At 34.7% G+C, this 65,000-nt stretch overlaps 1 protein-coding gene across 2 annotated transcripts; it reads right to left on the bottom strand.

Annotated features, from left to right (window-relative positions):
• Positions 1-24,804: 24,804 nt before the first annotated feature.
• On the bottom strand, positions 24,805-44,501 carry LOC142353528 (P2X purinoceptor 5-like). Of its 2 annotated transcripts, none has more exons than XM_075405787.1 (4): positions 44,102-44,501; positions 40,925-41,203; positions 33,183-33,606; positions 24,805-25,285 (listed from the first exon to the last, which is right to left on the bottom strand). In XM_075405787.1, exons 1-4 carry the CDS (start codon positions 44,280-44,282, stop codon positions 24,973-24,975), a joined length of 1,197 nt encoding a protein of 398 aa, XP_075261902.1. In that variant the 5' UTR covers positions 44,283-44,501; the 3' UTR covers positions 24,805-24,972. The 2 variants fall into 2 exon arrangements, with proteins under 2 accessions (XP_075261902.1, XP_075261903.1); XM_075405788.1 differs by having other exon boundaries at positions 40,943-41,203.
• Between the last annotated feature and the right edge of the window lie 20,499 nt (positions 44,502-65,000).

Genomic DNA, 65,000 nt, shown 5'->3' with positions numbered 1-65,000 from the left:
ATCCCCTATCGGGCAAAAATTTCAAAATTTGAAAAAAATTTTTCCGACAACTTTTTTCAGTCACAAAACATGTTTCAAACAGTTTTACGTTGATTAAAGCCGAAAAAACGCAAAAAATTTTTCGACCCCATTTTTCAAAAATATTTACAAGTTCGGATCCCCTATAGGATAAAAATTTCAACTTTTGAAAAAAATTTTCCCGACAACTTTTTTTTATTCACAAAACATGTTTCACACATTAGCGGTAAATTCTCAAATATGAAAAACTAGATCTGAATACTTTTATCATACACAAATTATGTAATCGCAATGCTAGCAATAGCAGTGCTTAATTTATATCACTGTTCTAAACAAACAAACAGACGCCACAGCAAACAATTAGTCGTAACAAAAACTGGGTCATGCTTGTAAACAAATTGCACCAAGTTACAATCGGCCGAAAGGTAAAATAGAAGAATTTTTTCGAAAAAGTAAATTCGGAGCTGAGCAGAACCTCAACGGGGGGACACTATGTATTAAGATAGGGAATGCAGAAATTGTCCCCCTAGGGGGACGCTTAGGGGGACATTTAGTGCGAATTGCATTAAATGTCCCCCTAAGTGTCCCCCTAGGGGGGGGGGGGGACAATTTCTGCATTCCCTATCTTAATACATAGTGCCCCCCCCCGTTGAGGTTCTAGTCAGCTTCTTCTACTACTCACAGTGTTCTCATTTTCACTTCTCATCAGACCCATGTGCGCCCAGAATTGTTTCTCATTCACATGCGCTCAAAATTGTCTCTAATCAGATTGTTCTTTGCACGAAAAACTCTCATTAGACTTTTCTGTGCGCAAAATACTCTCTGAACAGACTATCTGGCACTAAAATAGTCTCTTTTCGTATACATTATCTCAAAGTACCCAGGTACAGACTTATGAAAAGACAATGCTCGGCCCAAATGTACTATGAAAAGACCACACCCGACTCATTCGAGCTATGAAAAGAAAGATTTTAGCTGGACTTTAAGACATTCTGGACTTAAGTTCGACTCAGGTTTTCGCAAAACACTTTAGCTGGAACCAAAATTTTACAAAATAATTTAGCTCGACCCAATATTTGGGCTGGACTTAAGCTCGACAAAATATTTCCAAAAAAAAATTGAGTTAAAGTCTTTCCATGAGTCCATCAATGGTCTTTTCAAAGGGCTGCTTTTTTGCCATTAAAACCGTCCGTGCAATATTGCATATAATATAGTCAGCGTGTATGCTCCTTCATTTTTTACGATTCATCAGAACCACTAATCCCTCGAAAACCTGCATTATTTTTTAAAAAAAGATTGTTCACAATTTTGGATTGGAAAACAAACTGACTGGTTAACGCCAAAATTTTGTCATGGCTAATGGGACTAGGACCAATACACTTAAGCTAGCTGGTTTCATTGAATCCAGTAATGTGGTAATACACTCGAGCTGCCATAACTCTTTATCTTCTGATTTGACGAAGATCTTAGGGTTTTTGGCAGTTTTCCAACTGTTTCTTAAGCTGAACTGCTCTGGTGCAAAGCTATTTACTCTTGGTCTGGCTTCTGCTTCTGTATGTAAAGAAGCAGAAAAAAATGATTAGTTACGGATTCTGAAAAAAAGACATGTGAAAAGACTAATGGTGGACCCATGAAAATACCTTAGCTGGACTTTCTTCGTTATGAAAAGACTTAAGTTCAACCCATGAAAAGATATTAGCTCGACTTTAACTGGGAAGCTCGACCGTGTAATTATAGTCAATACTGCCCCCCCTACTAGACTTTTAAATTCTTTTTTATAAGTCGAGGCCTAGGCCTGGGTAGTCTGATCAAAAGACCGCTAGCCACGGATAAATCTTTCAGTATCCACATAATATCTTCATGATGATTTCATCAGACGGTTCAGCAAAACATTGGTCCATGAGTTCGACGAAATTAGAATTTTTTGCCCTGGAAAATTAAAAAAAATCGAAATGTTTTACTTGTTTGTATGCCATTATTGCGAGCTTCTTTCACATAAGTATATACATCTGCTAACAAAATTCCGGGAGACGTAATTATCCCACCTTTTAAAGAGGATCAAATCTTGGAGCTACTTGAACTCTTTGTTCTAAGAAGAGTCAAGAGACTCAAATTGAGTCTCTGATCAGACCGAGTTTGGAATATCGACCATGGCAATCCCAACAAATCACAGCCAAACAATTAAACATTTGGTACATATTTTTTGGCTTTTTTTAGCTGTAATTTTAAATTTAAGGTATGCTTGGTTGGGGAAATCATGGTTTAAATCATTTCTAAGTTCAGTCAATTCTCATAAAGTTTTCTTTCGATCAGCCTTGTGCCCACAACTCACCATGGTGCCCACGCAATTAGGCATCTGCCTTTTATTTGTTCCCAAAAACCCTCACAATCGGGTCTTCAAAATTTCTTCATAATCAACCCACACAATCTGGTTGAACGGAAGAAATGAGCATTGTCCCCACTCATTGGGTGACAAACAAGTTCGCGCACAGCAATAACTGGGCAACTAAAATTGGGTGAGTCAAGACTGTAAATTAACTATTGTGGAGCTGAGGGTGTTGTCGCAGGAATGAGTTTCATAACAGGGGATCTCTGGCGATCAGCATTGTGGCTGAACCTCTCATTAAAGTCACCAAGACTCCTTGAGATAATCGATTGTAGGCAATTGATAAACCAGCTGGTTGAAATTTTCGGTTATCGGCAAGCAAGGCTATACGTTTCAAAGTTTTTCGGACCAAATCCGAGAAGCCCCCAAAAGATTCAAACGCGAGTGGTACAAACTGGATACCTATTTCGGCACATTTGTGGGCATATTGTTCATATTTCCTATCTTCAGCATTTGTCAGAGCAAAACCACACCTCCTCGCCGCATCTGAAATTAGACTGGGCTGCAGTGGGGAAGTTGTGGTTACGTCCAACGCAGATGGTTGTCCCGCTGACCAGCGGGGCAAGTATATGTCTCCTGGCCTTGAGTTTTTATCTGGAATCAAATTTTTCTGTTCGCAGACGGGTGATAAGTTTGCGGTCGCGCAAGCAGCAAATATTCTATCCCTCACTCTATCTTGCCACAATATCATATCCCCCCGACCATGACAGCTTAAAGCGTGATCACCCAGCTTGTCCAGTCTGCCGTTTTGACAGTAAGAGTATTTTCGTTCCTCAATGTATAACGGAACACCAATCCGATACTTCAATGCGGCTCTGAATTCTTTTGGCTGCAGGTGAAGGCCCAGACTAGGGATTGGAGGCGCGGAAAGCCAGGCACCAGATTGAGGCAACGTTAGTGAAAGCAAACGAGCTTTCTCCCGATTTGACGTCTGATTACCATGAAGGTCAGAAAAAGCAGCATCGTCAAGTGCCTCCTGAATCTTGTGTTGTGAATTATTGGCTAATTTCTAGATTCTTCAGTTCTTCCACCGTTTCTTTGAAAATTTGATTGTCTGTAATTTTCTCACCGGTTATTTGTTCTACTAAAACGTCTGCCTGCGATACGGACCCAACAAACGCCGCTTTCAATTGGTCAGTTGCTTGTCTAATTCCAACCAAGACAGCTTCGAGGAATTCCGAGCGCACAATGTGGGTCGTCTTGGTACGCCAGATTGTCGAGCAGTTTTTCTATTTTGTTGACTTTTTATCTCAAAGATGCAGCAACAAAATTGAGATTGCCGATAGCATCGCCCAAGATCTCAAGTCCGTCTTTTGCTATTTCTTTTTACTCTGTTATCTATATCTTTCAGATCAACGGGTGACCAAAGCTCACATTTTTCTTTTCTGAGCTCTAAACCGCATCCTTCCCCCAAATTTGTCAACAAATTCAATGCTGTGCAAAGTTGTTGGTGGGTACCAGCAAGGATGCCATCATCCAAATACCAATTATGCTGTACTAGATTTGGTCATTTTGTTTCAACTTCTTTAATGATTGGCCACAGAGCTAGTAAAAACAAAAGCGGCCCCAAAAAATCCCCTTGTTGGACTCCCGATTGGCTACTTAAGTACGTGTTGTTAAAATGCGAATGACTGTGTTGTGAGTAGCAAAAAGTCGCAAAAGGGGCTTTATTAGGTAAGAATTTTGCGACTGCTTCCAAAACCTTGCTTCTTTTTACCGAATTGAAGGCATTTTTGAAATCAATCTGCAATATTCCGGAATTTTTTGATTTTTGCAGTTTTTCAAAGGAAACTCTTGTTGCATGTACTATGCCCTCAGCACCACCCTTGACTGCTAACCCCAATTGTTTTGTGTTAAATAGATCAGCAGCTTCTGAATTCGCTTCACGAGCTATCCATTTAGCAATAAGACGTCGAATGACTTCCCCAACAGCGATATCCCCGATTTCAACTTTTTCAATGCAGTTATTGTTGCACTACATAGTATAGGAGCAACGAATTCGGGAAGCTGACCCCTGCTAGCTAAGTTGACAAGATTAGAGTTATTTGTGATTAGAGTTATTGGCTAAGATTAGAGTTATTTGTGATCGAAATTGCTTCCCTATGAGGCTTACCTGTGCCAAGACTGTCTTTCATTAGATTCCAATGCGCTCGAGTCTGCCTTTGATCAGATTATTTTGTCATTGTGAGATCATCCATAACATATGAAGTCGAGCACAGATGTAATAAAGTCCGCCCGAGATAGTCCCATTAATTGTTTTCGATTGAGAAGCAATAACTGTAAACGCGTCTGTCTTTTTTAATGCAAAATTTTTGCTTGAACATTTTTGCGCTTTTCTTCTAGAATAATATTTGACTTCTCAAGTAACTGTTTTACGCACTTCTGCTTAATTTTGAGCAACTTGAATTGCGGTGCCGAAGTGAAGGAATCGCGCTCAGGGTTTGAACCCTACCTTCACCTGATGTTTTTATAAGCATAAAAAAAACGCCCCACCTGTCATTCATATTTGAGAGCAATTTTTCCGACGTTGGTGGGTTTATGCTTATCATAAGTCAATTCAGAGTCAAACTCTAAATAATCCCTCTATTCTGATTGTTATATCTAAAAAATATTAATCCAACTTTTTGAAGCAATTTCAAAGGAAACATAGCTTTGGTGCCTATTTAGGTGCCAGTTATCAAAGCTTTTTTGAAGGCTCGTGGTCTTCGTAATTGTAAAAACTGTTGCTGAGAGGAGCTGAGCTGTTATTAAATTGTTTTGCTTAAGTCTCTCAACGTCTTCTACAAACTCTAACAACCAGAATCAATTTAGTGTTTTTCAAGACAAAACTATATGTAATTTTCGAGGCAAAACTGCTTTAGTGCTTTTATGCGTTTTGATTTTTTTGTTTGTTTTGCATTTAATGAAATTACCCCGCCAGTATTTCCGAAAGCAATTTATCCAATGTTTGTCAGTTTATGATTGTGATTGTTTGCCTTTTTAATGCTAAATTTATGCGTGGCCAATTTATACTTTTTAACTATTTTATGCCCGAGATTTTTCCAGCTCTTTTTTATTCGTATTTTTATGCCGCTTAACTCAAATGATAGTATTTTTAAAATAAAAATCAAATGAAAAGTGCGAAAAATTTTATAGCTTTTAAAAATTATAATAAGCTAGCCAGTGATAATTTTCCAGAAACCCTCACCCTCCAAACTCTAAAACGCCCCTCCTCAACCGGCAGGTTACAACACAATAGCGCTTCAAGTTTAAATTGCTTGCATTTGTCCGGATTGCGTTAAGTGGCTAAGCAGCTGTCTCAAGTCCATACACACTACATGTCTATTAATATGCGACTTACCAAAATCTTTTTAACGAGGCAAACTCATGGTGTGAAGGGCTGCTCCTAATCTTAGCCTATACCCCAACCCCCTCCCACTCAACAATTCCGTCCCCTCTTTGACAATGCAATTTGAATCCCCTCTTATACAGTCCTCCAAACAGTACCCCCAATGCTTAATCCTCTTCCCTTTAATGCCATCATAATTAAACACCAGTTGGCTTCTATCAAAGCTCACCGTCCGCCGGTCGTTTTAGAGCAGTTTGCCCGAAATTGGTTGTTTATCTTTTTTTTTGTTGGTACTGCATATGTACGAAGTTATTGCTGCTATTGTCTGGCAATTTTCTAGCTAATGTTAATTTTTTTTGTTTAAGTCTCTCAACATCTTCTAGAAACTTTGACAACAAGGATCAGTTTAGTTTTTTTAAAGACAAAATTTTATGCAATTTTCGCCGCAAGAGTGTTTCTTACTACTCTAAGGCGTTTTGAATTTTTTTCTTATGAAAGGCAGGATTAGGACGTTCTTGGACAAAATCGGAATTATTGCTGATTATTCCTAGTCGTTTATTTAAGTATCAAGAGTAATTACTTTTGAAACCAGAAAACTTGAAGATAAATAGTAAAATCGAAGACAAAAAAGAAAGTACTCACGTTATCAAGGAAACTTTCTCAATTCAAACTTAAATGCTGAGAAGACAACAAAGAGATTTTTTCATTGTTTACATGACAGTTGCTCCAATTGAGTGATCGCAGGGAAATTGAATCAATCAATAACTGTACTCAAGTAAAAATTGAAGCAACTATTTCAAACGTCTGTCTTTTTTCAAATTTCTGGCTTGACTTTTTTCTGTTTGTTATAGAACTTTCTCTGACGTCTCAAGAGATTTTTCTGCGCTCTTTTTTTCCGTTTTTACGAGTGATCTGAATTGCTCTTAATCCAAAGTAAAATTTGTTTTCAAAATGAAGGCCGTTATGGCGGAGGAGAGCACAAGGACGCAATAGCCGATTGGTGCATCGTTCAGCTGTAAATTGGGGAAGATGAGGGCTCAAATCCCACTATAATTCGTTGTTTGTGCAGCCCTAATCAAAACATTATCTAGATTTTAGCCCTTCGATTAAAATGCCCGCCAGTAGTTTTGAGAGCAGTTTGCCCGATGTTTCCTGGTTTATGCTTGTAATTGTTTGTGTTTTTAATGCTTATACTAGGCGTAGCCAATCTTTATTTTGTGATTGACTTATGCCGTTGACTTTGAAAGCTCTTTATTTAATTGCAGTTTTATGCCGCTTAGCTCAACGGATGTTCTTTTAACAACAAAAGTCAAATAAAAAGGGCGAATAATTTTATACATTTAAACATTAACCATAGCTGGCCATTGAGGTTTTTTCAGAAACCCTTATCCCTCAAACTCTAAAAAATCCTCCCTCTCAACGCAGGTTGCAACACAAAAGCACTTCATAACAAATTTTTGAGTCAAATTCATGGTCTGAAGGACTGTTCTTATTCCCACGCTCAACATCCTCCCCACTTAAAACTTCCGTCCCCTCTTTGACAATGCAGTTTGAACTCCCCCTTCTACAAACCTACTAACAGTACCCACAATGCTTAAGCCCCTTCCGTTTAATGCCATCATACTTAAACACCAGTTGTCTTCTATCAAAGACCACCGTCCGCCGGTTGTTTTGGAGCATTTTGCCCAAATTGGTTGTTTATCTTTATTTGCTGGTATTGCATACGTACGAAGTTATTGCTGCTTTTGTCTGGCAATTTTCTAGCTAATGTTAATTTGATTTGTATAAGTCTCCCTACATCTTCTAGAAACTTTGACAACAGGGATCAGTTTAGTTTTTTTAAAGACAAAATTTTATGCAATTTTCGCTGCAAGAGTGTTTCTTACTACTTTAAGGCGTTTTGATTTTTTTCTTATAAAAGGCAGGATTAGGACATTCGTGAACAAAATCGGAATTATTGCTGATTATTCTAGTCGTTTATTTAAGTATCAAGAGTAATTACTTTTGAAACCAGAAAACTTGAAAATAAATAGTAAAATCGGAGACAAAATGGCAAGTACTCACGTCATCAAGGAAACTTTCTCAATTCAACCTTAAAAGCTGAGAAGACATCAAAGAGATTTTTTCATTGTTTATATGACAGTTGCTCCAATTGAGTGATCGCAGGGAAATTGAATCAATCAATAACTGTACTCAAGTAAAAATTGAAGCAACTATTTCAAACGTCTGTCTTTTTTCAAATTTCTGGCTTGACTTTTTTTTGTTTGTTATAGAACTTTCTCTGACGTCTCAAGAGATTTTTCTGCGCTCTTTTTTTCCGTTTTTACGAGTGATCTGAATTGCTCTTAATCCAAAGTAAAATTTGTTTTCAAAATGAAGGCCGTTACGGCGGAGGAGAGCACAAGGACGCAATAGCCGATTGGTGGATCGTTCAGCTGTAAATTGGGGAAGATGAGGGCTCAAATCCCACTATAATTCGTTGTCTGTGCAGCCCTAATCAAAACATTATCTAGATTTTAGCCCTTCGATTAAAATGCCCGCCAGTATTTTTTAGAGCAGTTTGCCCGATGTTTCCTGGTTTATGCTTGTAATTGTTTATTTTTTTAATGCTTATACTAGGCGTAGCCAATCTTTATTTTGTGATTGACTTATGCCGTTTACTTTGAAAGCTCTTTATTTAATTGCAGTTTTATGCCGCTTAGCTCAACGGATTTTCTTTTAACAACAAAAGTCAAATAAAAAGGGCGAATAATTTTATAAATTTAAACATTAACCATAGCTGGCCATTGAGGTTTTTTCAGAAACCCTTATCCCTCAAAATCTAAGAAATCCTCCCTCTCAACGCAGGTTGCAACACAAAAGCACTTCATAACAAATGTTTGAGTCAAATTCATGGTCTGAAGGACTGTTCCTATTCCCACGCTCAACATCCTCCTCATTTAAACTTCCGTCCCCTCTTTGACAATGCAGTTTGAACTCCCTCTTCTACAAACCTACTAACAGCACCCACAATGCTTAAGCCCCTTCCGTTTAATGCCATCATACTTAAACACCAATTGTCTTCTATCAAAGATCACCGTCCGCCGGTTATTTTGGAGCATTTTGCCCAAATTAGTTGTTTATCTTTATTTGCTGCTATTGCATACGTACGAAGTTATTGCTGCTATTGTCTGGAGCAGTTTGTTTTGGAGCATTTTGCCCCAAGTTGGTTGTTTATCTTTATTTGTTCGTTTTGCATATGTACGAAGTTATTGCTGCTTTTGTCTGGCAATTTTCTAGCTAATGTTAATTTGTCTTGTTTAAGTCTCCCTACATCTTCTAGAAACTTTGACAACAGGGATCAGTTTAGTTTTTTTAAAGACAAAATTTTATGCAATTTTCGCCGCAAGAGTGTTTCTTACTACTTTAAGGCGTTTTGAATTTTTTTCTTATGAGAGGCAGGATTAGGACATTCTTGGACAAAATCGGAATTATTGCTGATTATTCCTGGTCGTTTAATTAAGTATCAGGAGTAATTACTTTTGAAACCACAAAACTTGAAAAAAATAGTAAAATCGGAGACAAAATAGCAAGTACTCACGTCAACAAGGAAACTTTCTCAATTCAAACTTAAATGCTGAGAAGACATCAAAGAGATTTTTTCATTGTTTAAATGACAGTTGCTCCAATTGAGTGATCGCAGGGAAATTGAATCAATCAATGACTGTACTCAAGTAAAAATTGAAGCAACTATTTCAAACGTCTGTCTTCTTTCAAATTTCTGGCTTGACTATTTTTTTGTTTGTTATAGAACTTTCTCTGACGTCTCAAGAGATTTGTCTGCGCTCTTTTTTTCCGTTTTTATGAGTGATCTGAATTGCTCTTAATCCAAAGTAAAATTTGTTTTCAAAATGAAGGCCGTTATGGCGGAGGAGAGCACAAAGACGCAATAGCCGATTGATAGATCGTTCAGCTGTAAATTGGGGAAGATGAGGGCTCAAATCCCACTATAATTCGTTGTTTGTGCAGCCCTAATCAAAACATTATCTAGATTTTAGCCCTTCGATTAAAATGCCCGCCAGTAGTTTTGAGAGTAGTTTGCCCGATGTTTCCTGGTTTATGCTTGTAATTGTTTGTGTTTTTAATGCTTATACTTGGCTTAGCCAATCTTTATTTTGTGATTAGCTTATGCCGTTGATTTTGAAAGCTCTTTATTTAATTGCAGTTTTATGTCGCTTAGCTCAACGGATGTTCTTTTAACATTAAAAGTCAAATAAAAAGGGCGAATAATTTTATAAATATAAACATTAGCCTTAGCTGGCCATTGAGGTTTTTTCAAAAACCCTTATCCCTCAAACTCTAGAAAACCCTCCCTCTCACCGCAGGTTGCAACACAAAAGCACTTCAAAACAAATTTTTGAGTCAAATTCATGGTCTGAGGGACTGTTCCTATTCCCACGCTCAACATCCTCCCCCCCTTAACACTTCCGTCCCCTCTTTGACAATGCAGTTTGAACTCCCTCTTCTACAAACCTCCTAACAGTACCCACAATGATTAAGCCCCTTCCGCTTAATGCCATCATACTTAAACACCAGTTGGCTTCTATCAAAGCTCACCGTCCGCCGGTTGTTTTGGAGCATTTTGCCCGAAGTTTGTTGCTTATCTTTATTTGTTGGTATTGCATATGTAAGAAGTTTTTGCTGCTATTGTCTGGAGCAATTTGTTTTAGAGCAGTTTGACCGAAGTTGGTTGTTTGTATTTATTTGTTCGTATTGCATATGTACAAAGTTATTGCTGCTTTTGTCTGGCAATTTTCTAGCTAAAGTTAATTTGTCTTGTTTAAGTCTCTGGACATCTTCTAGAAACTTTGACAACACGTATCAGTTTACTATTTATTGTACACAAAATTTTATGCAATTTTCGCCGCAAGAGTTTTTCAGTGCTTTAAGGCGTTTTGATTTTTTTTGCTTATGATCGGCAGGATCCTAAATCATAATTATTGCTGATTCGTCCTAGTCGTTCATTTAAGTGTCAGGAGTAATTACTTTCCGTGTTGTTTGTTCGTTTGCAGAACTAAAATTTTTTTATTGAGGTCTTTAGCTAAATTTGCATTGGAAGAGTTATTTTTTAACCAGAAAAGAAGAGGTTTTTTCAGAAACCTCTATCCCTCAACATCTTAAAAACCCTCCCTCTCACCTCAAGTTGCAACACAAAAGCGCTTTCAAAATTAAATTGTTCGAAATACTTCCAGAGTGCATTAAGTGGCTAAGCAGTTCTCTTAGATCCTTACACCTTACTAGTCTATTAGTGTGCAAACAAACAATTTCCTTTTATAGTCAAATTCATTGTCTGAAGGATTGTTCCTATTCTCTTTCGTCAGCACTAGCAAGCCCAATTTCACAGGCTAAAAGATCTTCGGACGTAAACCGTTGTAGCCCCTCTTACTATGGTTTTGGGACTTCGTCGTCATACTCGACAATTGCAGCCCCACTGTTACGTCCACGCAGAACGTTGTACGTAGAAAATTTTCAGCCTCAACCTGCATCAGCTGTTGAAACTGTTCAACATATTGCCGAACAGCAGCCGGAAGAAACAAACATCTCGCCGATAATCGGAGAGGTCTCGTCACCCGCCCCGCAAGTTCTCTCAATCCTCGATCAAGAGACCCCTACGTTGGTGCAATCTATGACGGTATTCGAAGCCGAAAATCGAGAGACAATTGATGAATGACTTTAAAATCAAAACTGCGTAAACTTTTAATCTACATAAACTGCTTGAACTGCGAAATTATAAACTTTTATTTTAATATTACTTTATTTTTTGCTATCATAACCAGTGCATTTATTGGTATTATTTGTTTAACCGGGGACCAAGTATTAATTTGTAAAAATTGTTATTATTTTATATATAATACCGCAATTTTTCTTTGTCGCAACAAGGGATATGTGATACCCAAGGATATCTTATTTATTCCACTTACTCATTTGATGCAGTAAAAGTTCATACGATGCATTTAAATTAGTTCAATTTCATTTGCCCTTGATTAAAATTTTATTTTGATTCATTTCGTGACTTAAGTTTTTCATCTTCATCCTGTCTTGGTTTCCCGCCTCGTGATCAGACATGTCTGATCACATTTCTTCAGTTCTTTACAAGCCCCTGATTTTCATAATTTCATTTTCCATAATTCAAGTTCAGTTGCAAATCGCTCTTTGTATCTCGCACCGCAAGTAAACGAGACTAGTTCAACTTAAGATCCCGCTCCGCGAATTGCACTTTTGAAAGAAAGAAGCTAACGCGCTCTGCAAGTGACCAACGAACCTAAATAGTGTACGAATTTGCGCAGCCAGGAAACAAGCGTACACCGCTCGGGAAAGACGCTTTCTGGGACAAGCCAACACCCGATCCCCCTCTTCGCTTGGAAAATGGAGAGTGCAAAATAAATTGGCACTGCTGGCAAAGAAGAATAAATTCCTAGGCACTCTACTTGGATTAAAACCCGAGATGGAGGATCTTTCGTTGGAGCCTATATGAGGAAACAATCATTGGTTGATCTGCTCAATCAGAAACAGCAAAAAAATGTTCGTAACGGGCAGCCAAAGCTGAATTGGCAAAACAAGTGCCAACATCTAATCGAAATTCGCATAATGTGTAGAGACAAGCCATGGCCTCGTTCGGATCAAAAAAACGTGTCCCTGCTGTACTTGAGCATCGGGGTGGAATGACGTCAGATCCTAATTTGTAAGAACCCGCACATCCTGATCGATACACCATCCACTGCAGAATTCTGGACGATCGTGGAAGACGCATTCTTTCGTCCCAAAAACATCACTTTGATCGACACGTCTTTCTCATAACAAAACAGCTCCAGGGAGAAACAGTAGAACATTTCTATGGTAAGCTAAAAAATAGCAGAAAATTGTGACTTTGAGAATAAGGAGGAAACTCTGATACGTGATATATTCATCACTAAATTGATTGATCCTTTATTTCAAAAAGACAGTAGAGCCACGGCAGGCACCAGAGTTGGCTAGCAATATGGAACTCGGGATGCGAAACCAGCATCAAATTCAACAGCAAAACAAGACACTCATCCCGGCCAGATTGAGCGCAATTCAGTTTCCGAGCAACCCCCGATCAGCAAATAGGTCCTTCTCGAATAACTTCCAGAAACTGAAAAGTAGGACACCTCTTTCTTGCTCAAATTGTGTCGGAAATTGGCCACCTAACCATCGCGATAAATGCATCGGAAAAAAAAATTTGCAATAATTGCGGTTTAATGAAACACTTCACCAAATTTTGTAGAAAACAAAAGAATACAAAACCCCAAAATTGCAAGAAGAGAACAGTGGACACAGTAGATGAGGAACCTCACCCAGAAGATTCAGTAAATTTTCTTCGGACAACCAAATTGTACGAGTCCGACTACAGCAGTGGGGAAGATAATACAGTTGCATTAATTGAAAATGACATAGCGAAGATCAAGCCTCTCAATATGCCTATCAAAATTGATAACGTCTCAACTACTCTTCTCGTGGACTCAGGGAGTGCATGCAGTATTCGTAATCGATCACTCATGACGCTTTTGGCGACTACTTTTCAGTAGTCCCCATGCTGTCTGGATTCATGTTAAGTTCAGTCCACAACTTAGAACATTCTCCAACGAACCGATTCATATCGAAGGCAAATTATAGACTTCCATCGCGAGCAACGGATGGGCATCGAATTCGGCAACTTTCGCCGTTGTTGCGGACGGTCTCAAATCTTTCATCGTTAAAGATCTGTTCGATCATCTGGGTCTAGCGGAAACACAATCATCTTCAGTACAAGGTAACCAGGTCAACAACATTTCTTCATCGTCTGAATTCAAAGAACATATTGCTGAAAATTTTCCCAACCTGATTTTGCGCATCGGAAGCTCAGAAAATCATATGTGGCTAAATCCAATTTTCTAGCTAATGTTAATTTGTCTTGTTTAAGTCTCTCGACATCTTCTAGAAACTTTGACAACAAGTATCAGTTTAGTATTTTTATACACTATTTTTTAAAATTTTATGCAATTTTCGCTGCAAGAGTTTTTCAGTGCTTTAAGGCGTTTTGATTTTTTTTGCTTATGATCGGCAGGATCCTAGATCATAATTATTGCTGATTCATCCTAGTCTTTCATTTAAGTATCAAGAGTAATTACTTTCCGTGTTGTTTGTTCGTTTGCAGAATTAAACGTTTTTTTATTGAGGTCTTTAGCTAAATTTGCATTTGAACAGTTATTTTGAAACCAAAAAAGAAGAGGTTTGTTCAGAGACACCTATCCCTCAACATCTTAAAAACCCTCCCTCTCACCGCAGGTTGCAACACAAAAGCGCTTCAAAATTAAATTGTTCAAAATTCTTCCAGAGTGCATTAAGTGGCTAAGAAGTTCTCTTAGATCCTTACGCCTTACTAGTCTATTATTATGCAAACAATCAATTTCCTTTTTTAGTCAAATTCATTGTCTGAAGGACTGTTCCTATTCTCACGCTCAACGTCCTCCTCCCTTTAACACTTCCGTCCCCTCTTTGACAATGCAGTTTGAACCCCCTCTTCTACAGCCCTCCCAACAGTACCTCCATTGCTTAAGCCCCTTCCCTTCAATGTCATCATACTTAAACAACAGTTGGCTTTTATCAAAGTTCACTGTCAGAGCAGTTTGCTCGAAGTTGGTTGTTTATCTTTATTTGTTGGTTTTTCATATGTACGAATTTATTGCTGCTATTGTGTGGCAATCTTCTAGCTATTGTTAATTTATCTTGTTTAAGTCTCCCAACATCTTCTAGAAACATTGACAACAAGGACCAGTTTAGTATTTTTAAACACAAAATATTATGCCATTTTTGCGGCAAGAGTTTTTCAGTGTTTTAAGTCGTTTTGATTTTTTTGCTTATGATTGGCAGGATCCCAAATCATAATTATTGCTGAATCATCCTAGTCGTTCATTTAAGTATCAAGAGTAGTTACTTCCTGTGGTGCTTTTTCGTTTATATAACTAAAAAATTTTTAATTGAAATTTTAGCTTAATTTGCATTGAAACAGTTATTTTGAAGCCAGAAAACCTGAAAATGAAGAGTAAAATTAGAGACAAGAAGGCAAAACCTCACGTCATCACGAAAACCCCTCTTAAATCACCAGTAAATACTGAGAAGAGATGGTTTTTTTTGTTTAGATGACAGTTGCTTGAAATGAGTGATCTCAAGGAAATCGAATCAATCATTAACTGCTCTCGAGCGAAGTTTGAAGCAACTATTATGAACGTCTGTCTTTTATCAAGTTTTTGGCTTGATTGTTTTGTTTTTGTTCTGGAACCTTCTCTGACGTCTCAAGAGACTTTTCTGCATTCTGTTTTTCTATATATGAGTGATCTCAATTTCCCTTGCTAGAAAGTAATGTTTTTCGCTAAAATGAAGGCGATTAAGGCGTTTGGGGATCAAACTTGAGAAAGATGATTGTTTGAATCCCACCATAATCGGTCGTTTATGCACCCGTAATCAAAATTTAACTAGGTGTTAGTCCTTTGAAAAAAAGTGCCCGCCAGTAGTTTTGAGATAAGTTTGACCACTGTTTGATGGTTTATGCCTGTGGGTGTTTGTGTGGTTTTATTGCTAAAATTATGAGTAACCAAACTATATTATGTGATTGATTTGTGCCGGTGATCTTGCAAGCTCTGTACTTATTTGCAGTTTTATGCCGTTTTTCAACTGATGGTATTTTCTCAGAAAATTAATTAAAATGCGAATAATTTTAAACATTTAGAAAAAAATAAGATGGCCAGTGAGGTTTTTCGAGAAACTCTTATCCTCTAACCTCTACAAAACCCTCCCTCACGCCGCAGGTTGCAACACAAAAGCGCTTGAAGTCTAAACTGTTCCAAATTCGTACAAAGTACATTAAGTGGCTGAGCAGCTCTCTTAGATCCTTACGCCTTACCAATCTATTAGTATGCGGTTGGACAAATTCTTTTTAATGACTCAAATATATCGTGTACAGGGCTCTTCCTATTCTTACGCTTACCCCCCCCCCTCAACACATCCGTCCCTTCTTCGACAATGCAAATTGCACCCGTCTTCTACAGCCCTCCCAACAGTCCCCCATTGATTAACCCCCTTCCCTTTAATGCCATCATACTTAAGCATCAGATGGCTACCATCAATGCCACCCTCTCGCCGGTTGTTTTAGAGCAATTAGCCCGAATTAGTCATTAATCTTTATATTTTGGTACTGCAGATGTTCGAAGTTCTCGTTGTTTTTTTCTGGCAATCTGCTAGCTACGTTTTGTGTTTCTTTTTTCGAGCTGATTCTTAAGTCACATTAAATGGATTATTTTTCCAAGCGTCAAGTTTTCTTAATGCGGCTGATACCGTTGCATCAGGAGTTTGAATCAAAATTGCAAGCACTTTATTGATGGTATAAAAGTGCAAAAATAAAATGAAACCTTATCAGGGTGTAACTTATTTGTTTATAGTTTTGACATAGAGCAATCTCAATTAACGAGAGTATTTATCCAGCTTATGGCAGCCACATAAATCTTATACGTTCTATTTTAAATTTTTTTTCAGAGTAAAAAAAGCAAATTTAAGGGAATTGCAGTATTTGATGACTTGAAGTGGGAATTGTGGCATTTTCCGGAACATTTCTTTTTTTTGTTACTCCAGTATCAATTTTCGAGTTTTTTGAAGCTGTAGAAGAGCTATTAGCAGAAAAAATACTAGCTATTAATTTTTAAATGAACTCCTAAATTGTAATCGCTTATCGATTAGGAGCTCCTAATGGAACAGTAAATTTGGTCCCATCAGTCTAAATTTACACGGAAAAAATTCTTGACTGAATGTCAGGGTGTCTACTATCTTACCTCAAAATAAATGTGAAATTTAAAATTATTTGCAAATTTTTGGCTGGATAAAGCCGAGTTTGCAAATATTTGCAAGCTAGGTTTTCGCAAGTCTAATTTTGCAAAACTTTGCAGAATAATGTTATGTTTGCAAAAATTTGCAAACGGTAGGCGGTGTTCGTTCATGTGAAGCTCTGCTTAAGTTAGCAATGCAAATATTATTTCCCTAAGAATTTCCAGAGACCTGTAAAGTACACCGTAAGAGATACGTGATGAAAATCATCAAACAGGGCCATTTTCTGACGATAAGTGATCAAAAATTTCTTCAATTTTGAACAATCTTTTATCTTGTGTGAATGATTTTTAATCTATTATAAGCACAACAGAGATCGTAATTCAATTCGAAGACGACACCGGCGTTTTCTGTTGTAAAAAACATGGTAGCTCACATGAAAAAGTCGCGGAAACTTTACAGAAAACAAAAGAATATCTAGAGATGAACAAATTAACTTCAAAAACAAACATAACTGATTTAATCTTTTCTTCGCAATAACTCTGATTTTCTGTCTTTTATAAAAACAAAGTTCTCACAACACAAAATGGTCATCAATATACCTAACAAGACATCAAATTCTTTTGAATGCGCGTATTCTGCTTTCAAAATCACTTGTGCTTTTACACTTATCGTTATTGGGAATCACTTTAAAATATTATCTGCAAAAAAACCTGAAACGCCTACTCGACAGAATAGATGGGTAATAAATGTGTGCTTTCTACGCAAAAAATATGACAAAGCGAGAGGTCTACTAGTACAGACAAAGATCCTACCGGCAAAGCTAATAATAGAAAAAATGTCGCTAATTAAATTTCATTGACATAACCGGACAGAACATTCTGAAAAATTATAAGGGGATCTGACTCTTCATCGAAACACTCCAGCAGAACAACTCAAAATTGGACAGAATGTCAAAACCATTTTTGGAATGAATTCGATATTTTGTCAATGCGTACAAAAATGGAACAAGGAGGCTCGGTAATGTGCGTTGGCCAATAATGTTTTTCAAATAAGGAAGAGATAAAAAATAAAAATAAAATTATATCGTTCAACAAACTACTAAATGAATAAAACAATCTACTTTAGAGGTTTGATGAGATCTGTAACTACCATAGTATGAATACTAGAACAAAAGGCAATAAATATCAAATAAATAGAAATATAAATTTTTTATATTTTTTAAAAATGTTGCTTTTATGGTTTTTAATGTCAAACTGATTAGAAACATTATGCATCAATGGAAATTGTTGTGAGATTCGTTTATAAATCAATAGAGCGCATTGGATATGTCAGACTACATAAAAAACAACTACAGTCAAAATGTAAAATGTTGCACCTGGAAATGTGCACGAAAAACTTGCACTAATATGATGTCTCAGTCGATTAAAAATTAGGCTGTTCGCTTAAAAAATTAGAAAATTTTGGTTGTTTTTTTTTCAAATAACCAGAGAACAGCTCATTATTGTGATACTTTGAAAAAAAACCAAAACCTACAAAAATGGGCAACATGCAAAAATCACGAATATCTATTAAAGCTGGTTGTACCAAGAACAAAGACCAGTTGAGGACAAAAAAAACGTTATGAAGAGCAAATTTTTCATCAATAGATAAGGGATGTGACTTGTCTAAAGAGATGCTAAGCTGAAAATTAACAGAAATGAGATTGGCAAATCCCTGAAATCCATTCCCTTTTATAAAAACCGAACGACTTCAAAACTTATAGTCAATTTAAACGTTCTACTAAAAGACAGTTTATCTTTAAAATTCTTCGAAAACTAATTTCGTCTATTATTAGTGAGACTAAGTCATAAGACTAAAAAACGACATCAATTACAAGCAAAACTAGAAATCTTCACAAACAACTTTACAATACCACAGTGTTGAAGCCACTAAAATTAAAAAGTATTGAGCGGAAGAAAATTAATCTTCATTTGCGTCTTTTTTGAACATCTCAAAATGACAGCAAAAAGAACCACACATATTGAAAACTATCTAAAAATCAAAAATTCTTCTGAAAAACATTTTTTGAGCCCTAGAGACAGAGAAAATCTTGTTTGCTCCAACAAAATGCTAAAGAGATCTCTCAATAATGAAGCTAAGTGACAAAACTGATACAAAGTTGTAAAATACGAAAAAAACGCAAACCAGGACAAAGTATTTTTTTGGTAAAAATTCAATTTGAAAGTCAATAGAATCATTAACCAAATACCAATATCAGCTATTAATTTCAAATATGTCTCTACCCTTGGCCACTGAGAACTTAAATTTCCAAATAATTGTCGTTGGACAACAAAAGTTTACAACAAATACAGGGCAAACATATAAATCTCTGCCAAATTCTGAAAGAGAACGGTGTCGCAATGCTTAAATCCATATGTTATGAAAATAATCAGTATGATCGGATACAAAACTTTTAGAATTTTTTCAGTTATATTAATAAGTATTGTGACAATATTCAAATGAAACAAAAACAACAGCAAAAATAGGCAATTATGCAGAAAAATCAAAAATTTTTGTATGAAAAGTCGTAGTATCAAAACCTAAAAGCCGATTTAAAAAAATCTACCAAACAGATTACTGTGTATCTAATATGATATGTTTGAAGTTTGAATTGTGTTTACTGAGAATAAGGTAAAAGTTGACAGAAAAAATCAAAGAAAATTGACAAGTTCAAAAAAATCTTTGAAATTTCTTTAAAAGAAACACATTCAAGGACATAAGAGACCTTAGCTAACAACCGAATGCATTTTACAGGCTCATTTAAACCTCTTGAAGAAACCATTTTGATCATTGAAAGGATAGACTCAGCAATCAGACTGTAACAATAATAAAAATTGACGTCAAAACACAAGAAATCAGTTAGAGTTTACTAAAACTCTTCCTCGAAGCGAAAAAAGTTTTTTGTATTTTGTGAAAACAAGCTACATCTACATTTGGCTTCCTGGTTATTTAAACGGCAGTTGTCAATATTAGAGCCTTGATTAAAAAATTTTTGTCAGTAATTAGCATTACAGAAACGAAAGCAAAAATTTTGAATATGGCAGCACCAAAAGGAAAATTGAAAAAATTTTTGATTTTAAGAATCCATGATAATATCAAACATGTTCTTACTTTTGCCGCGCAACCAAAAAACCGCTCAAGAGGTCTAAATTGTTCGCGAATTAGACCAATTGTTGAAAGAAAGTCTTCAAATAATAAAAAAAGCAAGGATGAATTTTGAATAATAATCGAGTTGAATTCGCAAAAAACGCCATATTTTGTTTCCGGAAGACTTTTTTATGGCGCCAAGTTTCAACTAGCTTTACTTTGGAAATTATTGAGGTTATTCAGCAACTTCTGGGTCTCCACTTTCGACAATATTAAACAAAGTGGACCAAGAACTCATTTTTGTGCAACTTTTGTTGAAAAAGTAAGAATTTTTTATCAAAGTTTTATCAAAATTTTTAGACAAAGAAACTCCAATCAAACATTTCACCAACGCTGTGCTATCTCTGGCGGTAACAATAACCCTCTACCGTTGAAAACTTTAACTTAATTAAAGTTATATTTGCAAAACTGTTCCAAATGTTAGCAAAAATTACTGAAATTTTGAGTAAAAACTGTCGAAAATTCATAGAACATTAAACCTCGATAACTCCCTGTAAAAGGAGAAGTTCGAAAAAACTTTTTAATTCCATATTCTTCGATGTACGTGATTTTTAATAGTACCACTCACAACTCTCTGCAATGAATATATCGATCATCCAAAATTCACTGAACAAAAAAAATCCGTTTGAGTATATATATTCCTCCCTCCCCACAAAAGTGGGGGTCGGAACAAAAAGGTGCATTTTATTTCTAGTTTACTATGAAATTCGAGGGTAGGGTGGCAGTTTCAATCAAACTTTTTTAATGAACAAGTTTTAGCAAAATTGAAGAGAATGTGGTCAAAAATGACAAAAAATGTGAATAAAAACAACGGAATTGACTCTACTTTTCTCAAAAGTTTAAATCGCTATAACTCCTTGTAAAAAAGAAAATCAGAAAAAATAGTTTTAATTGCAGATTTTACGCTGGAGGAGCTTTCTAATGATACCAGTATCAACTCTCTACGATGAATATATCGATCGGCCTAAATTATCTGAACAAAATGAACCATTTGAGTTTATAGTTCCTCCCCCACAAGTGGGTCGGAACAATAAATTACTACAATGGCTTCGGTTGGCCAAAAATAAAAAAAATTTAAAGAAATCTTTGAATAATTTCCTGCTCTCACAACATGAAAAAATTCCTTTGAATAGTAACATAAGAGCTTATAAAAGTTATTTTTATTTGTAAGAAGAAAACACAAAATTTTATAATGTGACCCTATAAGAAAATTGATTAGTGTTTATAATTAAGCTTGAATGATTTGAAGTATTGTTTGTTTCAGGTATGTTTAATCATTGTTCCGACCCCACTTGTGGGGTGGAGGAACTATATACTCAAATGGGTTTTTTTGTACAGTCAATTTTGGCCGACAGATATATTCATCGCAGAGAAATGTGAGTGGTATCATTAAAAAGCTGGTCCAGCGTAGAATTCAAAATTAAAAAATTTTTTTGATTTTCGTTATTTTCGAGGAGTTATCGAGGATTGAATTTTTGTGTGAACACCGGACATTTGATCACTTTTAGTGTGATTTTTCTTCAAATTAAGATATTTTCTTAAAAGGCTTTTTAAAAGGCTAAAGGTGATAAAAAGATTAGTTCTGGTCTCATAGGGAGCTTCGAAATCAAAACAATTCGAAATCTATCTGAGAGCTCTTTTTTTATAAATTTTTCTACTTTTTTTCGTTTTTTAAGTCACCTAGAGACAAGTCACTTTTTATAACGAGGTTCAATTAAAGACAAATTTTGTTACAGTCAAATGAAGCCCAATGAATAAAAAAAATCGTTTTCAAGGAAGTGCTCATGTTTTTTTTCAATTCGACTCTGAGTTTTCGTAATTTTAAATGAAATTTTTAATTTCTTTTTGAGGTTTTACTATTTTTTGGAGTCTTATGGCATAAACTCATTGACTAACAGTGCAATATGTTCCGTAATGAGAATTGAGTGAGCATATCTAGTGCTTTGATTGGACAGCTAATGGCTGTTGCGATTTTAAGAATTTAAAAATAATTTTTAGAAAATTTTTTCGAACATTAACCAATCATAAATTTATTATCGCGAACTGTATGTCATTCTCTGTAGTGAGAGCACCCTCTTCCGTCCTACTGTAACCAAAGTTGATCTAGTTGGCGGTTTTATCTTCTAACTTTTAGTAATATGACTTCAATGATACAAGATTTCGAAAAGTTTTAATTTTTTTTGAATATTTCCGTACTATTGGCTACTTTTTAGATCTTATCACATTATCCGAAATTGACAACTCCTATTGGCTTAAAGAAGACGTTCAGTGGATCACTGATAAGTTTTTCGGACAAAAGCCTATGGTTTCAAATGACTTCGACTTTTTCTTCTCGCACTTCTCTAGTGAGTTTTTAGTTTTTGCCTGATTTTGTTATTGTTTTCATAGTCATAAGACTTGAAAACAACAACAAAATTGTGATGTCTTATTGATCACCTATGCATAGCAAACATCCAAATACTCTTATTGAAGCATATTTCAGCGTATTTATTGACTTCCAATGAAATTTATTGAATTTAATGGCTGTTAAGAATTTAAAAACAATTTTCGGAAAGTTTTTTGAAGATTAACCAATCTTTAAAATTTTTTGAACTGTTAGACAATCTCAGTATTGACAGAACCCACTTGCTTTCTACTGAAACTAAAATAAATTTTGTTGGCAGTTTTATCTTCCAACTTTTGATTATATGACTTCAGTAACACAAGAATTCAAAATTTTAAAAAAAAATTGATATTTTCGAATTATTGGTTACTTTTGAAGTCTTATCATATTATCCAAATATTATACACATTATCCAAAAATTACTCTAATACCATTGGCTTGGAAATGACATTCAGAGGATCACAGATAAAGTTTTCAGAGAAAAATTAATGGTTTAAATGGCTTCGAAGTTTTCTTCTCCCCTTTTTCTACTGAATTTTGTTTTTCGCCTGTTTTTGTTGAAGTTTTCATAGTGTTAAGACTTATTATGATCTCTTTGTGATTACATATTCATGACAAACATGTTTTTACGGCCATCGTTTTATTTCTGAGCGTAGTTATTGGCCTCCGTTAAAAGCTTTTGTGTTTAATGGCTGTTAAGTTTGGAAGAGAAGTTTTTCGAATTTTTTTTGACCATTAAGCAATCCTAAACTTCTTTTCGTGGACTGTTAGTCAGTCATAGTACTTGCATGATCCATTTTTGTTTCTAGTGCAGCCAAATTTAATCTGATTAGCGTTTTCATCTTCTACCTATTAGTTTTAAAACTTCAATGCCACTAGTTTTCATATTTTTTTAAACTTAACGTTAATTTTTCTTATTTTTGGATGCTTTTGAAATCTTGTCACATCATAGTATAGTTACTGATACTGATACTGATAGTTCTCATTGGTTTAGGGAAGACGTTCAACGGATCATATATAAAGTTTTCAGAGAAGAACTTAGGATTTAAATTGCTTCGATACTTTCTTCTGGCACTTTTCTATTGCATTTTGGTTGTTGTCTGTCTTTGTTGTTGTTTTCATCTTCAAAAACTTGTTGTAAAATCCTATTGACCAAATATGATTGACAAACAAACTTGTTGTCCCACGGAGGCATAATTTAGCGTATTTAAGCATAATTTTGGGCATAATTTTGGATTTCATTGAAAGCTAGTGAAATTAATGGCGTTGATACTATAAGTTTTCTCAAAATTTTCATGGTTCTAACGTATTTGTTCATATTTGATTTTTGAAACTGTATTGATTAAAAAGAGCTTGCCATTGCTGTTAGAAAATTAATTGAACTTATAAAAGATTTTAGTGAAAAGTTCATTTTCTAATGCCTTCGACACTTTTCTCGCTCAATTTTTTTCTTGAACTTGCTGTTTTTACCTGTTTTTGTTCTTTAAGTAGCCGTAAAATGCTGACAAGTCTCTTAAGCTTGTAATTGAGGATTGAATAATTGATTTTACCCGAATCAGTTAGTCAGTTTATAGCCTTTAGTCTTAAAGTTTAGGATATACATTTTCAAATAATTTCAGTTTTTGTTGTTTTTCATCAATGAGAGGTCACATCCAATTTCTTGTATTCCACAAAATAAAATATCTACTGATATTATTTGTCACCGATGCTTTGTTTGTTGTACAATATGCGTTTTTATAAAAGTTTTTTGAGTGGTCATTTTTTGCGCTCCTTTTCTTTCAAAACAATCGCGTAGTAACAGATCCCAATGGTTTACAAATGTGGCCCAAATAAACTTATTTAATCTCTCAGTATAATTCCTGCAGCTGAATTTGTAGAAATAAGAATTGAATTAAAAATACATAATATTCAGATAATAGCTAAGTATTTTAATGTTAGCAATAGTTTGTGTTTTCGCAAATCGTTTCTAATTTTTTTAAAAGTTTTTCTTTGGTTTGTTTCTAAGTCTTTAATTACCCAAAGACAAGGCCATTTGGTTTTGTAGTAACTTCTTAGTAATGTATCATGGATTATTAAGTTAAAGACTAATGTTGTTTAAGACTTTTGAAATTTCTGTGTTTGAAAAATGTTAATTAATTTTTGGATTTCGCCTCATTGATCGTTCTTCTCGTTCTCTTTGTTGACTTGTAACTTAGTCTCATTAATAAAACTTTCCATCCACTGTATAAATAGGAGAAGTTAAGCTTGAGTAGTTAAGTTTTTATATGACTGCATTTTGACGTTGTTATTATGTGCTTTTAAAGTTAGAGATTCAGTTTTTGCCATAAAATTTTCGTTTTGGCTTTGTTTGTTCGGTTGTTTTTTTTGTCTCGTAGTCTCTTTAAGGTCAGATCTCATTGGCGTTGTAATAAGGCATAGCATTATGTAATTCAATTAGTAGATGGGTTGTGTAACGGTAGTTTAAAACTCAAACATCTACTTTTGTTATTTCTTCATTTGGTTGACAATTAAGTCAAAAATGTCGATGAGGTCGGGTCGGAACATCATGTGCGACCGCACATTAACGAGCTGCCTTGTTTGGTTATATTTTTATTTTACTTGTTGCAACAAAAAAATGAAAACTTGTTTGCAAATGTTTGTGAAATTAAATCACTTTTTTAAAAACGAAATTTGTTTATAAATAATTGCAAATTTGTCATAAGATTTAAACTGGGGTGTTTCTTCAGAGTTTTCGAAGGAAACGAAATTGAGTTGTTTTGTTGTCCCTTGAATTTCACCCTAACTTCAAAAGCTATTTTCAATCTGCTCGATCTATCACTCGCTCTCTGACTTTTTAGACTCATCTATTGCACCATACATTGTAGTGGCCTTTTCCATAATTTCTTCACTGATTACTGATATTTTCTGATGTTTATAAAATGTCCTGTTTTCTTCAACGTACATTATGAGGAAGTCTCCCACGATGCTGGCAATGGCAAGCAAAGCCAACCCTGCAGCAATGTTGTTGACGAGAACTACGATGTCAAATTTGCGGCCTGTTCCGTTTATGATAATGTCGAATCGAATGCCGTAAGCCTTGATTAGATCCCGATATTGTCTTCCGTCTTGGCGGTAGTAGTTGGCGTACCTTTGAACAAATGAAGTTAGATTTTAAAAAGTACGTGGAAACGTTTTCTCAGCCCGTTATCAAAAAAATCCGGTTGAGAAAATCGATCTTTCTGTAAAAAAATTGCTATATTAAACAAGGCGCGTTAGTCAGATGTGCGTGCTTTCTATATTGTAAAACTATTTGATATCGACATAAATATGAGAAAAACAGTGACATGTCAAAAAGTGATTGAAATTGACGGAAAACTGAAAATTTCAGGCATCAGTTTGCAAATAGTTTTTGAAATTCGTGCCAAAGAGGAATTGAAGGTCATTCAGGATAAAAACGATTTGCGGAATAACAACAGAAAATTTGATGACCAGCATTGAGAGACAACGCATTCTAAGCCGGAAAGGATTCATGAGTCGGATGTATACAAAGTCAGATGTAGTTTCATTAAAACAGATGTGTAACAAAATCTGACGGTGGGAAATACAAAAAACGAGTTTAATGATGAGTTCAAATGTCCGCAAAACTTTTTCTGTGAGATTAAACATATCAGCACTTAAACAAATGAAATTATTTGCAACGAGTGCATCGTATATAGTTTTCGTAAATAGCTTCGGAAAATATATCTACGTTTTTTTTTTCAAAAAAAAGTTTATTCTGTTTTTAATGTTTCTTTTTGGTTTCGTACTGCCACGGAGGTGTTGATGAAACTGTTATTTGATCGCAATACCTTTGAAAATTTAATATAAATATCTAATATTTCAGATAGAATATAGTAGGAAAATTATTAATTGCTCTCGAACGAAACTTTAAGCAATTATTGAAACCGAGTGTGTTTTTAATTAAAATGTCCTCGTAGAAATTGAACAATATTCTTGAAAAATTTTTATATTTCACTTCTCGAATGACTTCTTCGTGTTTTACTTCTTGATATATGCGAGGCCTTAATTGCTCACAAATTAAAGCAAAAACGATTTAATAGATTTAATGACGAGCTATTAGAATCGGGCCGGATGCACGAGTGGATAATGCATCAGTATATTACGCTGAATTCTGGTGTTCTAATTCGTTGTTTTGCATTTTTTCCAAATATAAGTCACTATACAGGCTACAGCTCGCTGAAATACTTTGCCACACCTGTCGTTCGAGAGCAATTTGTCCAAAGTTAGGCGATTCATGTTTTTAGAGATTTGTTGCCCATGCGTTATCGATGGTTTCTTTAGTTTGGTGCCGTGAAAAAACTTATGGATTTGTGCACTGCACTATTTGTAAGCCTTTCATATTTGCGTTTTTGGCTGCTCTCATCTTGCATGATTTCAATAGAGTAAAATACACTTGCTTTTTTACCTTAAAAATTGTTAAACCACTCAAATCTGTGTTTACAAGTAATTCACATATAGTTATACCACTCTAAAAATGTGCATCTAACTTTATCTAAAACTTCAGGTAAATTTTTCTGACCTGAAAATATATTTTGGTTTTAAAACTAAAAAAGGTTCATTTTTTAGCTTGGGAAAATAATGAAGAAGCTTCATGGAAACGTTTTTCCTGCCTAAAAAAACTATTTAAAAACTACTTTTTCAAAAAATGGTTTGTCTTTATTTTTTTACTTCTTCATTTTCATCTATTGAAAATTTAAAAAATGCCGTAATTTACCTAAATGATGTAAAGGTAAGCAATTTTGAGGAAAAAAGTGCAGGATTATTAAATCTGCACATGAATGTTGGCTGTGGTCTTCGTTCGTAGCGTGCGTACAGCTGTCAGAATTCTCGAATTCTGTCAGTTAGACAGCAATGGCGGTGAGCAATGACGGTGGCTTTTCAGTTGGAGACAAAAAAAATTGAGTGCTTTCACATTCGTTTTCGGTTGCGTTCATCTTACATGATTTCTATTGAGTAAAAGATACTGGCATTAGGTTATTATGCCGAGGTCTGGGGTTCTAAATTGTCGTTTTGCATTTTCTCCAAATACGAGACACTATACAGGCTAAAACTCGCTGAAATAGTTTTCCACTCCTGTTGTTCGAGAGCAATTTGTCCAAAGTTAGCCGATTCATGTTTTAATTTAATTTTATAAAAAGACTCAATGTACATTGCATATGATGCGTAAAACCATTAATTTCTAATGGATAGCAAAATTAGAAATTTGTTGCCCACGTGTTATTGATGGTTTCGTTAGTTTTGTTGCCGTGAGCAAAACTTGTGGATTTGCGCACTGCACTGTTTGTGGCCCTTTCTTATTTGCGTTTTTGGCTGCTCTCATCTTGCATGATTTCAATGGAGTAAAATACACTTGCATTTTTACCTTAAAAATTGTTAATCCACTCAAACCTGTGAATAAAAGTAATTCACATTTAGTTATAAAACTCTAAAAACGTGCATCTAATTTTATCTAAAACTTCAGGTAAATTTTTCTGACCTGAAAATATATTTTGGTTTTAAAATTAAAAAAGGTTCATTTTTTAGCTTGGGAAAATAATGAAGAAGCTTCATGCAAACGTTTTTCCTGCCTAAAAAAACTATTTAAAAATTATTTTTTCAAAAAATGGTTTGTCTTTATTTTTTTTACTTCTTCATTTTCATCTATTGAAAATTTAAAAAAAGGCCGTAATTTACCTAAAAGGTGTAAAGGTAAGCAATTGTAAGGAAAAAAGTGCAGGATTATTAAATCTGCACATGAATGTTGGCTGTGGTCTTTGTTCTAACCGTGCGTGCAACTGTCAAAATTTTCGAATTCTGTCAAGTAGACAGCAATGGCGGTGAGCAATGACGGTGGCTTTTCAGTTGGAGACAAAAAAAATTGAGTGCTTTCACATTCGTTTTCGGCTGCATTCATCTTACATGATTTCTATTGAGTAAAAGATACTGGCATTAGGTTATTATGCCGAGGTCTGGGGTTCTAAATTGTCGTTTTGCATTTTCTCCAAATACGAGACACTATACAGGCTAAAACTCGCTGAAATAGTTTTCCACTCCTGTTGTTCGAGAGCAATTTGTCCAAAGTTAGCCGATTCATGTTTTAATTTAATTTTATAAAAAGACTCAATGTACATTGCATATGATGCGTAAAACCATTAATTTCTAATGGATAGCAAAATTAGAAATTTGTTGCCCACGTGTTATTGATGGTTTCGTTAGTTTTGTTGCCGTGAGCAAAACTTGTGGATTTGCGCACTGCACTGTTTGTGGCCCTTTCTTATTTGCGTTTTTGGCTGCTCTCATCTTGCATGATTTCAATGGAGTAAAATACACTTGCATTTTTACCTTAAAAATTGTTAATCCACTCAAACCTGTGAATAAAAGTAATTCACATTTAGTTATAAAACTCTAAAAACGTGCATCTAATTTTATCTAAAACTTCAGGTAAATTTTTCTGACCTGAAAATATATTTTGGTTTTAAAATTAAAAAAGGTTCATTTTTTAGCTTGGGAAAATAATGAAGAAGCTTCATGCAAACGTTTTTCCTGCCTAAAAAAACTATTTAAAAATTATTTTTTCAAAAAATGGTTTGTCTTTATTTTTTTTACTTCTTCATTTTCATCTATTGAAAATTTAAAAAAAGGCCGTAATTTACCTAAATGGTGTAAAGGTAAGCAATTGTAAGGAAAAAAGTGCAGGATTATTAAATCTGCACATGAATGTTGGCTGTGGTCTTTGTTCTAACCGTGCGTGCAACTGTCAAAATTTTCGAATTCTGTCAGGTAGACAGCAATGGCGGTGAGCAATGACGGTGGCTTTTCAGTTGGAGACAAAAAAATTGAGTGTCTTCACTTTCGTTTTCGGCTGCATTCATCTTGCATGATTTCAATTGAGTAAAAAATACTGGCATCAGTTTATTACGCCGAGGTCTGGGTTCTAATTTGTCGTTTCGCATTTTCTCCAAATACAAGACACTATACAGGCTAAAACTCGCTGAAATAGTTTTCCGCTCCTGTCGTTCGAGAGCAATTTGTCCAGAGTTAGCCGGTTCATTTTTTAATTTAATTTTATAAAGAGGCTCAATGTACATTGCATATGATGCGTAAAACCATTATTGTCTAATGGATAGCAAAATTAGAAATTTGTTGCCCATGTGTTATTGATGGTTTCGTTAGTTTTGGTGCCGTGAACAAAACTTATGGATTTGCGCACTGCACTGTTTGTAAGCCTTTCCTATTTGCGTTTTTGGCTGCTTTCATCTTGCATGATTTCAATAGAGTAAATTACACTTGCTTTTTTACCTTAAAAATTATTAATCCACTCAAACCTGTGAATACAAGTAATTCACATTTAGTTATAACACTAAAAAAATTTGCATCTAATTTCATCTAAAATTTCAGGTAATTTTTCTGACCTGAAAAAATATTTTGGTTTTAAAACTAAAAAAGATTCATTTTTTAGCTTGGGAAAATTTTGAAGAAGCTTCATGGAAACGTTTTTCCTGCCCAAAAAACTAATTAAAAATTACTTTTTCAAGAAATGGTTTGTCTTTATTTTTTCACTTCTTCATTTTCATCTATTGAAAATTTAAAAATGCCGTAATTTACCTAAATGGTGTAAAGGTAAGCAATTTTGAGGAAAAAAGTGCAGGATTATTAAATCTGCACATGAATGTTGGCTGTGGTCTTCGTTCGTACCGTGCGTACAACTTTCAGAATTCTCGAATTCTGTCAGTTAGACAGCAATGGCGGTGAGCAATGACGGTGGCTTTTCAGTTGGAGACAAAAAAAATTGAGTGCCTTCACTTTCGTTTTCGGCTGCATTCATCTTGCACCATTTCTATTGAGTAAAAAATACTGGCATCAGTTTATTACGCCGAGGTCTGGGGTTCTAATTTGTCTTTTTGCATTTTCTCCAAATAAAAGACACTATACAGGCTAAAACTCGCTGAAATAGTTTTCCGCTCCTGTCGTTCGAGAGCAATTTGTCCAGAGTTAGCCGGTTCATTTTTTAATTTAATTTTATAAAGAGGCTCAATGTACATTGCATATGATGCGTAAAACCATTACTGTCTAATGGATAGCAAAATTAGAAATTTGTTGCCCATGGGTTATTGATGGTTTCGTTAGTTTTGGTGCCGTGAACAAAACTCATGGATTTGCGCACTGCACTGTTTGTAAGCCTTTCCTATTTGCGTTTTTGGCTGCTTTCTTCTTGCATGATTTCAATAGAGAAAATTACACTTGCTTTTTTACCTTAAAAATTATTAATCCACTCAAACCTGTGAATACAAGTAATTCACATTTAGTTATAACACTCAAAAAATTTGCATCTAATTTCATCTAAAATTTCAGGTAAATTTTTCTGACCTGAAAAAATATTTTGGTTTTAAAACTAAAAAAGGTTCATTTTTAGCTTGGGAAAATTTTGAAGAAGCTTCATGGAAACGTTTTTCCTGCCTAAAAAACTAATTAAAAATTACTTTTTCAAGAAATGGTTTGTCTTTATTTTTTTTACTTCTTCATTTTCATCTATTGAAAATTTAAAAAAAGGCCGTAATTTACCTAAATGGTGTAAAGGTAAGCGATTGTAAGGAAAAAAGTGCAGGATTATTAAATCTGCACATGAATGTTGGCTGTGGTCTTCGTTCGTACCGTGCGTGCAACTGTCAAAATTTTCGAATTCTGTCAGGTAGACAGCAATGGCGGTGAGCAATGACGGTGGCTTTTCAGTTGGAGACAAAAAAATTGAGTGTCTTCACTATCGTTTTCGGCTGCATTCATCTTGCATGATTTCAATTGAGTAAAAAAATACTGGCATCAGTTTATTAGGCCGAGGTCTGGGTTCTAATTTGTCGTTTTGCATTTTCTCCAAAAACAAGACACTATACAGGCTAAAACTCGCTGAAATAGTTTTCCGCTCCTGTCGTTCGAGAGCAATTTGTCCAGAGTTAGCCGGTTCATTTTGTAATTTAATTTTATAAAGAGGCTCAATGTACATTGCATATGATGCGTAAAACCATTACTGTCTAATGGATAGCAAAATTAGAAATTTGTTGCCCATGTGTTATTGATGGTTTCGTTAGTTTTGGTGCCGTGAACAAAACTTATGGATTTGCGCACTGCACTGTTTGTAAGCCTTTCCTATTTGCGTTTTTGGCTGCTTTCTTCTTGCATGATTACAATAGAGTAAATTACACTTGCTTTTTTACCTTAAAAATTATTAATCCACTCAAACCTGTGAATACAAGTAATTCACATTTAGTTATAACACTCAAAAAATTTGCATCTAATTTCATCTAAAATTTCAGGTAAATTTTTCTGACCTGAAAAAATATTTTGGTTTTAAAACTAAAAAAGGTTCATTTTTTAGCTTGGGAAAATTTTGAAGAAGCTTCATGGAAACGTTTTTCCTGCCTAAAAAACTAATTAAAAATTACTTTTTCAAGAAATGATTTGTCTTTATTTTTTTACTTCTTCATTTTCATCTATTGAAAATTTAAAAATGCCGTAATTTACCTAAATGGTGTAAAGGTAAGCAATTTTGAGGAAAAAAGTGCAGGATTATTAAATCTGCACATGACTGTTGGCTGTGGTCTTCGTTCGTACCGTGCGTACAACTGTCAGAATTCTCGAATTCTGTCAGTTAGACAGCAATGGCGGTGAGCAATGACGATGGCTTTTCAGTTGGAGACAAAAAAAATTGAGTGCCTTCACTTTCGTTTTCGGCTGCATTCATCTTGCACGATTTCTATTGAGTAAAAAATACTGGCATCAGTTTATTACGCCGAGGTCTGGGGTTCTAATTTGTCGTTTTGCATTCTCTCCAAATACAAGACACTATACAGGCTAAAGCTCGCTGAAATATTTTTCCGCTCCTGTCGTTCGAAAGCAATTTGTCCAAAGTTAGCCGATTCATGTTTTAATTTAATTTTATAAAAAGACTCATTGTACATTGCATATGATGCGAAAAACCATTACTGTCTAATGGATAGCAAAATTAGAAATTTGTTGCCCACGTGTTATTGATGGTTTCGTTAGTTTTGGTGCCGTGAACAAAACTTATGGATTTGCGCACTGCACTGTTTGTAAGCCTTTCCTATTTGCATTTTAGGCTCCTTTCATCTTGCATGATTTTAATAGAGTAAAAAAACACTTGCTTTTTTCATTTTAAAAATTGTTAATCCACTCAAACCTGTGTATACAAGTGTAATTCACATGGTTTGTTTATAACAATCTAAAAATGTGCAGCTAAATTTACCTAAAAGTCAGGTAATTTAACCTGAACTTTAAACATATTTTGGTTTTAAAACTAAATAAGGTCATTTCTTTTTAGCTTGGGAAAATAATAAGGAAGCTTCATGAAACGTTTTTCGTGTCTAAAAAAATGATTTAAAAAATACTTTTTCAAAAAACGGTTTTTCTAGAAATTTTATCGCTTCGTCATATTCATCTATTGAAAATTTTTTAAAAAAATGCCGTAATTTACCTACATGGTGTAAAGGTAAGCAGTTTTGAGGAAAAAATGTGCAGGATAATTAAATCTGCTCATAAATGTTGGCTGTGGTCATCGTTCGTACAATGCGAACGACTGTCAGAATTCTCGAATTCCGTCTATTAGCCAGCAATGACGGTGAGCAATGACGGTGGCTCTCAGTGAGAAACGAAAAACAATTGAGAAAGTCTTCAAAAACCTTTTAATTGTGACACTTTTTTCCTTCTCCGTACAAAAGAGCGATCAGCTTTATATTAAAGCATATTTGGCCTTTATGACATAAAAAAGCAAAGCAGTTGTCTAGAACCGACAAACTTCATGGTACATCTACATTTTAAAAATAAGGGAAGCATTAGATTTCATTCTGGGCTTTAGTACTGATTGTTTGTAAAAATGTTCTTTAAAGACTTTAATATAGATTATCATGACACAGGGTGTCTGAAGTCAAATTACGAATTTAGGGCGGCATAAATTTAAAGCATCTAAAGTATTAAAAATGCCTAAATTAAAATACCTGAAATTATGACCTCCACTTTCTGGATCATCTTCCCTATCGAAAGTGTACTCTGGCTCACAACTTTCCCATGATTGGTCCAAATCACAATCCCACGTGATATAAATACCCATGATGCCTCCCCTCACAGCTATGTCTTCAAATTTCACATCCGCCCAATCCAAAATTGACCCTATACGGAAAATCGGGCAAAAAACATTGTCTTCGCTGTACGTACAGTCATGTAATGTTGAAGGGTCCAAAACGTTTCGTTTTATGAAGTCAAATTTTGTAAACTCGACTGTGTTTCGAATGAAGACTGTGAAATTGACAGCCTCGTCTAAGAGGACTCCTTCGTTGGGCAATTTGTCGACTTCGACTGGACACCAGCCTTGTATCTCGCACACTTTTGTGTCGGGGTCAACTGCACTAGCCACACATTTTCCTGTCACAAATTATTAATAACTTTTTCGGTTAGCCATTGAGATAAAATTATAGCGGAGAGGATCATTATTAGTATACCATCGCCGAATTAAACCTTCAAATATAATGGTTTTGACTGACAGACCAATAAAAAAAGATTAAGTTTAAGTTATTACAACTCGTAGTAACTTAAGATTCGTAAAAATTATGTAATTACTCATAAATTCGGTATTACTAGACGTTTGTTTCTAACGATGGAAGCCATTTATGATAACCATGATAACGGTTTGTTTAAAATCTTTTATCAGGGCGGGCTCGAGATCCCATTTGAGGAGAGCGAACTAACGCAAGGACATTTTCATTTCTGGGCAAGTCTAAATTCAGTATTGATACAGAACTATGATTATGTCACTTTTTGATTTTGTTAGTCCTAAATTCAAGTCTTGGCTGAGCCTTGAAGTTCTCGAAATTGTTAAAATAGGATCGGAAAATGACAACAGCGATAGAAATTGCCCTAGTTTCGAAATTAACGTCGGCATTCGAAAGGACCGGGTGATCCAAACTTTTCTTAGCTCAAATATTGAAACCACTAGATTAAATTGACAAATGCGATCTTAACTAAAGTGACAAAATTTTATTGCTCTCAAAGTTTTATGCTACGGGATTAAAGTAGGCGCAACTGTAATAGAAATGCACGGTCATAGCTTAATTCGAACGGACATCTGAAACTCTTAAACCAAATATTCTGAAGAAAACGGAAATCTGGGACTCCTTGAGGGATTTATTCCCCATTCAATAAAAATAGTTAATACTCACTTTTTAGTTTTCAGTCTCCTTCTGATAGTTGTACAATGTGTACTGATATAACTTGACTTCATCCGCTGACTACATCAGCCAACGTCCGTCAATAGCCTTCCCGCCTTTTCATTTTAAATATTTTCTTCATTAAACTTTGTTTCGAAAATACATAGTACAAGGCGACTGGTTAATCCTATCTACTAATTGAAATACATAATGCCATGCCTTATTATCTGAATATTATTTGTTTTTAATTCAATTCTTATTTCTAATAATTCAGCAGCAGGAATTATACTGAGAGGTTAAAGAAGTTTATTTGGGCCACATTTGTAACCATGGGGATCTGTTACTAAGCGATTGTTCTGAAAGAAGAGAAAACGCATATTGTCCAACAAACAAAGCATCGATGACAAATAATATCAGTAGCTATGTTAATTTTTGGAATACAAGAAATTGGATGTTACCTCTCATTGATGAAAAGAAGTTACAATATGACGAAATGAACAACAAAAACTGAAAAGTTTGAAAAGTGTTTGAAAATATATATCATAAACTTTAAGACCAAAGGCTATAAACTGACTAATTGATTCGGATAACATCACTACTTCAATCCTCAATTACAAGCCTAAGAGACTTGTCAGCAATTTATGGCTACCTAAAGAAAAAAAACAGGCAAAAACAGCGATTTCAAGAAAAAAATTGAGCGAGAAAAGAGTCGAAGGCATTAAAAAATGAACTTTTAACTTAAAACTTTTCTATGTTCAATTATTTTTTAACAGCAATGGGATTCCTCTTTTTTATCAGAATAGTTTTAAAAAATAAAATTCGAACAAATACATCAGAACCACGAAATTTTTTAGAAAACTCGTAGTATCAACGCCATTAATTTCATTAGCTTTCAACGGAAGCCACTAAATATGCAAAATTATGCTTCCATGGGACAACAAGTTTGTTGGCCACTCATTTTTGGTCAATAAGACCTGACAACAAGTTACTGAAGATGAAAACAACAACAAAGACGGGCAACAACCAAAATTTCAGTAGAAAAGTGACAGAAGAAAGTGTCGAAGCAATTTAAATCATAACTTCCTCTCTCAAAACTTCAATTGTGATCCGTTGAACCTCTTCCCTAAACCAATAGGAACAATCAGTATTGGATAATGCGATAAGATTTCAAAAGGATCCAAAAATAAGGAAAAGTACCCCCAAACTTAAAAAAAAACACGAAAACTAGTGGCATTGAAGTTTTAAAACTAATAGGTAGAAGATAAAACCACTAACCAGATTACTTTTGGCTGCATTAGAAATAAAAAGGGACCCCGAAAGTACCAAGACTGAATGACAGTTCACGAAAAAAGACTTAAGGATTGGTTAATGTTCTAAAAATTTTCGAAAAACTATTTTTAAAGTCTTAGCAGCCACTAAATTCATAAATTTCAACGGAAGTCATTAATTACGCTCAAATATGCTTTAATCGGTGAATGGGGATGTTTGTCATGCATAGGTGATCAATAAGTCATCACAACAATTCTTATGGCTATGAAAACAACAACAAAATCAGGCAAAAACTAAAAATTTAGTATAGAAGGTCGAAGCAATTTGAAACAACAAGGTTTTCTCTGAAAAAATTATCTGTGATCCACTGAACAGTGTCTTGAAGCCAATAGAAGTTGTCAATATTAGGATAATGTGACAAGATTTCAAAAGTAACCAATAATACGGAAATATCCAAAAAAAAATTTAAAACTTTTGGAATCTTGTGTCATTGAATTCATATTACTAAAAGTTAGAAGACAAAACCTCCAGGGAGATCAAAATTGATTACTTTAAGACAGAAGAGGGCGCTGTCATCACAGAGACTGACCTACAGTTCACGATAATAAGTTTGTGATTGGTTAATGTTCTAAAAAAATTTTCAAAAATTATTTTTTAAAGAGTTAACAGTCATTAGCTGTCCACTAAATGCACTAGATATTCTCACTTAAATCTCATTACGGGACATATTGCACTGTTAGTCAATGAGTCCATTTCATAGGACTCCAAAAAATTTCTAAAATCTCAAAAGGAAATACAAAATTTCATTTAAAATTAGAGACTTGTCAGCAATTTATGGCTACCTAAAGAACAAAAACAGGCAAAAACAGCGATTTCAAGAAACAAATTGAGCGAGAAAAGTGTCGAAAGCATTAAAAAATGAACTTTTCACTTAAAACTTTTGTATGTTCAATTATTTTTTAACAGCAATGGGATTCCTCTTTTTTTATCAGAATAGTTTTAAAAAATAAATTTCGAACAAATACATTAGAACCACGAAATTTTTTAGAAAACTCGTAGTATCAACGCCATTAATTTCATTAGCTTTCAACGGAAGCCACTAAATATGCTAAATTATGCTTCCATGGGACAACAAGTTTGTTGGCTACTCATATTTGGTCAATAAGACCTGACAACATGTTACTGAAGATGAAAACAACAACAAAGACGGGCAACAACCAAAACTTCAGTAGAAAAGTGACAGAAGAAAGTGTCGAAGCAATTTAAATCATAACTTCCTCTCTCAAAACTTCAATTGTGATCCGTTGAACCTCTTCCCTAAACCAATAGGAACAATCAGTATTGGATAATGCGATAAGATTTCAAAAGGATCCAAAAATAAGAAAAAGTACCCCCAAACTTAAAAAAACACGAAAACTAGTGGCATTGAAGTTTTAAAACTAATAGGTAGAAGATAAAACCACTAACCAGATTACTTTTGGCTGCATTAGAAATAAAAAGGGACCCCGAAAGTACTAAGACTGAATGACAGTTCACGAAAAAAGACTTAAGGATTGGTTAATGTTCTAAAAAATATCAAAAAACTATTTTTAAAGTCTTAACAGCCACTAAATTCATAAATTTCAACGGAAGTCATTAATTACGCTCAAATATGCTTTAATCGGAGAATGGGGATGTTTGTCATGCATAGGTGATCAATAAGTCATCACAACAAGACTTATGGCTATGAAAACAACAACAAAATCAGGCAAAAACTAAAAATTTAGTATAGAAGGTCGAAGCCATTTGAAACAACAAGTTTTTCTCTGAAAAAATTATCTGTGATCCACTGAACAGTGTCTTGAAGCCAATAGAAGTTGTCAATATTAGGATAATGTGACAAGATTTCAAAAGTAACCAATAATACGGAAATATCCAAAAAAAAATTTAAAACTTTTGGAATCTTGTGTCATTGAATTCATATTACTAAAAGTTAGAAGACAAAACCTCCAGGGAGATCAAAATTGATTACTTTAAGACAGAAGAGGGCGCTGTCATCACAGAGACTGACCTACAGTTCACGATAATAAGTTTGTGATTGGTTAATGTTCTAAAAAAATTTTCAAAAATTATTTTTTAAAGAGTTAACAGTCATTAGCTGTCCACTAAATGCACTAGATATTCTCACTTAAATCTCATTACGGGACATATTGCACTGTTAGTCAATGAGTCCATTTCATAGGACTCCAAAAAATTTCTAAAATCTCAAAAGGAAATACAAAATTTCATTTAAAATTAGAGACTTGTCAGCAATTTATGGCTACCTAAAGAACAAAAACAGGCAAAAACAGCGATTTCAAGAAACAAATTGAGCGAGAAAAGTGTCGAAAGCATTAAAAAATGAACTTTTCGCTTAAAACTTTTGTATGTTCAATTATTTTTTAACAGCAATGGGATTCCTCTTTTTTTATCAGAATAGTTTTAAAAAATAAATTTCGAACAAATACATTAGAACCACGAAATTTTTTAGAAAACTCGTAGTATCAACGCCATTAATTTCATTAGCTTTCAACGGAAGCCACTAAATATGCTAAATTATGCTTCCATGGGACAACAAGTTTGTTGGCTACTCATATTTGGTCAATAAGACCTGACAACATGTTACTGAAGATGAAAACAACAACAAAGACGGGCAACAACCAAAACTTCAGTAGAAAAGTGACAGAAGAAAGTGTCGAAGCAATTTAAATCATAACTTCCTCTCTCAAAACTTCAATTGTGATCCGTTGAACCTCTTCCCTAAACCAATAGGAACAATCAGTATTGGATAATGCGATAAGATTTCAAAAGGATCCAAAAATAAGAAAAAGTACCCCCAAACTTAAAAAAACACGAAAACTAGTGGCATTGAAGTTTTAAAACTAATAGGTAGAAGATAAAACCACTAACCAGATTACTTTTGGCTGCATTAGAAATAAAAAGGGACCCCGAAAGTACTAAGACTGAATGACAGTTCACGAAAAAAGACTTAAGGATTGGTTAATGTTCTAAAAAATATCAAAAAACTATTTTTAAAGTCTTAACAGCCACTAAATTCATAAATTTCAACGGAAGTCATTAATTACGCTCAAATATGCTTTAATCGGAGAATGGGGATGTTTGTCATGCATAGGTGATCAATAAGTCATCACAACAAGACTTATGGCTATGAAAACAACAACAAAATCAGGCAAAAACTAAAAATTTAGTATAGAAGGTCGAAGCCATTTGAAACAACAAGTTTTTCTCTGAAAAAATTATCTGTGATCCACTGAACAGTGTCTTGAAGCCAATATGAGTTGTCAATTTTAGGATAGTGTGATAAGATTTCAAAAGTAACCAATAATACGGAAATATCCAAAAAAAAAAATTTAAAACTTTTTGAAATCTTGTGTCATTGAATTCATATTACTAAAAGTTAGAAGACAAAACCTCCAGGGAGATCAAAATTGACTACTTTAAGACAGAAGAGGGCGCTGTCATCACAGAGACTGACCTACAGTTCACGATAATAAGTTTGTGATTGGTTAATGTTCTAAAAAATTTTCAAAAATTATTTTTTAAAGAGTTAACAGTCATTAGCTGTCCACTCAATGCACTAGATATTCTCACTTAAATCTCATTACGGAACATATCGCACTGTTAGTCAATAAGTCCATTTCATAGGAATCCAAAAAATTAGTAAAACCTCAAAAGGAAATACAAAATTTCATTTAAAATTACGAAAACTCGGAGTCGAATTTAAAAAAAAAGAGCAATTCCTTGAAAACGATTTTTTTGTTCCACTGGGCTTCATTTGACTGTAAAAGAGTTTAGTCATTAACGGAACCTCGATATGAAAAGTGACTTGTCTCTAGGTGACTTAAAAAAGCAAAAAAGCAGAAAAGTTTTATAAAAAAAGAGCTCTCAAATAGATTTCGATTTTTTTTTGATATTGAAGCTCCCTATGAGACCAGAACTAGTCTTTTATATCGCCTTTATTCTATTAGGAACACGAAATTGGTTCTTTTTTGGCAAGAAATTTGAGTTTGAAATACTATTTTTATAGAAAATATCTTAATTTGAAGAAAAATCACGCCAAAGGTGAACATATACCCCGTGTTCACACAAAATTTCAATCCTCGATAAATCCTCGAAAAAAACGAAAATCAAAAAAATCAATTTAGTTTTGAATTCTACGCTGGAGCAGATTTTTAATGATACCACTCACATTTCTCTGCGATGAATATATCGATCGGCCAAAATTGACTGAACAAAAAAAACCCATTTGAGTATATAGTTCCTTCCCCAACCAGTGGGGTCGGAACAATAAAATAAATTGAAAAGGCAAAGTGTGACAATAGTTTCATTAGAAAATCTTTATTACCAAATTAAAGTGGGATATACCTTTCATCGTGAGTCACAGAATGAAAAAGGCATAGACAAAAGATTAAGAGCTATAGTTACCCAGGAAACGCGAAAAATACACGACAATAAGTTTAAAATCTGTTTTTAAGTTCCTGAAAAAATTCATTACAAAATCCGCGATGTTTAAAAATTATTCTACAATGACTTTTAAATACATTTTTTGTGTCCTATGGTCACCCACACAGCATTAGGCATACTAAACAGTAAAGAGCACGGAGGCAAAAACAAATTTGTTACAGAAACTTGCAAATATGTTGTTTCTTTGAGAGGGGTGTGGAGAGTTAGCCAAAAAATTGAATAGACGAACATATTTTTGTCGACATTGGGCGATTACCAAACAAAATACTACTAAGCGGTATTTCAAAATCCATTTGACGCTTTAAAGTATTCAAGTGTCCCTAACAAATGTCTCTACATGACACTAACTTACAAAAATGGTCACAAATTCTTTTAATATTGAGCATTTGTAGCACTTCATTTTATGTCCGTCCAGTAATTGTGGCATGATTTTTATAGAATTTTCCCATCCCATAGCTCTAAGCTATTTAGAATAAAGAAATAAATATCTTAATCATGTTTTCGACTTTTTCCTCCGATTTTTTTTGCCAAATTCTTTTGCCGGAATGTTGCCATGGGCCAATTTTTTTTTTCAAATGATGCACTTTAAATCTGCTTTATTTACTCATTTTCATGTAAGGGCATTTTTTTAAGAACACTTGAGCGTGCTTTATAGCGTCTTCGAGTAGTAAAAACTGCTCAGATAGATGCAACAATTATTTCCTCTATTATTGCTTTTTAGTTTTAAGCTATGAATATATTATTCTGCCGTGAATTAACTTTACCCGTAAGTTGGCCATTACCCGATCGTTTCATCATGCCTCGTTCACACTGATCTGAACAATTACTCTCTACTTCACAGTCACACAGGGGTCCAATCTCCGGATCCTCCGGACAGGTACCCGGGGTCTGCTGCGGAGTTATAACTGCGTTGGTTATAACTGTAAATGAAGATTCTAGATTCTGAGGGTATACATAATCTGCGACATCCCACACTCGCTTGTAGTTGTCGTTGTCCACGTCTCGTGGGTATGCTATCCCTTTTAGTTTAGTTGCTGACACTCCTGTAACGTATGGCATTTTTCAGTCAATGTTTGATATCCATCGTGGCACTGTAACTTACCTGTTTTCAACACAATTGAAATGTACAACTAATGTCCCTGGAATATACTTGCTACTTTTACCTGCAATGCAAACAACCAATATGATGCAATACATTATATTTACATATGTATTTAGTTTAAATACAATCAACTTACTGCAGAACATTGCAAAATTTGACCTGGTTATGTTTCCGGATTTTATGTTTGTTATCCCGACCAATTTAACTACTCTTTCAATCCGTCCGTCAAAGAAGCTATTTTGTTACTAAAAATTTACACACAATTATTTCTCTTACTCGAATATTTTTTGTAGTTGTATTAGCTATATCAAAATTGCATTCAATAAGGACTTGTTGCACGATTCCATTAATCTATTTCAGGGTCTATTGATGTGGGCTTCATTGAAACAGTATAAACACCATTTCTGCGATGTTGGATTTTTACTCGTCATTTACTTAATTTCAGGCAATGACCGGGTATTTGAATAGATTTTTTTTCTCCTAAATTGATTTGAGTTTAGTTCTGAGCTGTGATTTTTGCGCTTAGTTCGCTATAAAATGAAGAAAATAGAGCACAATTATTTAATGCGTACTCGAAACTTATGTTCATAAATGCTGCAAATTTTCCACTATCATTTTTAAAACACTATAACATTTCAACTAAAATTTTTACATTATTAAGCGTTTGTCAAAGTGAGTGCTCCATTGGGAGAAAACATAAAATACATTATGAAGAAAGATTCTGTGAAAAAATTGATTAAAATAGTTTGCGTAGATATTTAATGAGCAAAGCCGACAATGAACAAATTTTCTGATGTAACAAATTCTTGAATAAATGAAACGATATGAACATAGGAGTTTCCTTATGAGTGTTTTCTTAGAGTTTCATAGAAAAATATATGGACTTCATTGCCAAATTACGCAAAGTTCTGCTTTGACTTTTCGTCACGTGAATTTTTATCACATGACAAGGAGCTGAGGAAGCCCTCAAAGGGAGCAAGAGGGAAAGGGAGATTCGGAATCGAGCGAACAAATAGCATTTGTGGCTAATAATTTTTTACACAAATATTCATGCTAAGCATCTAGCAAACCAGTTTCTCTTGAACTGAGAAATCAATTGAGAAAAAAATCAACTTTGACAAAGCAGTGAACCAGTAGTTATGCAAAAGCAACTCCAGATTCAAACACAAAGTGAGAACAATTTCTAAAGCGGATGAAGCGAATTTTAGATTAGATTATATAAGAACAACTCTTTGCTAATTATGTTGATTCTATGTCAACGCAATTATAGTGAGAATAAAGTTTGGGAACGTTGTGGGTTGAGACCACAATATCTTAATTGATTGCGATCTTGTGCTCTCCACTGGTCCACATTACGAGAGTCATACTATCCTCTCTTATATTGAGCTACCAGTTCAAGCTCCATCTTATGATCACAACTTATTTACCAGAGTGTAGCAGGATTAAGGACACGGTTTAAGGACAGTGTTAGCAGGATTAAGGACACGGTCGCGCAACAACCCCGATGAGACCCGACGAGCTTTGGCAAGTTAGAGAATGAAGCTGTTTAAGCCAAAAAAGACAATAGATAGAATAAGTTAAATTAATTTTAGATTCAAAAAAGAAGAGATGAATGCAGATTTTAACAAAAATCAGTCGTTTTTATAGTCTGATAAATAGTTATAATATCTACAGTTTACATTTGTTAAAAGGTTAACGTATCAAAGACAGGCAATTTTGAGGCGTGTTAGTGGGTGTCATTTCATAATTACATGCAAAAATTTACTTCACTTAAGATCATTCACAAGGTTGCATTTACCATTCAAAATTACTAGATAAATATCAATATTTGACAAACATACAGTTCAAAACTGATTCAAACTCATTTTTTAAACTATTAGCTGCAGTTGTCATTATAAACGGTTTGCTAACACAAGTTAGGTTTTTAAGTTTTGAGATGTTTTCTAAGTTCTTTTTTGTGATCCAATAGAGTAGCATATAAAATATTTTCAAAAGTGAAACTGTTTAAATTCAGAACAGTGAACTAAGTTTCTTTTTTCCTTCTGGCAGGGACGCTAGCTCAACATGCCACATTTAGGTTTTCAGGAAAACCCCAGAAAACTTGGTGTTATTTTTAGGTTTGAGAATTTCAATATAAACCTGTTTTCAGCAACTATATTTTAAGCACGTATTTACATAGAAGAATGTTTTGCACCAAGAAGAAGAAGTTTTTGGTTTAAAATCTGATTTTCGTGGGAAAATGGGTCCCAAAAATATGTATGTTTTGTATTATGTTTTGCTTTGCCAGTTTTTTTAGCCCATAAACTTCTTTTGAACTCATCTACAATGCTACATAACAATTGGTTCCAAACTGATTTATTATAATTTTTATTTGAATTTCTAACCGTGAAAATGACAATCAAAATTTTCGTTTTCGGTTCAACAAAAGTGATTTTTAGAATTTTGTCTTTCCGTATTCGTATTCTGAAACTGCAAATCTGTGCCTTTTGAACTGTTTATGAGCCGAACTTCACTTTTTTTTTATATCTTTGCGTGTTTAGTAAGTTTTTATGAAATCAATTAATAATTATGATTGGCAATTATGGTGGTCACCCGGGTATACATATCATGTAATGCGTACAGAAATACGCTGTAAGATTCGAATAACGAACTTCAGCAAGTCATAACTTCATTTTAAAAAAAAAGTTTTCCTAATATCCTGACCCAGCTGGATCTATACTTTTTCAAATTTGTCTAAACAATCTTTTGTAATAATTCAGAAATGTGGGTTACATTTGTTTTTCAATCATTAGGTGCTTTACGATGGTAAAAAGTTTCATTTTTATTAAAAAACAGTCACCTGAAGCTGGAAATTTGTCCTGATAGCCCTTGTCCTTTATAATTACTACTATTAAAACGTAAAGCACAATTGCCAATTGTATTAGACGATAAATAACTCCGACTTTATAAGAAGGAACCTGAACTATTTTCTCAGTTTCATAACTGAAAAGAGCATCAGTCACAGTTTCTTTCAGACCCATAGTTGTAAATTATTGATATATTTCATAATAATCAAGAGTAAATGTGAAAGAGTAAGTTTGTCAATCTTGGTACTTTTACACCATTGTTAAATCGAACAGTAATTTTCAAAAAGTTACATTTTTCCATCAATACTTTGGAGAATCCGAAAATGAAACATTCAGTTGTTTATTGTTGTCCATTGTTGTTTGTTCAAACTGGAGCACACATAAAAGCGAATGAACACAAAAACATCTTGAAACTTCACACCGGATTAAATTTTCGGACGCATTTTATTCAATATGTTGCCATATAGTTATCTAAGTTTGAAATTGCTTCATTGCGTTCAGTCAGCTGAAAAACAAAGTTAGTAGGCAATACTTTTATTTCAAGTCTGTGTTATTGAACAGACTTGTTCCATATTATTTTGGGGGACGTCGATAGAACTTAGAGAATGCTTATAAATCTTCTAACATGAAGCTCTTCCTCAAAATATTTTTTCTAATGCTTTACCGGATCTTTTCCGTTTGTGCCCCCCAGTAAGTTATGCACCCCCAGTTACAGAGCACGTGCCATTATATTGTAAACCATTATGCAAAAATATTGCACGTGCGTGCGGGTGTTGCAAATAATATGCTCCCACTAAGCCGGTTTACCAATGGTAATTGTGTGCCAATATGAACATCGAGATCTTGTCAGATACTGATGACAATTGACTTAGAATCAGGTTTTTCTCTCAATCAGCTTTAACTGAAGCCAGGCTTAAAAAATAACATGGTTTGGAAAAAAACCTCCCTAGAAGGAACTCCCAGTCTCATTCTAATAGGAAATAAACTCCTCATTAACATTAAATTTCACTCGTGATAATTTGTTCTGTTGTGAGTGATACTTTAATATCAAGCCTCACATTTTTCTCAAGACATAAAAGCATGGTGGAAAAATTATTGGCGAAAAATTAATGGCGTTGAAACTGTCCAATGGATTTTGAAGTTCTGGGTTGCCCATCATATGAACTTCCTTGATTTCAAATAAGATATTATTCTCGGAAACCATAAAAGGTCACATATATAGTTTATAATTTCGTAATTTCCACAATATATCAGCTAACAATTTCGCCTAATATTGACAAAAATTGCATGTACTTAAAATCCTAACATCTGAAGCCCCGTGATTTCGTACTAGCTATAAGGAGGAAAAGAACTTTATTTTATACTTTTTTCTATGATTACTTTGAAACTGAACCTCATTTAATGACACCCAAGTTTGTATTCACTCGAGCTCATGAATAGCTCTATATCAATACTTTTTGATACAAGTTATGTATAGCACTCTGAAGTTTTTTAAACTCAAAGCCTTTGTATTTCATTTTTTTTGAACTTTTTTCTCTGGATGAAAAACGTTTTGTGAATGTTTTGGATTAGGAACTTGAGATCTGGAAGTGATCACGAGTAAGTTGGTTCAAAAACTTTTGCGTTTTTGTAGCCGCAAGAAGTTCACTAACTAAATTAGACATCGCTCTAACTGATCGGAAAAGTATGGCTCATAAAAACCCAAAGCTTAGATATAATTTCTGTCTTTTTATTTTTGGTTTTCTACTTTATGCAAAGTATACCAATTCACTATTTTTTGAGTCCTAGCGGGTTTTTGTGTTACGAGAGTGTTGCAAAGCAATTGTACTCTATTTAATGGACTCTAATATTTTGCTGCAGCACCTGGGACTTCATGTAGTTGTTGTCAACTCTGATTTCCCTGAGGTCCAATATTTTTCGCTGACATGAGATTCGCTCCAATATCAGAAGTGATTAACTAAGGTACCTTTGTAGAAACATAAATCTTCTGACGACTAGTAGGCAACTAACTGTGTCCAATGTCTGACAAACCGCCAGATGCACACATCTATTGACAAGACAGGTGAATTGACATGCATGTTGCTCTTCCAACTTGAGATTCCTGTGCTCGATAAAAAAGAGTCCAAAAATCTAACGCAACTCTTAGAAAAAGATATTGCGTTTCTGCGTCTGCGAACTTGAGTCTGAAGAGGTCGGCCCTTATCCATCAGGGGGGTAATATTTTGGGAATACCTGCTATTATCTTTGATAAAGTGCATTATGTGTTTGACTCATAATTCAGCTGTTAAAGTTACTCAAGGATTTGTGTGAAGTCGGTTTATTGCTGCATCTTTGTTTTTGATTATACTCAAAGTTTTTGAGAGAAAATTCAATTTTTGAATTGGTGTTTTACTTATTCTTACTCTCTTTGTCGTTTGCGCCCCTTTCTTCAATCAGCGTCGCATCTAAATGGATAGGCTCCTCATCACATGGTCACATTTGCTTTTGTCATCGTCATCTTTTCCGCGCTGTAGCGAATCGATGTTGTTTTGTCGTTGTTGTTCTGATTCCAAAAAGCAGGTAAGTTAACAGTGGTGCTTTCTACTTTTTATCTGATCATCAAATTTTATGTTTTCTGTCGATTGGTTGAGGGCATAAGGGTTGTTGAGGGTTCGCCACTGTGATTGTTAGTCGGCAAGGTGAGGCTTGCAAAAGTTGTTGCGCTTCCGCTCTTCTGTGACATTCTGGCGATCGACTGCTGGAGTCTGAATTAATTCTTTCTTTCACTTCCAAATAACTAGACTACGTTGTACTGATCTCTCAATCATTTCGTTTAGTTCATTTTGTGCGAAGTTGTATCTAAAAAGATTGTCGAAGAATTATAAGGTGTTTTTTCGTTGTAGTTCTTTTTTGAGAAAGAGACACATACGACCAATTGATGGTATAGAATTTTTTGCTACAGAATTAGTTACTGAAGAGATTGAACATTTGCTTTCCTTGCTGCTTCTCCCATTCGCAGCTCTTTTTGTAGCGCCTTTTCGGTTTACGCTTGGATTTTTGTTGTAACAGTTCAGTGTCTTCAGTTTGTTTGTTGTGGAATGTTTTTTCATCGTCTGATTAATGTGTTGGAGGTTTTCAATGTTCTGCGACTTATTTGTTTAATAAAAGCAGCAGGGACGGGTGTTTTACTTTTTCTTGAAACAAAACTCCTGTTATGATTTTTGAAGAAAGCAATCAGACATATTTTTATTTACGATGTGGTGTGTGTGGTGGTCTGAAATTCATTTTAACACAAATTTTGTTTTGTCTGCTGAGTTCTGCAGTTATTTAGAGAACGACAAAACGTCATCTAATAAGGTTAAAATTGCAGCTTTTTTCTTTATTTTGCGCACATTTGTTCTACTTTTCTTGAAATTTATATATTACCTGCAACGACCAATTAAATTCCGAAATTTTAGTTTCGTTTTCGACTTGCCCTCTGGTATAGATAGATGTTCGACTGTATTTTTTGTGTAATTTCTTTCTTTAATTTTTTTCGATTGGAAAAATTGGAAACTTTGACTAATAACTTTGATAAATACTAGTTTTGTCTGTACTACTATTTGTATCATGTTATTGGATGTGGATGATCACTATTTACGCCACTGCTTAAAACAATGTACACGCAATCCGAAAATTATTATTGATATTGAAGACAAATCTGCTCTAGAAGTATGGCATGCTAGTCAAATCCAACAAGCGACATGTTTATTATAAAGGAAGTGGACAAAAAGTTCTTATATACCAGATGATATATATATGATTATGATATTAAGTAAAAAAGTAAAGTATTAGTAGGTATTTTGTAGGTATTTATTTAAATAAATGTTACTTCGGATTACCTCGCTTGTATTTCTTTTCTATTTTGTTCTTCGCTTAAACTTCAAACAAACAATTAAGGCTGATTGGTTTGTGAAAAACAATTGCCCATAGACATCACTTCTCATAATACGTTTTTCGCTTTTGTATTTACAAATTTTCTTTTTCTTTTTTCAATATTTATTTTTTTTATTCTGGTTCAACAATGTTGTCGCTAACTGTTGATTTTTTTATAAAAAGCTTCAAGATACAGTAAATACTTTGGGTTGGAGGTTTATTAGAAATGGCAATGAGAAAAAAATTGAAGTACTCCTGATTTTGGTAAATTTTATTTTGGTTTTCATAGTTTCAACTTGAGATGTTTGGTTGCTTTCAATGTGGTTGTCGTCAAAAGGTCACCAGTTTTTACTACTTATTCAAAAGAGATGTCTGGATTACCATGAATTGCTAGGTTGCTTAAGTGGTTATTAAAGACCGCAAAAATTACGAATCAAGATGAATCAGAAGCTATCAATGAATCAAAACAGATAAGGAATTGAAATTTAATCAAACCTCATGCTTAAATCAAATAAAAGTAACCAATGATTAAGACTGGTGCTAAAAAAAAGTTTTATTAATTTCGCTGCTCTTGTTCCGTTGTGTTTTTGTGAAAAAACAATAAAGAAGTTTCCTTAATTTGATTTCTTATGTTTAGCTTCATGATTTGTTGTGCAATAGTCTTTCAGACTTTGAATTTTTTGGAACTACAAACTATTGTTTCCTTCTTTTTTACATGACAATTATCTGGAAAATGCAAAATTCCAACTGAAAATTTATCTTTTCTTATTGTTTCAATTTGTTTAAAATAACTGTGAAAAACTCTCCTTTTAACTTGAAGTTTTATTGTTATTTTACATAAACTATCAACGCTTACCTTTAACTAGCTCTGTTAAGGAGTTTTTGTTCGGGCAATTTTACCTGAAAGCTCTTTTTTGTGTTTGCCCTACAAAAAAGAAAAGTTATTTAGCTCAAACAGATCACAAATGTTGATAGCATCAACCTGTTGAATCATTGCCTTGAGATGTTCAACATTTGCTGTTCATTCTGCTTCTCTCCTTCGCGGCTCTTTTTGTAGAATTTTTTTAGATACGACAAAATTTTGGTTGCTACAGTTTTGAATTTTGTTCTGGTTTGATCTATCTATGTGTCAGTTGGGGCTCTGTGTTAAGTTTGCCAACTGCTAAATGAATCAGATATTATCAAAATTTTTTTTAAAGGAAACGCATAGAGGCCTCAATTTATTTCTTGTGGAGAAAAAGCGCCTCTCTATGTTTTTTTTAACCATCCGGTGAAAGTGCTGAAGACTTTCAATGTCCTGGGACCTAAATCTTCAAATAGAAGCAGCAGTAAAATTTCACATAGAAGCAGCAGGGACGAGTGTTTTGATTTTTCTTGAAAGAAACCTCCTCCGTCATGAAATTTGAGGTAAAAGCAGTTAGACTTCTTTTTTAACGCTGTGGTGTGTGTTGTGGTCAGAAAATGATTTATCATGAACTTTGTTGTCTCTGTTGAGCTTTGCAGGTATTTAGAAAACGTCAAAATTTCATCTAATCAGTGTAAAATTGCAGCCGTTTTTAGTTTTTTGCGCACGTATTATCTATTTTTTTGTGTTTTAATACTACCTGCTTTCGTTTTGACTTGTCCTCTGATTTATAGATAATTGACTGTTTTTGTTGTGTTTGAAAAAATTGGAAACTTTGACTATTAACTACGATAAAACGATTTTTGCCTGTACTTTTTTCATGTGCATGTATGTTGATGAACTCTATCTACTCCAGAGCTGGAAACATTGTACACGCATTCTTAGAATTAAAACTGATATTGAAGACGAACCTGCACCAGAAATATGGAATGCTTGTCATCAAATCCAACGACGAGCGATATGTTTTGTTTCATAAATGTGGACAAAGTTTTCCTATATATAAGATAATAGATATATAAATATGATATTAAGTTAAAAAAGTATGATATCAGTAGGTATTTCGTAGGTATGTGAATGCTGTTTCGGATGAAAACATTTGCTTTTCTTGTCTATTCTGTTCTTCGTTAAAATTTCAAAGTGAAAATAAAACTGATTGGTTTTTGAAAGACAATCGTCTGTAGACATCACTTCACGTTATAAGTTGTTTTTTTTTGGATTTGTAAAATTTCGTTTTTTTTTTCATTGTCTATCTTCTTTATTCTGGTCCAACGTTATCGCCGCTAACTGTCGGTTCTTTTGTAAAAGATTATAATAAAACAGCAGACATTTTACTTTATAGGGTTATTGGAAATGACAATAAGAAAACAATTAAAGTACTCCTTGATTTTGTTAATTTTTTTATTCGTTTTCAGTGTTTCAATTTGATAAGTTTGGTTGCTTTCAATGTGTTTGTCGTTAAAAGGTCAGCTATTTTTACTATACACAAGAAATGTCCAGATTACAAAGAATTGCTAGGTTGCGCAAGTGGTTAGAAAGAACCCCCAAAATTAACAAATCAAGATGAATCAGAAGCCATCAATGAATCAAAAGAAATAAAGAAATGGAGCTCATTCAATCTTGTGTTTAAACCGAATAAGAGTATTCAATGATTAAGACTGGTGCTAACATTGAGTTCAGTTTATTTCACTGCTCATGTTTCATTATTTTCAGTGTGAAATACAATAAAGAAATTTCCCTAATATGATTTCTAAAGCTTAGGCTCATGAGTTGTTGTGCAATAGACTTTCAGTCTTTGAATTTTTTGGTGCAACAAACTATTGGTTCCTTCTTTTTTACATGATAATTACCTGGAAAACTCAAGACTACTCCTGAAGTTTCATTTCTACTTATTGTTTCAATTTAGTTGAACTTTACTCTGAAACGCTCTTTTCAACTCTAAGTTTGATTGTTTTTTAACATAAACTATCAACGCTTACCTGAATTTCTAATGAAAAAGTTTAGGGCGTTTTTCATCAAAAATTTGTTCATTTTCAAAAATGAGGTCTGCAAAATTTTAGACAGAGCCTCCTTGGTTTTGTCAAGTAATTTCAGATAATTTTGATCAAGTAAGTTTATTAAGGCATGGAAGAACTTTCTGAAAGAGTTTCAGCTAAGTTAAGGAGTTTTTGTTCGGCCCATTTAACTTGAACTCAGTTTATTTAACGAAATACTTGAAGTAAGAGCAAAAAGATGCTCAAACGAAAACAAAATCAAATGTTCTGCCTTCATGTTTGTTATCAAAGTTGGTCCGAAAGAGGTATTAACCTCATTATTGGTTGCGTTAAAAAAACTATCATCAAATATGTTTGAGAGCTTGAGTCAATTTATTTCAAAAGACTGGCTATTAGGAGAAACTAGCTATTAACACTAGAACTATAAACATGAAACAGGCTTTTCCGCTCAACTTTGATTCCAATTAGCAAAAGGCCATTTTCTTCCCAAGGAATTTTAACGTTAATAGCAAAATGATGGCTGGTATATTCTAGTTGAGCATAATTGAAATGTCCAACTAATTGGCTATCACATTAGTCATACAAGAAAAAGTATTAATCGTATATTTTAACATCAATCTTAATGTTTCGATATATTTTTTCCTTATTCCAATTTCTTCACTCCTAACACCTGTGAATATCTTAGTTTTTTGCTGACATCGTTCTAATTCAAATCAAATCAACAGTCTACTTATTGAGTTTACCGTCCCCTTCCTGTTCTTTAATTTCATCAATTGCTTTTGTCTTTTTCGTTTACTCAGGCAATTTAATCAACTCCCCTCTCATTGATAGATTTAGTCCCCTTCAATTAGGTGACATAGTAGTTCAGCTTCAAAAATGAAACAATCGTTCTGTAAAATTATCACTCGATCTAAAATTCTCCCCAGTTTCTAGGCGAGCTATTATTACTTTTGGGCTCTATCCGCCTCACGTTGGGTGGTAAAAGATCAAAATAGCTTCTGTCGCCGCTCACTTCTCGTACCCAGCTCTTGCTTCCGGCTCACAGGTCTGCAATTCTTGCTATCAACACTACAGTTTTTCCTCGCATTAGTGTGACTGAAACCGATTGAGCAACCTGCTTAAAGCAACTGAGAAACCAGTTGGGAGCAAAATGAGTAGAACTATTCGCTTCAAAGTGTTTCTACCAATTCAGAGAGTCCACTAAATGATTCAAACACCATGAGAAAATTTGAACACCTATTTTGGCACATTATTGACAATATTGCTCAAACTTCCTTTCTTCAGCAGTTCTCAGGGCAAAGACAGACTTCCTCGTCGCATTTCAAATAAGACTGGGTTGCAGTGGGGGTTAATGATTACATCCAGAGCCGCTGCTTATGTAGCAGATCAACAAGGTAAATACTCATCTTCAAGTCGGGTATTCGTTTTTGGTATCAGTTTTTCGGTTAGCAAACTGGCGGCAGGTAGGCAGCGCAGCAAGCGGTTAAAATGTTGTCCTTTAGTCAGTTGTGCAGCGAAATCGTATCGCCCCGTCATGTCACGTAACAGCATGGTCACCAAGTTGGTCTAATGTATAAAATAATTGTTCAAAACACGTCCATTTCCTTTCTTTTTCATACATGGGAGCAGTACACTTGTTGGACAATAGATGAGGTTCACGAACCGGTATGGGAGCGGCCGATAACCAGTCTACTTATTCAGGCAGAGAGAGAGAGAGAGAGAGAGAGAGAGAGAGAGACATTAGGCGAGCCTTTCCCTACCGGATGTTTGGTTTTTAAATAATTTATTGACAGCGAATTCATCAAGGACTTCCTATTTTTTGCTTTGAGTAAGCCGCGATATTGACTATTGACAAAACATTTAGTTCATATATCATTTTGGTATAGGTGTGGTCTGTTGTTTTACTTTGGCCAGCTATAAGTTCTACCAATGTAGCAGACTGTGATACCAAACCAATATTGGCGGCCTTTATCTGGCCAGACTCACGTTTGACTCTAATTCCAGAGGCAAAATATTGATAGGCAAAAAACCTTGAAGACATGACTCATTGTACCCAATATATTCTTGAAAGCTGATACCTAAAGAGAGTCAGATTCCTTAATTTTTTATACAACACCCTCTGATGGTGTATTCCATTGCAGTGAATACACCAAATTTGGTGCAGCAGAGTAATTATATAGAACGCCAAGAGCAGACAGTGGGTCGTTTATGCACTCCGAGTTACCCAAAAGTTTTTCAATCTTTAGAACACTTTTCTGTATCGAGGAAGAAACAACTCTTGGGGAGCCAACCGCAACATCTAATACAACATATCCCTCTTTACTGTTTCTCTTAAATCACCTATCAACTGTGTTCAGAGTTTCTTTTGACCAGACCTCAAATGTGTCTCTTCTGAGTTCTGTGCCGCAAGTTTCGCCTGAGACAGTCTATTTATCTAAAGCCTCGTTAAGTTCGGTTTCTCTTCCAGCAATAACAGCATCGTCAATGTACCAACAGTGTTGGGTAAGATTGGGTATTTTCGATTCAATGTCTTCTCTGATAGGCCAAAAGATCAAGGAAAACAATAGTTGAACCATGGGATCTGCTTGTTGTACTCCGGATTGAGTAGTTACAGTTTTCTTGTTGTAATAAAGATGACTGTGCTGTGATCAGCAATATATGGCAAATGATGCAAGACTCGGCTTTAAATTAACAGCTGCGTTCAGAAAATGACTTGTTTTAATAAAACTAAAGGCGTTTTAAAAGTCCATCTACAATATTCCTGCGTATTGTGAAAATGAAATTTCTCAAATATAATTTTCGTTCCGTGTATGGTACTTTCGGCTCCGCCCTTGATTCCTTTATCAAGTTGTTTAGAAGGGAACAACGGTCGATTTTGCCCGCAGCTTTAGGACGCACACCTCCGTTTAATTTCTTTAGAGCAATTAAAGAAGCACTGCCAAAAACTTGAACAATTGAAACAGGGAGCTGAGCTCTGCTGGCCAAATTCAATAGCTTTGTTACGCTTGTAAAAACTTGTTTAGAATGATCAGAAGCTGCGCATTTAAATGCGAGCAAAAAGAGTTTCGGGTACGTTTTAGATGTACCAGCAGCTTGGAAACTGGGGAAAGCTTCTATTTGACCAAATACAGTTGGTTCATCAAACTGATATGCTTAAGAGCTACAATTTTGAAAATGCAGTCGAGGTTCTTCCTCTAAATAGAGCAGAGTTTTAGGTTCTCTAAACATTTGGATAATATCTGGTGGTACTCCATCGGATGAGAGATTTTTTGCTGGCCTCCCGAATCGGCCTTGAAGGCACAACGCCTTAGCACGAGCTGCAAGTACTTTTATGGTTTCATTAACTGTTTTTCTTTACAACCCCATTAGTTGCTCGGAAAATGCCTTTACTATTAGCAAATAGCTTCATCCAAATTTCTGTGCAGTTTAGCTCTGAGACACACCCCTCGATAGTTTTGTTGAAGATGGTCGATATTTGACAGGTTTTAACAGCAGTCTTTGATGCACCAGGAATGGCTTCCGTGGTTGAAATTTTCGCTGTTTCGCCAGTCCAAACGTTTTTGTCAATGCGGGCTGCTATATCGCGGGGACGCTTTATTGCATTTGACAGAAGCGAGCTAAATTGAGCGTATGCCCAAATAGATCGCTAGCCTCTTCAATTGTCGAAATGTGGTCCCCAAACTAAATAACTGATCTTGGTTTTGTTGTTTTTGTGTTCTTTCACAGTTTTTTAAAACATTTTGTATTCTGTTATTAGGATAAAACAGCTGTGTATCAACGAGAATTCAGAAACAGTGATTGAAGCAATCAACTGTCAAGCTGCCCGTTGACTGTGTTAATCCAGAGGATTGGTCCCTTTCGCTTAAAGTGTCTGATAAGTCACTGCTTTGAGCAAAGCCAGAATTATCTAATGTTGTACATTTAATATTCTCAACTGAGGTTGCTTTTTAAATTTTGTTACTTTTTTCTCTTTCCCCTTTCTCGAACTTTGCGAATAAGAAAAATAGCTTTTTACCAACAGATCTTAAAATTTCTTGCAATAGAAGAAAAGTTTCTTCCAACTAAGATTCAAATTGGTATCTGATTATCTGATTGCAATTTGTAAATTTAATGCATTGATCTTGCATTATCTTAGGGCTGTCGACTGTTATATAGTCGGTTTTTCAATATCAAAAACTGAAGGTGGTTTGATTAAAACTGGCGTAGCCTAATTTTTTATAAATATTTGTTTTTTTTTCAAGTATAACTCTCCACGGAGATTCAATTAAATGTGAAAAAACGAAATAAGACAGACGCAATGGAGAAAAGAAGACGAAGCAAAACTAATGGAGTTCAGAGGTGTCGAAGAGAAAATTTTGTCTTTTTTGTCACCCTGAATGTTTGAGGGCAAATTGAAGACTTCATTTTCCATGTTTATTTTGACTCCTTTTGACTACCATTGTTTTGTTTTTTTTTTGGCGTTATTTGTGGCATCCCACATTTACAATCTAGGGATTCGTTAACATCCGGAAATCGTTTTAAATCAAGTGTAGTTTTACTATTGTTTTAATGATATTCAGGGTAATTTTTTCCACGTTTCTAGGTAAAACATCAGGTGACTTCTCTCCTGCCCTTAAGGTAAATTTCAGAGAAGTTCTGGTAAGACAAAATCCCATTAACGTTTCCTGTTAAATTCTTCTTTTGTGCTATACCTAAAGTTTTTGTGCGAAGTTCCCGTTTTCACACAAAACAAGCTCATGCACAGCCAAAATTTTTTAATCTTGGGGAAAAAGTTTGTATACATTAGGAGGTAACATAGTGGAGAACTAAATAAGCAGCAATAATTTTGCCCTTGAAAAGGATTACACTTGCTTTACACAAATAAGTATTGAATTAGTTAAAGCTGTATAGACATTTATTATGAAAATTTTCTATAAAAAAATATCTTCAGGGCTACCGACAGGCGTGTTTATTAATCTTCAGCTAATCACAAAATCAACAGCTGATTAAGCTAAAAATCAATATTTTTTGAAGTTTTTCTACCAAAATGCAAGGCAGAAGACCTTTTGGTAAGTCTTTATTTACATATCAATTTACCAACCTGCTTTCCTGGCATGTCAAATTGATCATAGATGTTTGCAACCCTAGACACACGTCATATTTTTACATAATGAATTAGTATGTAATGGCACGGCTCTGTAAATTGGGGGGTTGACCTTGACTCCTTGAAACAGGCAGACTCAAAAGCCAGACTTCTGAAATACAAGTGACAATTTTCGGAATGCCACATTTTCCTATATGAAATGGCAGATGGGAAACTTGGAATTTCGTGTTTCAAGCAACGCTACATGACTCTTGTTGAACTCACTTCGAAATTCTTTGCGGTTTTCAATTAATGCAAGATTTTCTCAGTGACTTCATCCGGCTCGCGTAAATTATATCCGGGTCATTATGGGTGTATATGGGTGTTACTCTACTTCGTCTTTTTAATCATATAGATCATATAAGATTTCTCAAAAACCATACTTTGTTTTATATGAAGTAATAATCTTACTAAGATCGTATTAAATTCCTATGTCTTCTAAGGGATCATATATGATGATAGAAAAACTAATAAGATTTATCGACTACAGAAAAAATATTGAAAGATTACTTTTATTACAATACTAGCATATCAAAATATGAACAATTAAACGAAAACAAGCCGTTTATCAAAAGTTACAGAAATTGATTTGAGAATGTAGCTAAAATCCAATAATTTTCTATCAATTTGTTTTCTAGTAACTGAGATATTTTTGTCTTTTTGGCCTAGAAAAGCTAAAAGGTCAAATGTTGAATTAACTCAATTTTTTGAGCCAAATGTAACGGCTACCACCGAAGTGGGGTGCTGCGGGCGAGTTGAGCTTCCATCTGACCCCTTGTTGAACTAAATGTTCTTCAATTCTTTCTTTGTTCCATGCTGCAGCATACTCTTTGAACTCTTGGACTGCTCCAACGAAGTTCGTTCCGTTGTCACTGATCAATTTTATCTGTTTGCTTCTTCGAGCTAGAAACCGAATAATTGCCTTCAGACATTTTTCAGTATCCATCTTTACGACTGTCTGTACATGTACGGTTCGTACTGTTAGACATGTGAACAAAGAACACCGTCGCTTTTTATTTTTGCGGCTAGTTTTGACTATAAAAGGGCCAAAATAATCTACTTCATCATTTAAAAAGGTGTTGAGTCATCCAAACTTTATTTTGGTAGCTCTGCCATCACTAAAACCATTGTCTGTGTCCTGCCTTTTCGGTACGTAATGTAATTTTTCTTCATTGAATGCAAGAAATGCGTTGCTGAACAATGTTTTTGGTATGGCCAGTCCCCTCATGGTTGTTGTCTTTGTGCCCAGTACGTAGGAATAAATTGACAACGTAATGTATCTCGAAAGCAACAATTTTGAATGCTTTGCATTGAAGACCAATTGATTTCTCCCTACTCTGCCTTTGGAGCGAATAAAATTCCTTATGTCAAGGAAGGGCTAAAGCTGCAGAATCTTGCTGCCTTTTGGTTTTTCTATTTCAGAATTGACATATTTCATCTCTGATGCAAACTGTTCTTGCTGTAGTAACTTGAAGCTGGTTGATCTGGCGGTTTCTTTTTCTTCGATGCCATTTTACTTTGTTGCCGATTTCATTTTGCTCATTGCCCGCTGCACATATGCCATTCTATTTTCCAGTCAATTGAATTTGCTAAATTGTTCCCATCGAACAATTGGTTTCTTTTCTTCAGTTGTGGATATGAAAGCCGTTTGTTCGTTTTGTTCGTCGAAAGCCAATGTCAAATCACCTGCTCAGGCTATTCATCATCTGGAATCATCAAACAGGCTGGCCCAGTGAGCCACTTATTTCTTTTGAGTGCATCAACGGTGATGGTTTTTGCCCGATGTTAGCTGTATTGTTGGTACCACTTGCATGATTTTACTGTGATGCGCCAGTTGCATCCAAAATCTCGGCAACTCGGTTTGCTACAAACACTTGTTGTTTGCGGAGAGTGATGTGTATCTATTGCAGAACAGTAGTGTAGTCTATACAAAAGCTGCTTTTTTGAGTCCTTTATTCGTAGTCCTTAACTATCTGTTCTCTCAGTCTCACTGCCAAAACTGCAGATTTTAGTTCCAAACGTGGCCTCGAAAAATGTCTCATTGGTGCGACTCTGCACTTTCCGACTACAAATGCTGAGTCCGCTGGTTATTTTTTGGGCTGTGAACGTAGAAATGCCACAGCACAAACTGTTGCTTTCCATGCGTCAGCCAAGACAGAAAGTTCCAATTTATTTTTTGCTGTGCTGAAGTATCTTCTACAGATGCTGGTTTCTGCATGTTCTGGAAGCTGATATTTTCGTTTCAGAAACTAATCTTTTTGTTAGGTTCCACTGAGTTGTCCCAATGTTGCCCATTTTTGTCCAGATGCTCTTCAGTAGTCGCCTCATTTGAACACTGAACGGTGCAAACAGTCCACGAGTGTCAAAGACTGATAAAAATAGAGACAAGACCTTCCTCTGGGTGATTGGTCTTTCAACTACTTTGCTGGTACCTCTGTAAACTTACAGACTTCATTCAGCAACATTCCACTGATGTCCAAGCAGTGACGAACCCACCTTAATTGGTTCCACTTGCACTTGCTTTGCATTGCAGATTGATCTCAAGTTCTAAGGGATTTGCTTGGTCATTCTCCTGCAGTTGGTGATTCAGTTTTTTTAGTTCAAAGCCATGTTTTGACAAAAGAGGTTGCAGTTGCTTGGAAACATTGATTGTTTCTTCAGGTGTGTCGACGGACCTGATGAAATCGGCCACGTAGAAGCTGTTTTGGGTTGCCTTTGCTGCAATTGGAGACTCGTCCTCGTTCGCGGTCACCACTTCAGAGCGTAGCTTGCTCATGTTGCTGAACTCTTTGCATCAAAAACATGACACTGATACTTGTAAGTTTGCACAGATTTGTACATTGTTGGTCGCCAAAGGATAGGTAGCTTTTGTTTTGTTTGGGAAATTGCGGTTGCGGAAACATTGATTTAATAATTGCGGTTAGGGCTATGGGTCTCTCTCAAAATCCGAATATTGTGCCAATCAATCCATGTATTAGATCGGGCCCGGCTAACAACTTGTCATTTAGATATACATCTTTGTATCCCGCTGCAGCGTTGCAATCACGGCGAACACCACCAGATTTGTTTGGGTTTACTACTGGAGGGCGTGGCAAATAACATTCCTTTCCGAAAGTACCTTTGACCTCCGATTTACCGAGGGTCTTTACAAAACCCTTTTCAACACCTGTATCAACTGACTGTTGATAAAATTGTTTCATGTTTGGGTCTCGTTGTAACCTGTGATCCATTGAGTAGAGCTGACTCATTGCTGAACCGTAGTTGTTCGGAAGATTGGGTTCTGGGTCACTCCAGTGCACGCTCACTGGGATCTTGTTGCTTGGATATTTTGAACTGGTTGCTCTGTCTTTGACTGACTGAAAGCAATTCTGTTCAAGCAATTCTAGCGGTTCAAGCGAGAATGTCATTGATTGACGTGGGATGTGGCAAAACGTACTTTGAGGTTTTTGCGTATTAAAAGCACCAACTTGACTAAATTTTATGTCACCAATTAATTTATTAACAAAAGATTAAGAAGTTACGCTTACTCCAGAATTATCTAAAAAAGAAAAAGAATTTACAAGTTTTCTTCTTAATACGCAATTAGTAAAGCGAGTGCCTTTCGTGCAATTCGTTACAACATAGGTTTTAATCAATTTTGTCGAATTGATGCGTTGGTCCACAGCTAACAAACGAAGCAGTAAAAAATAGAGTAAACCTAATCATGCAATTGTACGTTATTTTTCAGAAATGAGAAAAAAAAATACTCAATGTGGATCTCTCGATGAAGAGATTTAAGTCTTTGCAGAACTGTAAAAATCTCTTACTCGAGAAAGAAATTTTTTTTAAAAAGTCCGAGAATCGACTCATTAATCAGTTTTTCTGGAATACTTTTCCTTGGGTCCAATTTTTGATTAACAATTTTGTGACTATTATACTGGAATATTGTTGAAATATGCGAGAACTTGCTTTTCCAAGTCATTGAAAAGTTTGTGTGCGGTAAAAGATTTAAAAAACGCAATGAATTTTTGTAATGACTTTTTTTTCAGCGAAGACAAGGCAATTGGCACTGATTTTCACATCTTTTTTAGTTTTCTAGACTTATTATACGTACCTCATGTAGCCTAATTAAAACTCGATTTTGCCTGATATTAAATTTTTCTCGAGCATTTTAAGCTTGTAATTGTTAAGATTTGTATAAAAGTCCAAACAATTTTGTGAATACAATGTTATTATGAGGAAGAAAATTGAATCAGAAGTAATAATTTTGTCATCGCTTAAGCTGCGAAGTAGCAAAATTGTCTTTAAAATCAAAAATTGTAGTATCTAATTTTATTCCGCGCTAAAAACGCAAGGATTGAAATAATTACAACATTCAGTCAATTTTATTACAAAAACCTACGACACTAATTGATGATAAAGAAAAAGTTATTCCACTAAAAAGTTACTCAGAAATCAAGAAAAAAAATTGCAATCAACTTTTTTGCTAAAACTAGATAAATAATGCTGTCGTACATCTCGACATATATACAATGAAAAAAGCGTCTTCTCAATTTTGGCACAACCATTTTTTAATATCACGAGGGAAAAATTCAACAGTTTTAAGAACAGGAGGAATTCCGACTTACACAGTGCCGTTTTTTCAACGCTTTAACTGCCTTGAATTTTTTTGAAAAAAGCCGGAAAGTTTTTCAAAAGTGTCTAAGTGAAATTTTCTATATTTAATAGCTTTATGTTTTTTTTTATCTTTGGTAATTTTTTACTGCATTTACTGCAAGTTTAAAACTCAAGTACAAATTTCACCTTTGAAATCCTTCTCCGCTAATTCGTCTCAGCTAATCTGTAGTTTTCCGTAAGGTTTTGCGGTGCATTCTTAGATTACCAGTGCCAGTGCAAAAATTTTCCATAGTTCTATGGCGAAAGAAAAGTTCCCGCTAAATGAAATAATTGGTTTTTTCAATGCTTAAATTTTTGCGCTTACAAAAACTATCATACAAATTACCGCATTTTAAAACATAGCTCTGCTTAGTTAACTAATGGTAATCGCAAGAATAGACCTAAAATTGCTCAAATTCTGTTGAAGAAAGTATTGATTTTCCACGAAATTTGTATTTTTCAATACTATATAATCAATATTTAAGAATTTTTCCTTAACCTTAATTTTCTCCAATTATGTAACTTCAATACAGTGAATGCAGAAACATGTAGTCTATTATTTTGCACAGCCCAAACATCCAATCAAACTCAATTTTGTGCTTAAGCTATTTGTATTACAAGGTTGGAAAAACAGTTTATAGCTTTCACCACATTTCCTTCTGGCATAATTGTGCGACAAAGAACAAAGCAATTAGCTCTTATGTGCATTGGAGAAAGCCGTGAATTTTGAACGTAATACGTTGCAATGTTCTGTGTGAGTTGTTTTTTTTTCAACGCATTCACTGCAATTCCCTTCAAAAGTTATAGCGTGTCCCAAAAAAAATTCAAATAACTGAACGTGTCGGGAGACACTGTATGAAATTCCACTTGTCATAGTGACAATTTGACCTATGTAGATCAAAAAGTTGAAAGATATACAGTAACAAGTGTTGGCGTTCATATAGCAACATTGATATTTAATTGCAAATTTCCACGTTTTTCAAGCAATTGGTTATTTAAAATTCATGGGGACAGACTATAATAAGTTAGTCCCATAATGGTGCAACGCAAGCGAACGTTCCAAAAAGAGGGGTCAAAGTTCAAATTATTGAAACCTAAACACGATTATCTGGAAATTCAAACAAAAATTTGTTATTATCTCAACATAAGTGTCTAGAGATGTATCTTGAGCAACGAAATCATTTTAACCCGTGTTAATCGTATATTAGAAAAAGTTTGCTTACGCCTAAAAGATATCAAATTGAAAAGTAGAAAAATTAGCTACTATTTTATTCTAAAGAAGTTATATGAATTAATCACATGAGCGAACTTTAATATTTTCAGAACACGTGTCAATCTTTCAAGATCTCAGTCAATCAAATTTTTCAAAAGGAAGTTCTCCTGCTAAACTAATTGGACTGAAGTAGAAACTGAATATAACAAAGAAAATTGAGTAGTGATGTTTAAAGTACTATGAAATTAGTGACATTGTTATACTTCCGTTGACAATAAACAAATTCATGCATTTACAGTGTACATTAGAGGCATTTTCCTAAAAGTTTTCTGTACAGTAACGTCAACATTAATCATTTTTGTCTAGCAATCAACTTTGTATGCAAATCCGCTTTGCCGTGGTTTTGTAATCTTGTCCGATGGGTTATGTGTCCGAAGTAGTTGCTAGTATTTGCTAGTAAATTGTTCCCTCGATAAATTTTGAAATGCTAAACTTGTCTTGAGCTGAAAAAATAAGTTAAAAAAGGATATTGATCAAATTTCCAATTAAAAGAGTCAGCTAAATACACGATATGGATGAGCTTCAGTGGTCTTCAAAATGACCTTGCTACATGGCTCACACGCTTCGCAGCATTCGCTCAGACGGGACAGTTGCATGATATTTTAGTGGGGACAGAAGACATCTCAGAGGCAGCGCCAAGACTTTGAGAAATGCTTCAGCAGAGGATAGGCAAGAACATCGAGATTGATTCAAGAAGGAGAAGCCGCACTAGTTGAAAATGAGAAAAGTAAAATAAAAAATTTGGTGCTATCTGTCAAAGAATTGGACTCTTCTAGCTTAGTTTTGAAGTACTTAGAGGTGGATACAGAATTTGATCACTTTTGAAAGAACGATTTCGAAGCCAATAGACAACAATTGTATTGGGTTTCATGCAACAATTGGTCCGATTGCAGCTGAAAGTCGATCAGGCACTACACAAATTTTTCATTAGTGCCCCAGAGCTAATCACGCTAATAGGCCTCGCAGTTAAAAAATTCCAATGCGATAATCATAAACGGTCTTCCAGGTCGATACCATTTGTTTATGTTGAAAGAATTTTTTAACCCATTGAGCGGTACCATTCATTTGAGAAAACAATTAACAAGATTTGATCAGATAAGACATCAGCGTGAGAGAACTGATGTTGATCAGCACTGTAAAATGACATCAAAAATACCGTTTCAGAGCTAAAAATCTTCACATCTTCGAGTAAAACCAGATAAGCAATATCACCCCAAGTAATTTAGCTCAATTAGTGTGAAGAAAATAGTTCTATCTTCTTATGTCTGAGGAAACGCAGGGCATGTAAAAGCAAATTGTTTTAAAAACGACATTGCGCAGAACACAATTGTCAAAAAAGTCAGTTAGCTCAAGTGTGTAAAAGCAAGCAAAACAGTAATTCAAATTTAGCTTCAATATTTAGAACTGTTAAGATCAATTTCTTCGAAGCAAGTAGCTTTCAACTACGTATAAATTTTGGCAGTACAGATCACGCGAAAAGTCAAAGTGAGTGGTTAAAAATTCTAGAAAACTGGATATAATTGTGAAAAACCCAGATGGAGCGAAAGCAAACGTTGAAGACACAGGAAAAGTTGAGATAACTGCAAAAGATTATAAGGGCACAAACTTTGTCTTAGAATTTAGAAAACTAATACATGTACCAAATTAAAAACCAATCTAATTAAAACTTCAAAAACACTTGAAAAGGACATTCAATATTGCAATTTGGCAAAACGGTGTCTTCAAACCTAAAACTAATGTACAGTTCTATAGAAAATTGTTTTTCCTACCATTCAAACCACTCAGAAAACTTCAAATTGCAAACTTCAGTGGAGGCTAGAACAATTGGAGGTAAAACTATTGGCACAGAAGAATGGAACATTTAAATCTAAAAGACGCAGATCAAACAGTAAGCATCAAAACAAAAGAGAACAACTGACCTTGTAGAATTGTAATTTTTGTAAAGTAGCCAAGAAGCTAGTATCTAAAGTAAATAAAATTAGTGCTTCTCAAAAACTTGAATGAGTGTTCTCAGATGTATTGGGACCGGTAACTCCCTGTAGTATCCGATAATAGATCTGTTTTTTCCTTCATTCCTTAATATAACGTGGCGTTTTTGAGAAATAACTGAAGTACAAATCTGATATACTTAATCTTTTTTCAGAGGGCTTAGCTGAAAAAAGAACCCCACAAAATCTGAGATCAGCCAACGGGAGAAAGAGTATGAAACAAGAAGATTGGCAAATTTCATGTGAAAAACAAAAACAATCATGAGTTCAGAGTGCACAAAACCTCAGATCAAACTGGTTTTGTTGAAAGACAGAAAACTAATTGAATCAGCACCACTCCTGCTGAATAAAAAAAGGCAACCAGATTTTTTTTGGTACGCACATTAGAGACAGCCAAATTTGCCGGCAACCTAGTGAGCATAAAAACTGATAAAGACTCTTCATTCAAAAAACTGTTCAAAAGAAAACCTAACACAGGCCATTTGGAAATTTTTTGCCGTCTAGTTGATGTAAAAACAAAAAAAAAACAATTTTGACGGGAATATGTGATGCAATTGCTCAGAAACTTGTTTTCTTAGTCTGTTTGGTTTAAGACTCAGAAACCAGAGAAATTGTAGAAGCACGGATTGTTTTGTTTTATGAAAAAATTGTTTGAGAACAGTTTGAGGAAACAAGACAATTTAGTTCGCAAAATTTATGCTACCTAGCACTGACAATATCGCAGTTGAGCGTTTGATTAAAAATGATGAAATGAAAAGAAGAGAGAGTGCAAGTTAAGCAGGAGCAAAATGAAATTGATCAACGAAAACAAAATTGACTGTATCCAGAACGTTTTGGGCAAAACTTTACACAATCTGCACATTGCTATGAGTGCTTAAAAGAACCAGAAACTTACAAAAGTGCTATTGGATCAGAAGACAAAGAATTGTAGCAAGAAGCAGTGCAACAGAATTATAATTCAATTGTTGAGTCAAACAAATGGAAATCAGTTCAAAATGCAGCCGATCAAAACTTAAAACCAAGAGAATGGGTATACAAAAATCAGAACAAATGAGGACTGTGGTATTGAAAAACAACAAAGAACT

The sequence above is a fragment of the Convolutriloba macropyga genome, chromosome 14 (assembly GCF_964194025.1).
Source record: "Convolutriloba macropyga chromosome 14, txConMacr16.3, whole genome shotgun sequence".
NCBI classification, from domain to species: Eukaryota; Metazoa; Xenacoelomorpha; order Acoela; family Convolutidae; genus Convolutriloba; species Convolutriloba macropyga.
The sequence above is the reverse complement of the archived record's forward strand: the minus strand, read 5'-3'. Positions and strand labels throughout refer to the sequence as shown.

What these genes read in the sequence shown, in the direction of transcription:
- LOC142353528 (XM_075405787.1), bottom strand. Translation starts at nt 44,282, where the DNA reads ATGGGTCTGAAAGAAACTGTGACTGATGCTCTTTTCAGTTATGAAACT. An exon ending in GGGTAATGGCCAACTTACGG is followed by an intron (nt 33,607 to 40,924) that starts GTAAAGTTAATT and finishes AATTTGTGACAG; the next exon opens with GAAAATGTGTGGCTAGTGCA. An exon ending in AGTGGAGGTCATAATTTCAG is followed by an intron (nt 25,286 to 33,182) that starts GTATTTTAATTT and finishes ATTTGTTCAAAG; the next exon opens with GTACGCCAACTACTACCGCC.